Source organism: Triticum aestivum, chromosome 1D, assembly GCF_018294505.1.
Source record: "Triticum aestivum cultivar Chinese Spring chromosome 1D, IWGSC CS RefSeq v2.1, whole genome shotgun sequence".
NCBI classification, from domain to species: Eukaryota; Viridiplantae; Streptophyta; class Magnoliopsida; order Poales; family Poaceae; genus Triticum; species Triticum aestivum.
In genome coordinates, this window is record NC_057796.1 from 406,165,291 (window position 1) to 406,236,989 (window position 71,699).

The following is a 71,699-nucleotide window of genomic DNA, read 5'->3' on the forward strand; positions in this document are numbered from 1 at the left end:
TCACATGAGCCGGGGCTTCGCACCGCCCGGCTCAAAGTTCTTTAGAGATGTGCTGAATTTCTTTGATCTGCGGCCACAAGACATAGGACCCAATTCCGTGTCAAATATATACAACTTCCAAGTATTCTGCGAAGTCTACCTTGGAGAAGAGCCCAGCCTTCTGCTCTTTAGAGAGCTATTCTATTTGAACCGCCAGAATGAGTGCGCCAACGGACCGAGCCTGGAACTTGGTGGAATCTCCATTCAACGCTGGAGAGACTGCCTCTTTTCCTACGCTGAGCCGCCCAGCCATCCGAAGGATTGGAACCAGACGTGGTTTTATTGTCAGGAAACTTCTCTGGCTGACGAGAGCCTGCTGCCCGGCTTTCGTGCCCTGCGTCTGGAGCCAAATCACTCTCTGCCGGATAAGCTAACTCAAGCCGAGCGCCAACCTCTGATCCCCACCATCAACAAAATTAAGGCTCTCCTGGGAAATGGCCTCAACGGCATTGATCTGGTCCGGGTCTGGATCTCGTGGCGGGTGATCCCCTTGAGCCGCCGCCCCGGCTTAATGTGTGATTACACGGGCCGGAAAGATGACCCCCTGCGACACAGCCGCAACGATCTTCCTGAAGACGTTGTTGACGATATGACCAAGGCCCTCTTGAATGAGAGCTTGGCAGACTGCGGGAGGACCGGCTTAAACCCCTTCTGCAAGACCAACCCGGCCCCAGCGGTAAGCCGCTGATCTGAACATCTTATTTTCTCCTTAGATAGTTTTCATCTGAACCTTAAGAAGGCTTCATTGTATTTTTCAGGCTGATGATAAATTCTGGAAGGTCAAGTATGACCATGAGGCGGCTAAAAAAGCCAGAAAGGCTAAGAAAGCCGCCAGGAGAGCCGCTCCCCGCAAGAAAGGAAGCAGGCCTACTGCCTCAGAGCTGCTTCAACTAAGTGACAGCTCCGAGTCAGAGGTAACCCCTGAATCTGTAAGCTCTTGTCTTGTTTCTTGTTTATTCCTATCCACCTTATTGATACTGATCATCAGCAGGATGACACCGGAGCAAGTAACCCGGTAACTGAAGAGGTAATGACACTTTCCTCCGACTCGGAGCCCTTGCCAAGGCTGAAAGTCCGAAGAGTAACCCGGAAAGTAAGATTTTCACATCCTTTAGCTTATCAAGATCCTCAATTTCTTTTGAAGCAACAAATTCATGAGAGCCGGCGGCACACCCGGACCAACAAAGATGCAGACCTCTCTTCCGGCTTACCTGAAGCGTCGAGGAAGCGCCGGACCGAGGTTATCTCCCACTTATATCCTTTTCATCCTTTGGCGGGTGTTATACGTCAACCGCTCAATTCTTCTGATTCAAACTATCAGGAAACTTCACCTTCCTCTGGTGACTCGATGCAATCGAACCTGCCGGCCTTCAAGACCGTACCCGGGTAATGATGATCATCTCTTGTTGTGCTTATCTTTACTCATACTTTTGTACTAACCTTTTTGTCCTTTCAGTGCCTAGGCAAAGCTTAGCAAGAGGGCGAAGAAGAATAAGTCGGTCGAAGAGCCGGTCTTGCCTGAGCCGGAGGTTTCAGCTCAAGAGCCGCCAGCTGCCTCTACTCCTGAAGCCACCACTCCAACCGACGAACCAGCCATGGAGACTTCCACTAACCCGGACATCTCCAGCCCGGCTCAGCCGGCCGATGACCCGGACGTGGTAATCACCCGGACGGAGTTTGTCGAGCCAGGGAGACCCACTGCGCTGGCTAAGTGCTCTGCGAAGGAAGAGTTGCTAGAGCGCCGCCGGGCCAAGCTGGACATCACCAACTACGCCAACCTGAGCGTTGGAGAGATCATCTCCGGCTATGTCAATCAGGTGCACAGTAGCCGGGACTTGGAGATTGACATGGTGAAGCAGATACAGCAGAAGTCTGAGGTACCACTCTATCACTTACTGCATAGTCATCTTTACCATACTAGCCCCCAAGTCTACTACTTATGATAGGATATGTTGTAGACTTAATTTCCGGCTTACTTCCATGAACCGGTAATTTGTAGATAGAAACTTTCGACATGCATTAGCCCCCAAGTGCCAAGTGTCTTTGCTTGGAAAGTGCTTGGGACTTTAAAATCGCATAATAATTGTTCATACTATAACCCGGAAATTGTGCAGGCTGCTTGCAAAAAATTTGAGGCTAATATCTCTGAGTTGAAGAACCGCCTGAAGACTCAGGAAACTGAGACCCGGAAGGCCAACGCCAAATTTGAGTCCAGTATTGCTGCTCAAGAGAAGCTGAAGAAGAAGTTTGAGGCTGAAAGGAAAACTTGGGTCGAAGAGAAAGCTGCTCTGGTAAGCCGGGCCGAATAGGCGGAGAAGACTCTGACGGAGAGAACCGCCGAACTCTCCGGCTTAAAGCGCCACGTGTCACAGATGGTCGCCGCAATCTTTGGTAAGTCATTCCACCGGATCTCGTCAAGTTTATAATCTTTATGTCTCATAACTCCCATCATTGCTAGCGGCTTATCTTACTCTGTTAAACAGGTCCCAGAAGCGCCAACCTCAATCAGAACGTGCTGACCAAGCTGAAGGCCGTGTACACCCTGGTGGAGCAACTCTACACCGGGTCACAGCGCGCTTTGGCCGTGGTGGCCCTATCCAATGAGGTTCCGACTCACCTGGCGGAAGTTCTTCGCCGGCTTGCCGTTCTTCCTCAGCATGTCCAAGAGCTGCGACGGGCCTCTGCAAGAGCCGGAGCCATAGCTGCTCTGAGCCGGGCCAAGGCGTTCCTTCCAGAGCTAGACCCGGCTAACATTGCACTTGGTTACCCCAGCTTGAAGGAAGACGGCACCCCCTTCGACCAAAAGGACTTTGCTGCCTGTGTGAAGATCGTGCGCCCGGTGGCCACCCTGATTGGGAATGACACCGATCTGACCAAGTACCAGCCGGGCTACGACGCAGAGAATCAGAGGATCCCCACTCCGCGTTATGAAGCCATCAGCTTAGTCCCGCCGACTCGTAAGCACACCTTTGCCCCAGAAATTGACCCGGCCGGGTTAATTGACGAGGAAGCTCAATTTGAAGCTTTGAGCGGCATTGACTGGAAATCGTCAACCTTCCAGGTCTTGGGAACAGCCGGAGGAGCGGAGAGGGATGAGCCGGAAGCTTCAACCCGGCAAGCATCTTGACTCTTTAGGCGGCTTATTAAACAATGCTTCACCCTTTTGGACTCGGGGAGTCTTGTAATAGAATAGGACCAACATTTTAACTTTGTCGTGCCATCGTGCACGTGTTGAAGGCTTAATTCCATTGAAGTTGCTTCCTTATATTCTTCCGGGTCATAATTGATCACTCATTTTCCTTAAGCTCAAATAGCTGTCTTTAACTATCCTGCATAGAAAAACAAATCACAAGTCTCTAGGCGGCTTACCGCACTGAGAATCATAGTCTCATATATATATAACCCGGAATATGAATCTAAGTCACGAAAGACTGGTCCTCAATTATGTCCTTGATATAACCGTAATAACACACTTACAGACCTTCAAGTACACTTCCGGTTTATACAACCCGGATAATAAGGTTGGTACCTCAACTCCGGTTTACCAGTCTTGATAATGCTGATTGTGTGCGACTAGCACTTGTGAATCAAAGTTAAGCCGGCAGAATAAGAACCGCCGTGTACACTGTTATACAACCAGAAGAACTTGTTGTAAATCAGAAAATCAAAACTTAGGGGCTTCCGGTTCGAATACGACCAGAGACCCGTCCCAAAGGGGTTAAGCCAAGATTCGAATGCGATCATATAGCCCCCGGTGGGTTTGGCGATGCCGATCAAGAGGGTACCGACAGCTATGTTCTCTTTGGTTCGAATACGACCCATGTTTGAACAGGAAGCCCCCAAATGACCTTAAGAGTTGTTTAACGACGCTGATTCGAATACGATCCACGTCGGTTCCCAAAGGGGGTTGAGCTATGATTCAAATATGATCAAAGAAAACTCCCCAATGAGCTCGGCACTTTGCCAATCAAATGGGTATCGACAGCTATGTTCTCTTTGGTTCGAATACGACCTATGTTTGAACAGGAAGCCCCCAAGTGATTATATTGCGTACGGCTAGATTCGAATACGATCATAAGCCGGATCCACCGCCAAGTTACCATGTGATCTTGTAATGGAAACAACACATTTACCTTTGGAGGAGAAAAAAGGACAGAGGTCCCGCTTTATTGCTTATCATAATATATACATGGCTTATAGAAATATGTACATTATGAGAGCCGGTGGCTCAAGTGTAATAAGGCCGAAGCTGAGCTATGTTCCACGGCCGACGGGTCTCCTCCTCCGACTTGCGTGAATCTTTGTGCTCCCGAATGTCAATGAGGTAATATGACCCGTTGTGCAAGTTCTTGCTGACCACAAAGGGCCCTTCCCAAGGCAGGGATAGCTTGTGCGCATCTGTGTGATCTTGGATGAGCCGGAGCACCAGATCACCCTCCTGGAACACCCGGGACTTAACCCGGCGACTGTGATAACGGCGCAGGTCTTGTTGGTAAATTGCTGAGCGAGCTGCTGCCACGTCACGCTGTTCGTCCAACAAGTCAAGAGCATCTTGGCGCGCCTGTTCATTATCCGCTTCAACATAAGCCGCCACTCGAGGCGAGTCATGACGGATGTCACTGGGGAGGACTGCTTCCGCTCCATAAACCATGAAGAAAGGCGTATAACCCGTAGACCTGTTAGGAGTAGTATTGATGCTCCATAACACGGAGGGTAACTCCTCCACCCAACAACCCGGCGTCCGTTGCAAAGGGACTAAGAGCCGGGGCTTGATGCCTTTCAGAATCTCCTGATTAGCCCTCTCAGCTTGACCATTGGATTGAGGATGAGCCACTGATGAAACATCAAGTCGAATATGCTCTCGTTGACAAAACTCCTCCATAGCACCCTTAGATAGGTTGGTGCCGTTGTCAGTTATAATGTTGTGTGGAAAGCCAAAGTGAAATATCACCTTTTTCATGAACTGAACCGCTGTGGCTGCGTCACACTTACTAACTGGCTCTGCTTCAACCCACTTTGTGAACTTGTCAACTGCCACCAAGAGGTGGGTCTTCTTATCCTTGGACCTTTTAAAAGGCCCAACCATATCAAGCCCCCAGACCGCAAATGGCCAAGTGATTGGTATCATCCTCAGCTCCTGAGCCGGCACATGAGCCCGTCACGAGAACCTCTGGCAACCATCACATTTACTGACCAAGTCCTCTGCATCAGCATGAGCCGTCAGCCAATAAAAACCATGACGAAAAGCCTTGGCCACAAGGGATTTTGAGCCGGCATGATGGCCACAATCCACTTCATGAATCTCACGCAAGATTTCTTGACCTTCCTCAGGGGAGACACAACGCTGGAACGCCCCCGTAACACTGCGGCGATGCAGCTCACCATTGATAACAACCATTGACTTAGACCGCCGGGTTATTTGTCTGGCCAAAGTTTCATCCTCAGGCAAATCTCCCCGGGTCATGTAATCCAGATAGGGCACTGTCCAGTCCGGGATGATGTGGAGAGCCGCCACCAATTGTGCCTCCGGGTCAGGGACAGCCAAGTCTTCCTCTGTAGGCAACTTAACAGAAGGGTTATGCAAGACGTCCAGGAAAGTATTGGGCGGCACCGGTTTTCGCTGAGAGCCCAGCCGGCTTAAAGCATCAGCCGCCTCGTTCTTCCTGCGATCGATGTGCTCTACTTGGTAACCCTGAAAGTGTCCAGCAATGGCATCAAGTTCACGGCGATAAGCCGCCATGAGAGGGTCCTTGGAATCCCACTTGCCTGATACTTGTTGAGCCACTAAGTCTGAGTCGCCGAAGCACCTTACCCGGCTCAAGCTCATCTCCTTAGCCATCCGAAGACCATGGAGCAAGGCCTCGTACTCAGCCGCATTGTTAGTGCAAGGAAACATCAACCGTAGCACATAATGAAACTTGTCACCTTTACGGGAAGCCAATACAACTCCAGCCCCCGAGCCCTCCAATTGCCTGGACCCATCGAAGTGAATAGTCCAATATGTATTATCCGGCTTTTCCTCGGGCACTTGTAGCTCTGTCCAATCATTGATGAAATCCACCAAAGCTTGAGATTTAACAGCAGTGCGTGGTACGCATTTTAGACCATGAGGCCCAAGCTCTATAGCCCACTTAGCCACTCTCCCTGTAGCCTCTCTGTTTTGGATGATATCTCCAAGGGGGGCAGAACTAACCAAAGTGATAGGGTGACCCTAAAAATAGTGCTTAAGCTTCCGGCTTGCCATGAATACGCCATAAACAAGCTTCTGCCAATGTGGATACCGCTGTTTAGACTCTATGAGCACTTCGCTGACGTAATAAACCGGCCGCTGAACCGGATGCTCCTTACCCTCTTCCTTACGCTCCACCACCACAGCCACACTGACGGCCCGTGTGTTAGCAGCTACATACAGCAATAAAGGCTCCTTGTCAACCGGAGCAGCAAGGACTGGGGGCTCTGCCAGCTGTCTCTTCAAATCCTCAAAAGCAGTATTAGCAGCATCATTCCAGACAAAGTCATCATTTTTCTTCATCAACTGGTACATTAGCATGGCCTTCTCACCCAAACGGCTTATAAACCGGCTTAAAGCAGCGATACGAACCGCCAGGCGCTGGACGTCGTTTATACACGCCGGCTTAGCCAGAGAGGTGACTGCCTTGATCTTCTCTGGGTTAGCTTCAATGCCTCTATTAGAAACCAAGAAACCCAAAAGCTTGCCTGCAGGAACACCAAAAACACACTTGGCCGGGTTAAGCATCATCTTGTAGACCCGGAGATTATCAAAGGTTTCCCTCAGATCATCTATCAAGGTTTCCTTCTCCCTGGACTTAACCACAATATCATCCACATAGGCATGAACATTGCGCCCAATCTGGTTATGAAGACAGTTCTGCACGCAACGCTGATAAGTTGCCTGTGCACTCTTGAGTCCAAAGGGCATAGACACATAGCAGAAGGCTCCAAAGGGAGTGATGAACGCCGTCTTCTCCTGGTCCTTAACTGCCATCTTAATCTGATGGTATCCAGAATAAGCATCCAAGAAACTTAAGCGCTCGCAACCCGCCGTAGCATCAATGATTTGATCAATACGGGGAAGAGTAAAAGGATCAGCCGGACATGCCTTGTTTAAGTCCGTGTAGTCCACACACATCCGCCAGGTGCCATTCTTCTTGAGCACGAGCACCGGGTTAGCTAACCACTCTGGGTGAAAGACTTCAACAATAAACCCGGCCGCCAAGAGCCGGGCTACCTCTTCACCAATGGCTTTCCGCCTCTCTTCATTAAACTGCCGAAGGAATTGTCTGAACGGCTTAAATTTCGGATCAACATTGAGAGTGTGCTCAGCGAGTTCTCTACGTACACCTGGCATGTCAGAAGGTTTCCATGCAAAAATGTCCCTATTCTCACGGATGAACTCGATGAGCGCGCTTTCCTATTTTGGATCCAGATTGGCGCTGATGCTAAACTGCTGAGATGAATCACCTGGAACGAAATCAACAAGTTTAGTCTCATCAGCCGACTTAAATTTCATTGCCGGCTCATGCTCCGTAGTCGGCTTTTTCAGAGAGGTCATATCTGTTGGGTCAACATTGTCCTTGTAAAATTTCAACTCCTCTGTTGCACAAACAGATTCTGCATAAGCCGCATCGCCTTCCTCACACTCCAAGGCCACCTTCCGGCTGCCATGAACCGTAATGGTCCCATTGTGACCCGGCATCTTGAGCTGTAAATATGGCATGATACGGACTCCTTATCTTGACCACCTCAAAGGTCAATTTTTCCACCCTATAGTTGTACTCGTCCCCAAAGGCCACTTCCAACTCGATCTTACCAACTAGATAAGCCGACTTACCAGGCACCACACCATGGAAAATAGTATTGGACTGGCTGAGGTTCTTATCGATCAACCCCATACGACGAAAAGTCTCATAATAGAGGATGTTGATGCTGCTGCCTCCATCCATGAGCACCTTAGTGAACTTATATCCTCCCACCTGAGGGGCCACCACCAGGGCCAAGTGACCCGGATTATCAACCCGGGGAGGGTGATCCTCCCTACTCCACACAATAGGCTGCTCAGACCATCTTAAATAGCGTGGAACCGCCGGCTCAACAGCATTCACAGCCCTCTTATGAAGCTTCTGATCTCGCTTACACAGACTGGTGGTAAATACGTGATACTGTCCACCGTTAAGTTGCTTTGGATTGGTTTGATAACCCCCCTGCTGCTGTTGATGACCCCGGCCAGACTGCTAATTGAAGCCCCCATTGACTGTTCTGAGGATTAGAATTTGAGCCGCCTCCCGGGCCATGAAAACCGCCAGCGCGTGAGCCGCCGCCCGGGCCATTGTTGCCATTAAAGGCATTGGAATTCTTAAAGGCCTTCATGATTGCGCAATCCTTCCATAGATGAGTAGCTGGCTTCTCCCTAGAGCCATGCCTTGGACAAGGCTCATTCAACAGCTGCTCCAGCGTCGGGCCTGACCCGCCGGCTCGGGGAGGTGGCCTCCCCTTGCGTCGCTGGTTATTACCCTGTGAGCTAGCGTTGGCCACGAACTCTAGGCTGCCGTCGGCCTTACGCTTGCCACCTCCTTGGTTCCCCGGGTTATGCTGAGGACCCTTGCCATTGCCGTTTTTCTTTCCCTTCCCTGTCCTTTCATCATCTGAAGCGGGGTCCTTGGTACTATCAGAGTCGGCGTACTTGATGAGAGCCGCCATCAGCGTACCCATATCATTGCAATCGCGCTTAAGCCGCCCGAGTTTCATCTTTAGGGGCAGGAAACGACAATTCTGCTCCAACATTAAGACTGCAGAGCCAGCATCCATCTTATCAGATGAATGTATTATCTCTTTGACCCGGCGAACCCAATGCGTCGTAGATTCACCCTCCTGCTGTTTACAGTTAGTCAAATCCACAATTGACATAGACTGCCTACAGGTATCTTTGAAGTTTTGGATAAACTGGGCTTTCAGCTCAGCCCAAGACCCGATGGAATTCAGTGGCAGCCCTTTCAACCAAGTGCGGGCAGTCCCATCTAACATCATGGTGAAGTACTTGGCCATCGCCGCTTCACTGACCTCCAGTAATTTCATGGCCATCTCGTAACTCTCGATCCAGGCTCCGGGTTGTAAATCAGCCGTGTAATTAGGCACCTTCCTAGGCCCTTTGAAGTCCTTGGGTAGACGCTCATTGCGGAGAGCCGGCACTAAACAAGGGACACCTCCAGTCCTCGTAGGGATACCCACGTCGACGGAAGTCGTCGGATAAGCCGGGGGTGTCTGGTAAGCCATCAACTGAGGCACCTGCTCCGCCTCTTGCCGCGCTCTGTCTTGGTCTGTTGCGTGAAAAGCTCCGTTATGAGCCGGGCCATGGCCAGGGGGCAGGTCATGGCGTCGGACATTGCTTGAGCCGGTCGCTGAGACCATGTGTCTGCTATAACTCGGGCTCCGGCCTGGACGAGGGGTTGAGTGGATCCTGTCCCGGCTGTAAGAGTATGCCTCTTGCTGCGCCAGCGCTGTCTGAAGGAGCTCTCTGACCCGGCGGGTTTCAACAGCCGTTGGAGAGTTGCCGTCAATTGGGAGAGCCGCCAGCCGCGCCGCCGCGGCGACCATGTTTTCCAGTGGGTTAGCATAATGACCCGGTGGTATTGGCACATACTGAGGCGGGGCAGGGTTCACCCGGGGAGGCCCCATCACTTGTGGCTGAATAGGTGTCCCAGCCCCGGGTACTATGATCTCCGGCGGGTTACTAGACCCTGCACCTGGCGTGTTGAAGAGGTTTCGAGGATCGTAGACCGGAGGGAGTCGAGATTGGGCCTTTTGATGCCTCCTTCTCATGACCTCATTAGACGTGTTCTGATCCATCGTGAGTCGGAAGGACTGCGCCTGCATCAACTGGGTCTGGGCGTCGAGAGCCGCCCTCTCCGCAGCCATCCTGATCCCTTCCGCCGCCAGATCCTCCTTGGCTTTCACTAGATCTAACTTTAACTGCGCCACCTCCGCGTCATGCTGAGCTTGATCCGCCGGGTCAACCGTGGCGGTCAACAGGGCCGTCATCTTGTCCGTGAGATCCATCAGCACCTGAGCCGGCGAGGGTACCGGGTTTCCTGACCCAGCGGCAGGGTTTTGAACAGGCTGTGCACCGGCCATGAAGATTCCAACCCGGCTCGGCGGCTCAAAAGGGTCCGGAATACTGTCACCATCGGAACAACCCCTGAGCCTGCCATCTTGAATTTGATACAACGAGTTTGACTCATCTGTGGACGACTCGCCGTCAGAGCCGGCGGCCGTCCCATCACCAGATCCGGACCCATCAGAGAGCCCTCCATGGACACATCCCACAAAAGCATGCTTGAAGGCAGGTAGGGCCCGGGCGGGTCGTGCGCGCTGAGCCGTCTCGATGAGATCGGCGCAGAGAACCGGCTCAGGGCTCGGCTCACCAATCTTGCCAACGAAGACATGAATTCCGCCGAAGGGGACCCGGTACCCGTACTCAATTGAGCCGGCGTCGGGGCCCCAGTTTGCATCGTCGATGTAGAGCTTGCCGCGACGACTCTTGGTCATCCGGCCCACAGCATATCCCTTGAGCCCTTCGAAGCTGCCCTTCAAGAACTCAAATCCACCGTGCGCTGGCCCCACGGTGGGCGCCAACTGTCATGGAATTGTCACGGCAGATGTCCTCGAGCTAGGACTTAGTCGTGGAGCCATCGCAGCTGAAGGGGTTAAACGGGACAAGGAACACGAGGGTTATACTGGTTCGGCCCCTTACGGTGAAGGTAAAAGCCTACGTCCAGTTGAGGTGGTATTGATTAGGGTTTCGATGACCAGGGAGCTTAATTGCTATGCCTGGCTCTCGACGAGATCTTACTTGTCCTGAACCGCTGCCGGGTCGCCCCTTTATATAGAGAGGTTGACGCCCAGCGGCTCTTAGAGTCCCGGCCGGCTCATAACAGTGTCCGGCTCGGACTCTTATCTATTCTTGCCTTACACTACAAGTTTACCCTAACGGCGGCTAATGCTACGGGCCTTAAGCCATCTCCGGGTCTTGGGCCCGTCATTGACCCGCCGTCTTCATCTTTGGTACTGGGCTTCGCGTAGTAACCATCATGGGTAACCCGGCCCCTCCTGGGCGGGTGACTCCAACGGTTATATCCTCAACAGTAACCGTACTTTATTAGATATGGTGCAATCTATGATGTTTCTTACCGATTTACCACTATCGTTTTGGCGTTATGCATTAGAGACAGCTGCATTCACGTTAAATAGGGCACCATCTAAATCCATTGAGACGACACCATATGAACTGTGGTTTGGCAAGAAACCAATGTTGTCGTTTATTAAAGTTTGGGGTTGTGATGTTTATGTGAAAAAGTTTCATCCTGATAAGCTCAAACCCAAATCGAAGAAATGTGTCTTCATAGGATACCCAAAGGAGACAGTTGGGTACACCTTCTATCACAGATCCAAAGGCAAGACATTCGTTGCTAAGAATGGATCCTTTCTAGAGAAGGAGTTTCTCTCAAAAGAAGTGAGTGGGAGGAAAGTAGAACTTGATGAGGTAACTGTACCTGCTCCCTTATTGGAAAGTAGTTCATCACAGAAACCGGTTCCTGTGACACCTACACCACTCAGTGAGGAAGCTAATGATATTGATCATGAAACTTCATATCAAGTTACTACCGAACCTCGTAGGTCAACCAGAGTAAGATCCGCACCAGAGTGGTGCGGTAATCCTGTTCTGGAGGTCATGTTACTTGACCAAGGCGAACCTACGAACTATGAAGAAGCGATGGTGAGCCCAGATTCCGCAAAATGGCTTAAAGCCATGAAATCTGAGATGGGATCCATGTATGATAACAAAGTGTGGACTTTGGTTGACTTGCCCGATGATCGGCAAGCCATAGAGAACAAATGGATCTTCAAGAAGAAGACTGACGCTGACGGTAATGTTACCGTCTACAAAGCTCGACTTGTTGCGAAAGGTTTTCGACAAGTTCAAGGAGTTGACTACAATGAGACTTTCTCACCCGTAGCAATGCTTAAGTCTGTCCGAATCATGTTAGAAATTGCCGCATTTTATGATTATGAAATTTGGCAAATGGATGTCAAAATTGCATTCCTGAATGGATTTCTGGAAGAAGAGTTGTATATGATGCAATTGTAAGGTTTTGTCGATCCGAAGGGAGCTAACAAAGTGTGCAAGCTCCAGCGATCCATTTATGGACTGGTGCAAGCTTCTCGGAGTTGGAATACACGCTTTGATGAGTTGATCAAAGCATATAGTTTTATACAGACTTGCGGTGAAGCCTGTATTTACAAGAAAGTGAGTGGGAGCACTACAGCCTTTCTGATAAGTATATGTGAATGATATATTGTCGATCGGAAATGATGTAGAATTTTCTGGAAAGCATAAAGGAGTGTTTGAAAGGAGTTTTTCAAAGAAAGACCTCGGTGAAGCTACTTACATATTGAGCATCAAGATCTATAGAGATAGATCAAGACGCTTGATAAGTTTTTTCAACGAGTACATAGCTTGACAAGTTTTTTAAGTTGTTCAAAATGGAACAGTCAAAGAAAGAGTTCTTGCCTGTGTTGCAAGGTGTGAAGTTGAGTAAGACTCAAAACCCGACCACGGCAGAAGATAGAGAGAGAATGGAAGTCATTCCCTATGCCTCAACCATAGGTTCTATAAAGTATGCCATGCTATGTTCCAGACCTATTGTATACCCTGCCCTGAGTTTGGCAAGGGAGTACAATAGTGATCTAGGAGTAGATCACTGGACATTGGTCAAAATTATCCTTAGTGGAATAAGAATATGTTTCTCGGTTATGGAGGTGACAAAAAGGTTCATCGTAAAGGGTTATGTCGATGCAAGTTTTGGCACTAATCAGGGTGAATCTAAATCTCAATCTGGATACATATTGAAAGTGGGAGCAATTAGCTAGAGTAGCTCCGTGCAGAGCATTGTTGACATAGAAATTTGCAAAATACATACGGATCTGAATTTGGCAGACCCGTTGACTAAACTTCTCTCACAAGCAAAACATGATCACACCTTAGTACTCTTTGGGTGTTAATCACATGGCGATGTGAATTAGATTATTGAATCTAGTAAACCCTTTGGGTGTTGGTCACATGACGATGTGAACTATGGATATTAATCACATGGTGATGTGAACTATTGGTGTTAAATCACATGGCGATGTGAACTAGATTATTGACTCTAGTGCAAGTGGGAGACTGAAGGAAATATGCCCTAGAGGCAATAATAAAGTTATTATTTATTTCCTTATTTCATGATAAATGTTTAATATTCATGCTAGAATTGTATTAACCGGAAACATAATACATGTGTGAATACATAGACAAACAGAGTGTCACTAGTATGCCTCTACTTGACTAGCTCGTTGATCAAAGATGGTTAAGTTTCCTAGCTATAGACATGAGTTATCATTTGATAAATGGGATCACATCATTAGGAGAATGATGTGATTGACTTGACCCATTCCGTTAGCTTAGCACTTGATCGTTTAGTTTACTGATATTGCTTTCTTCATGACTTATACATGTTCCTATGACTATGAGATTATGCAACTCCCGATTACCGGAGGAACACTTTGTGTGCTACCAAACGTCACAACGTAACTGGGTGATTATAAAGGTGCTCTACAGGTGTCTCCGATGGTACTTGTTGAGTTGACGTAGATCGAGACTAGGATTTGTCACTCTGATTGTCGGAGAGGTATCTCTAGGCCCTCTCAGTAATGCACATCACAATAAGCCTTGCAAGCAATGTGACTAATGACTTAGTTACGGGATGATGCATTACGTAACGAGTAAAGAGACTTGCCGGTAACGAGATTGAACTAGGTATTGAGATACCGACGATCGAATCTCGGGCAAGTAACATACCAATGACAAAGGGAACAACGTATGGTGTTATGTGGTTTGACCGATAAAGATCTTCGTAGAATATGTAGGAGCCAATATGAGCATCCAGGTTCCGATATTGGTTATTGACCGGAGACGTGTCTCGGTCATGTCTACATAGTTCTCGAACCCGTAGGGTCCGCACGCTTAAAGTTCGGTGACGATCGATATTATGAGTTTTTGTGTTTTGATGTATCGAAGGTAGTTCGGAGTCCCGGATATGATCACGGACATGACGAGGAGTCTCGAAATGGTCGAGACGTAAAGATCGATATATTGGACGACTATATTCGGACACCGGAAGTGTTCCGGGTGGTTTCGGAGAAAACCGGAGTGCCGGAGGGTTACCGGAACCCCCCCCCCCCCGGGAGAAATAGTGGGCCTTATGGGCCTTAGTGGAGAGAGAGGGCTGACCTAGGGCATGCCACGCGCCCCTCCCCCTCTGGTCCGAATTGGACTAGGAGAAGGGGGGCGGCGCCCCCCTTTCCTTCTCCCTCTCCCCCTTCCTTTCCCCCTCCTAGTAGGAGTAGGAAAGAGGGGAGTCCTACTCCTACTAGGAGGAGGACTCCTCCTCCTGGCGCGGCCACAAGGGGCCGGCCGGCCTCCCCCTTGCTCCTTTATATACGGGGGCAGGGACACCTCTAAACACACAAGTTGATCTGTTGATCTCTCCCAGCCGTGTGCGGTGCCCCCCTCCACCATAATCCACCTCGATCATATCGTAACGGTGCTTAGGCGAAGCCCTGCATCGGTAGCATCATCATCACCGTCATCACGCCATCGTGCTGGCGAAACTCTCCGGCGAAGCTTTGCTAGATCGAAGCTCGCGGGACGTCATCGAGCTGAATGTGTGCTGAACTCGGAGGTGTCGTGCGTTCGGTACTTGGATTGGTCGGATCGTGAAGACGTACGACTACATCAACCGCGTTGTGTTAACGCTTCCACTTTCGGTCTACGAGGGTACATGGACAACACTCTCCCCTCTCGTTGCTATACATCACCATGATCTTGCGTGCGTGTAGGAATTTTTTTGAAATTACTACGTTCCCCAACAATTTGTATATTAATCTTCTGCAAAAAGAATCAGGGCAAAAGCACTTTTTCTGTGATTTATGAAACTTATTTTCGTGAGTGCATAAGTTTCTGTTTTTCAGCAAGATCAAACAACTATCACCCAAGAAGATTCTAAACGCTTTATTTGGCACAAACACTAATTAAAACACAAAAAACACAATCAGAACAGTAGCATAATTGTGCAAACACACAAGAACAGAAAGCAAAAAGCAAAAATAAATTTTATTCATTAGGTTGCCTCCCAACAAGCGCTATAGTTTTACGCCCTTAGCTAGGCATAAAGAAAGGATCTAAGTTTTGTCATCCTTGTCTAACTCTTCAATCAAACACTTAGAATCCTTCAAAGATTTAGCATAAAGATCTTCAATAACAACACTCCTAGGAATAAATTTAAAGAATTCATTCTTGCAAAAAGGATCTCTTATCACTTCAACAAAATCCGGGTGAATACTAATCATCTTAAGATCACCTTTGTTACCATTACTAGAAGTTGCACCTTTGTTCCTGGTTACTTGAGTAACTTTGCCACTCTTTACGGGAGTTTTTTCGATAGTTTTAGCGGAAGCAAAAGCCGTGCTTAGATTATTAAAGATTTCTTCTAATTTATCAATCCGAGACGGGCTTTCTTCTATTCTTTCATGGATTACGGTACCCTTTTCTTTTAACAACTTAAAAATATCTCCCGCTTTTGACCCAATATTAGTGGCAAAATTATGCATCTTTTTATCTATAATTTCCATATGATCTTCGGTGAGCATTTTCTTTTCAATAGCATCTAGTCTTTCCATAACATGCTCAAGAGTCAAAGTTGTTTCATTAATCATGAGAGGTGGTGAGCCCACTAAGTTTCCCATAGCATTAAAAGCATCAAGGGAAGGACACATCAAGAAATTTCCACCGGTAATTGTATCAAGGACGAATCTATACCAAGTGGTGATGCCAACATAAAAACAGCGAAGAAGAACAATGGTAGATTGCTTACGGATGGATCTATTATGAGCAATGCAAATTCTATAACCAGCATCTTTTAAAATTTCTCCTCCCCTTTGTTTAAAGTTGAGAACCTCGTTCTCGGGAGTGCAAGCAATAGACGAGGAACTTTCCATAACGATAATAACGGCAAACAAGATTGCACACAAAAACAGATCCGGCAAGAAAACGGCGAACGAAAAAAGAGAAGCGAATAAAACGACAAATTTTGTGAAGTGGGGGAGAGGAAAAACGAGAGGCAAATGGCAAATAATGTAAATTGCGAGGAGATGAGATTTGTGATTAAGAACCTGGTATATGTTGAAGATCCTCCCCGGCAACGGCGCCAGAAATTCCTTTTGATTGCGCCTGAAGCTATGTCGGTATTTCCCCAAAGAGGAAGGGATGATGCAGCACAACGGCGGTAGGTATTTCCCTCAGATATGAAAACAAGGTTATCAAACCAATAGGAGAACCAAGCAACACAACGTAAACAGCCCCTGCACACAGATAACAAATCCTCGCAACCCGACGTGTAAAAGGGGTTGTCAATCCCTTTCGGGTAGCGGCGCCCCAAGATGGGCAAACGGGCGTGAATAAAATTGTAGTAGATTGATAGATCGAACGCCAAATAAAATAAATAAGAATAAATTGTAGCAAGGTATTTTTCTATTTTTTTGGTTTAATAGATCTGAAAATAAATGCAAAGGAAAAGTAGATCGCAAAGGCAAATATATGAGAAAGAGACCCGGGGGCCGTAGGTTTCACTAGTGGCTTCTCTCGATAAAAATAGCAAACGGTGGGTAAACAAATTACTGTTGGGCAATTGATAGAACTTCAAATAATCATGATGATATCCAGGCAATGATCATTATATAGGCATCACGTCCAAGATGAGTAGACCGACTCCTGCCTGCATCTACTACTATTACTCCACACATCGACCGCTATCCAGCATGCATCTAGTGTATTAAGTTCAAGGAAAAACAGAGTAATGCAATAAGAACGATGACATGATGTAGACAAGATCTATCTATGTAGAGATAGACCCCATTGTTTTATCCTTAGTAGCAATGATACATACGTGTCGGTTCCCTTTCTGTCACTGGGATCAAGCACCGTAAGATCGAACCCACTACAAAGCACCTCTTACCATTGCAAGATAAATAGATCAAGTTGGCTAAACAAAACCCAAATATCGGAGAAGAAATACGAGGCTATAAGCAATCATGCATATAAGAGATCAAAGAAACTCAAATACTTTCATGGATATAAAAAGATATAACTGATCATAAACTCAAAGTTCATCAGATCCAAACAAACACACCGCAAAAAGAGTTACATCATATGGATCTCCAAGAGACCATTGTATTGAGAATTCAGCGAGAGAGAGAAAGCCATCTAGCTACTAACTACGGACCCGTAGGTCTAGAACGAACTACTCACGCATCATCGGAGATGCACCAATGGAGGTGGTGAACCCCATCCGAGATGGTGTCTAGATTGGATCTGGTGGTTCTGGACTCTGCGGCGGCTGGATCAATATTTCGTCGACTCTCCTAGGTTTTCTGGAATATTGGGGTATTTATAAAGCAAAGAGGCGGTCCCGGGGGCACCCGAGGTGGGCACAACCCACCAGGTCGCGCCTGGGCCTCCTCGGGACACCCTCCAGGCGCAGCCAGGGCCCATTACGTTCCTTCTGGTAAAAAAAATCTCCGTAAAGTTTCATGGCATTTGGACTCCGTCTGATATTGATTTCCTGCAGTGTAAAAAACATGCAGAAAACAACAACCGGCACTTGGCACTATGTCAATAGGTTAGTACCAAAAAATGATACAAAATGACTATAAAATAATTATAAAACATTCAAGATTGATAATATAACAGCATTAAACAATAAAAAATTATAGATACGTTGAAGACGTATCACGTCCCTGAGGACCCATTCGAGCAAAAAAGGTTTTGACGACATCTCATTGCAACCGCCCGAAGCCTGAAAAAGAAACAACAACTTCAAACTGATCAAAACACGCTCAATGATAAGTGGGTAGAGAGGTCCTCCCAGTTGAACAAAACTTTGAGTCACGGCGTGAGGAACAAGTTAAATCCTACCCATGATGGCATTTACTTCCAGCATTCGATGACGAAGTCGCCAAAAACGTGCCATTCAAGCACGATCGAGCTGATCAACCAGACAATCCTTCTCGGGGACGGGGCAGGCCAACAGGGAAAATAAAAATCCCCTCACAATACCTCGCCGTGAAGGCAAGGACCTAGTCCAATACCCTGAGCGTACGATTTGCAAAGGAGATTAACCTCAGACCCTGCCCCAGCGAGATCCATATATGGATCAAGAGAACATGCACCTGCTGGACAGGTCGGCTATGAGGCCTGGCTGGACAGGCATGGGAGGGCTCGGGAGCAGACACATGCTTGGATGCCAATGGATACCTGGCACGAAGCGGCTCGTTTTCGAGGGCCTGTGCACCCAATATGTTTCACAGACAAGGTCATGGAGCACCAGTTCCCTGAAGGGTTTAAATCCATCAATATCAAACAGTACGATGGAATGACTGACCCAGCTGTGTGGATCGAAAACTTCCTTCTCCACATCCATATGGCTCGAGGAGATGATCTCCGTGCCATCAAGTACCTACCGCTGAAACTTAAAGGACCGGCAAGGCATTGGCTCAATAGCTTGCCCGAAAACTCTGTCGGGAGCTGGGAGCAGCTCGAGGACGCCTTTAGGGCAAACTTCCAGGGTATCTATGTTCGGCCCCCGGATGACGATGACCTGAGCCACATCATTCAGCAGCCCGGGAGTCTTCTAAGAAATTTTGTAATTTGTTCTTAACTAAAAAGAATCAGATGGTAGACTGTCCTGACGCAGAAGCGATTGCTGCTTTCCAGCATAGCATCCGGGATGAGTGGCTCGCGCGACAGCTCAGACAAGATAAGACGAGAACCATGACAGCCCTTACCTCTTTGGTGACTCGATTCTGCGCGGGCGAGGATAGCTAGCTGGTTCGTAGCACTCAGCGCAATGAGGCCGGCACATCAAAAGTACGCGACGGAAACGGAAGGCCTAGGCGCAACAAGAACAACAAGCGTCGGCACAAAAACAGCGGCAGTGATGCCGATGACGCAACTGTCAGCGCTGGATTTAGCAATCCAAGGACTGGCCAGAAAAAGAAGCCCTTTAAAGCGAACAGGGACGGTCTTACTGCACTCGATAAAATCCTCGACAAGCCTTGCCAGATTCATGGCACTTCGGACAAACCTGCGAATCACACTAACCGGAACTGATGGGTTATCAAGCTGGCCGAAAAGATTGTAGTCGAAGGCCCAGGCGAGAGTCAGTCTCGCAGCGAGGACACCCGCGATCCCTGAGCTCCTGCGACACCCATGGAAGCGCATTGTACGACCCGCGCCCCTCCATGGACGGCTTGGCGCTACCCATGCCAGTGTCGCCGCTGCTCCGGCTTCATTTAAACCTCCACGTCACCCTCGTTGCCGCCCATCGCCGCCCGCCTACTTTGGGGCGAAAAGGAGAGATGTGCAGGAGCTTCACCACCTTCCTTGGGCTGCAGCTGGGGGGCTGATAGGACGCTACAGCAGCGCCAGCACGGGGCGGGGCTGCTGGTGGGAAACAAGGGCGACGACAATCATGGCGCAGGCACAGGTGGGGCTGGGACGCAGCAGCGGCGGCAAATTCAGCATGAGAGCGAGGGCGAGGGGAGCGAGGGATTTTTACTTGTCCGCCTCCAAGCAGAGTAAAAATACTCCTTGGATGGGTGGAGTAAATTTTTTACTCCTCTAACTGGTTTAGGCCTCCTTTGGTTCATAGGGTAGGAAAATCGTAGAAATAGAAATGTTATAGGAAATGAGATGACATGTATCTCAAATCCTATGAGTAGGAATAAGAAAGGAGATGCCCTTTGATTCACATCATAGGATTTTTTTTTTCCATTAAGTCTAGGCTAATGTTTATTTTCCTATGAAATGTGAAAGATAGGAAGAATTCTTCCATAAGAATAGGATTTCATTCCTACAAACCAAAGGGCTCTAAAGGATTTTTTTTTTCCTATAGAAATCCTATCCTATGAAATACCTACAAGATTCCTCTAGACCAAAGGAGGCCTTAGGAGATCAGCTAGGCGTCTGTTAGAGTAAAACTAAGATCTTACTCTATAGCCTGACCGGGTAGAGTTGCTCTTAGGCCACGCGTGATTAAGATCTATGACAAACATGTTCGGATTTCAAAAGATTTAGTGTGTGACCAACAGCAAGCAGAATACGATTCGCTACAAAACACGAGAACCTCTGCTTGCTACCTCGACTGGGATGGAATCATGGAACCGAAAGCAACAACGCCCTGAAGGTAGTAGTTTTTTGCACTGAAAACGAACCGCTCCAGCCCTGAATCTGTTACGCCACACGTGAAAGTAAATGGGAAGCAGAGCTCATGGTCTCTTCTTAGTCGGCATCCATCTCTTCCAACGCTGCCTGCGCTGCTGCCTTGGCCTGCTCCAGAAGATCATTTGGAACCTACACATGGTATGACAAGTTAGCAAGGAATTCAACAAAGGGCGACTCTGTGGCCTATGTAAGGTAGCTGTGGAGTTCCCAGGGAGGAGGGTATTTTCCCGTGAGTGGCCGTTTATCACCTTCTCATGCTGGCGGTTAGATTCATCACACACCCAGCTCAGTTCCAGCTCAAAAGATTTGTCTTTCGCTTCATCGTGTACACCATAAATTCTGCATGTACAGGAAAAAAAAAGTCAGCCTAGTAATTATTTCGGGTATGGCAATTTGTAATATAGTATCACAACCAGAAATACTGCTTGTGGGAGTAAAACCATGATATACGGAGGATCAACAATGTTGTTCCTTCTGAGAGAAATCCATATTTGTTGTGACTAGTAACTACTGGCCATCTTCATGCTTGAGCAAGTAAATGTACATGACTAACAAACTTTCAGGCCATTCATGACAGAAATCTAGGTGATATATCCTGAAGATAAAACTTGCAGTAGGATGGCGAAAGATTTAGGACATACATCTTGGCAACCTCAACAATGCCTTCCCTGCAAGTTAGCTCAGAAAGCTTCAATTTCTCTATCTCCCTGTATGACAACATTAAGATAGATGGATTAGAATGGAGAAGCACTCTTTGTGACCAATAAAAATACATAGTAAACATCATCATAAGTATTTTGTGCAGATGCATTTGACAGCCGCTGCGAACCATTAAAAGGGACATTCTACAACATATTGAATCGCACAAGTTCTTTGTAATATAAAGCTCTCAACATCATAATGTATCCGAAATCATACACATCAATGGCTACAAAGCTGCAAGGGTAAAGTAGATGCAGATCAAGTTTTAGTTAATTAACAACTCTTCCACTGAAAACTAAACCCATGAAAAGACGAATACAAGGACAAAGAGATAAATGGTCAATGTATTTAGACTATGTAAATGATGCGCATCTATGACCTAGTACGTTAATATCAATGGTCAGTTTGGTATTGTAGCCCATAATTGTGGAAGCTAGTCAATTCAAAGAATTACACATACCAGTTCTGGTACAATATTTCTGCTATGGCTGTAAAGAAGTGATTATTTATCAAAACGCTAAACTGAGGGTCTGTTTGGTTAGTTGCAATGTTTTTTTTTCTAAAATTTGTGCGAGAAGTGTGACAAGTCACAATTTATTGGTCAGCAAACTTTTCATCACAGGTGTACCAAGATTTCACAATAAATGTATCTGACGTGTAGGGTACACTGGTGCAGTTTTAAGAAAATGTGGCGCACCAATATTTGGCAAAGAAACAAATACGAGCTTAACCCAAACCTGCCTAACTCGCATGTAGCAAACTGTGGTAAGCAATAAAACACCACCTAAGCTGTGTTCTGGCAGTGGCAAACCTAACATAAGCAATAAGAGTGTATTTCCCCCGTTGAATATGGAACGGCTAAACTACTATCTGCATAAACGTTAAATGTGGATGATCATTTGATGAGCAGCTTTAAGAATATCAACAGACTTCCTTATTCCAAAAGATCTACTTTGAAAAATTAAAATGGTATTTATAAGAACGATTCATGAGTGCGCCATGCTTTAGCAGTGCTATTGGTTTGCAACAAAATAGACAATGGCCACTACAGGAATCATACAACAGAAAAAACTAGTGAAAACTTGATTGGCTTACGTTTTTGCAGCCTGTCTTCCTTTACCCAGAGCAGCACCAAAATATTTCTGTCAAAATTCAACCATTAAGTCATAAATTCCAAATGCATCTACTGCTACTAAAAGCAGCACTGCACATCTTAATCCATGTACATAAAGTTGTCTGTTTATTACTCCCTCCGTCCCATAATATAAGAGCGTTTTTTACACTAGTTAAACTTGCCCGGTCACTGACAAATATAAATATGTGTTATCTAGCCAACTTACCCCTTGCTCGGTCCTAATAAATAACGGGAAAATAGAAGAACTACCATGTCTTAGATTGAGAACTCACATATGAGAGCCCTGAAGGTTCGATCATGTAGAGCTGTGGCCCATCCCTATCATAACCTCCAAGAATAACTCCACAGCCAAAAGGCCTGAGACAGGAGTTTAAAGTGTATCAAACTATCAAGTAACATGTAGGCAACCACCTTCTTGAACAGGAAGAACATCTGCATTACCTGAGCCACCAATAGAGTGTACACAGATGAACGTAGCTAGCTACACGATCAGCTAATTCCTTCACAGGCATGGGTTCTCCGTATACCCTGGTGGATTACAGCTTTAGGTTACAGTTCTACAAACATTTGGTATGAAAATCAAAAGTCTCACTAATTCTCACTTTTCATAATTGGCTGCTTCTGACTTTGCTCTTGAGACCACCTGCCTACCGTCTGCTGCTAACCCAGCCACAGCCTGAAAAGGAGAACAGGAATTAACTTCACTACCAAATGCAATCCGTTACAGTAAAAAGAAAGGCAATTATAAAAAGACATGAAAGGGAACACTGCAGAATATATATCCTAAATCATTGGTGCATTCTCAGAGAGAGACCGCCCTGTATGTAACAAGAAGGAAGAGAGATTACCAAGCCAGAGTTCCGGTGAACTGAGTGAAGTCTCCGATTCGACCCGGCAAGTATCATCTTCGATGTTATCAGCTTCTCCACACCCTATAGACCAATATATTAAAAGGTTATCGCACAAAAGAAACACAGAGTAACACCCCATCCGGGTAAAAGTAAATACAGCAAATAGCCACTTACGAGGACAATTCCATCTTTGCACTTGATCCCAACAATCGTCCTACACAGAATCATCCAAAGTTTCATCATGAGGTTGCACAGACAGAGAAGGTCAAGAAAACAGGGGAGGGAGCTAGGGCACACCCGCTGTTGTCGACGGCCTTGCCAGCATACTCGACCTGGAAGACACGGCCGTCCGGGGAGAAAGTGGTGACAGACAGATCATACCCGGTTCCTATGCTACTCATGGTTAAGACTTAAGTAGCTTCAACCACTGAACCGTTTATACAGTTCTCTCCTGAAAAAAAGAGATCACAACAATCATGTTAAGAATAAGCAGGGCAAAGCACCACTGCATCACGGAACAAGCATATGCAGGAATCATTCAGACAGATGTACTACACGAGGCATTTTGGCGGGGTTGTAAGATGCCTAGCGATTAGTGAACCTTGTATTGCAAACCAATCTGAGGTCTGTTGCACATTTGCTAATGAACCTACCTGCCTACAGCTTTAAAAAAACGCTACCTGCCTATGTGAAAACACGGGATTCCCCTGGTACCAGGATGCGGTTTTCACTGCAACGCTACAGATACAGCTAGTTGTCGCTGCTGGCTCCAGGAGCGGACCTAACATAGGAGGGGGACGAACAAGGGTTCAGTCGAGCACCAAAGTTTCAACCGCGCAGCGAGCGATTCCACGACAGATTGTAGCGGTGAGCGGGATGAGACTGGTGTATGGGGGCAAACGGGGGCGCTTACCGATCCCGGCGGGCGGAGGAGGCCGCGTCGACGGCGGCGCGGGCGCTGGGATCGTCGGCTCCGGCTTGTGCCGCAAGAAGGTGGGGAGTGTGGGTTTGAGAGAGCCGCCGGGACGGACGGGCACGGGCACGAGTTGTGTTTTCGGGGCGGAGGCGTGCGCGTCGGACACTCCGACTCGAACCAGGCTGCCTCGGAGGCTCGGACCAGCAAGTCGGGTTGGACTACGAGGGCTGGGCTGGGCTGGGCTCGGGTCTACTGGCTGAGGCAACAACAAGAGACAGGCCCGTTCCGTGATGCGTCAGCTTCGTCTCCCGTTCGGTTGCACAAATATTTTGAATCAAGGCGAAACGTGAAGGTTTTGAATCAGTTCAAATCATTCATAAGAAAGAAGAGTCAAAGTTTTTTTTTTGCGGGGCAACGAGAGTCAAACGTTGAAGCACATAACCTGGCCAGAGCTTCTACTACTTTAGGTTTTGGCAGGAGGCAATAGACCAGAACTTATTGTAATTTCTTCTAACATTTTTGAATGAATAAAGTGCTTAAACCCCTCAAAAATATTGGCTGCACAATATTTTCTATAATTTTCTTTTTATTTTATGAAGGGGTCTCTCTGTAATGTATGGGCAACTATCTTTGCCTAGTCTATCTTTTCAAAAAACTACTCCCTCCATCCCATAATGTAAGACATTTTTCACAGTAGTGTTTTTTTTTTGTGAAAAAGGAGGATAAACCCCCGGCCTCTGCATCTGAACGATGCATACGGCCATCTTATTAATTATTCACGGAGATCATACAAAGTAATACATCAGTGAGTCTGAAGCCACCATCTAGGCAACACCTGTTGCTACTCCTATCCCGTTGATGAAGGTGTGTCGAATATTCGGGCCTAATACCAAACGGACATCGCACCAAACCCTAACATCTAAAGCCGGATGCCCCAGCCCAGCCACATGCTAGGACTGGGTCCCATACCGGACCAACGCACTCTCAGAGGCTGCCGCTGCCATCTTCCACCAGTCCATCTCCAGAGCAGCAACTGACCCATCGACCTTGCCTGGCATGCCGTCGACGCCACCATGACGCCAGACAACTCCACCATCCTGCACGAATCCGTCCACACGCGCCCGTCGCCGAACCTCCGCAGCACCATGCCATCGGGATCCGCCGTCGGCCTTACGGTGGATGAAACACCGCTCTTCCACTTGTCCCGTCCAACTAGCACTTGCTCCAAAACGATGCCCTCAGGAGGGACAACGGCATCAAAGGTACCATCATCATCTGATCCGGTAGATCCAGATCTATGGTTTCCCCCGGAGCATCACGAGTGGGGTGCCACGACCTGCAACAACGATGCCTCGAGAAGGGAACGACGTCATAGACGCCGCCATCGTCTGCCATGACCGAAGTCGACGTGATTTTCACCGAAAGTCGCATCCCCCCAACCTCGCAGCTAGCTGGAACCGAACGGAGCCTCGTCGTGGAGACGAGGGCCGTCGTCGGCACGCCGGCAGGGAGCCTCTAGCCGCCCCTCACCGGTCCTCCTCGCGCCACCGGCCGGCCAAGGCCGTACCGAGACGGATCTGGACAGGATGCCAGATCCGCAGCCATCGGAGCCACCCATGTGCCCGCGGCCGCCACACCGCCGGACATGTAGGTTCCCATCGCCACGGCGTGGCAGGGGCGTCGCCCCTGACTGCCGCCCCCGGCCTCCCCGCGTGAGACGCCGCCTCCGTCTCATTGGATCTGCCCGCGGCAACCACCCACCCTGGATCATGCAGGGCCCGCTGAGGGAGTCCTGGACTAAGGGGTCCTCGGGCGTCCGGCCTGTTATTCATTGGGCCGGACTGATGGGCCGTGAAGATGTGAAGGCCGAAGACTATACCCGTGTCCGGATTGGACTCTCCTTGGCGTGGAAGGCAAGCTAGGCGACCAACTATGAAGATTCCTTCTTATGTAACCGACCCCATGTAACCCTAGATATCTCCGGTGTCTATATAAACCGGAGAGCGTAGTCCGGATAAGAGGATACTCATTTACCATATGCACATAGGCTAGACTTCTAGGGTTTAGCCATTACGATCTCGTGGTAGATCAACTCTTGTAACACTCATATTCATCAAGATCAATCAAGCAGGAAGTAGGGTATTACCTCCATAGAGAGGGCTCCAACCTGGGTAAACATCGTGTCCCCCGTCTCCTGTTACCATCGATCCTAGACGCACAGTTCGGGACCCCCTACCCGAGATCCGCCGGTTTTGACACCGACACCCGCCGCCACCGCGGCCCTTGCCGGCGGCAGCGGCGGCTGTGGATGGAGGAGCAGGGAGGGGCTGGCGGCGCGGGATCAGGGGCCCTGGTGCCGCCCAAGGGGAGGCGACGCGAGGGGGAGGGGAGTCGTCGGGGTGAGGTGGCGGTGCTAGATCACGATCCCTTCTAGCCTCTTTTTCACAGTAGTGTAGTGTGAAAAAACGTTTTACATTATGGGACGAAGGGAGTATCAATCTATTCATCAACTATCATGGGAGTACATAGCCTTATACAATGCCAAGTCCTTAGTGAAATAAATTCGTTTTCCTTTAAGCATATCTACTTATTTGTAGAGGGTATACGCTTATTTGCAAAGGCATCTATGGATTTGATCATATTGTGCTCGAGAGCGATACCCGGGTTGTTGTTAACTTATGCAACTTTGCATTTCCTAGGAGGTAATTAAAGGAGCTTTGCGAGAGCTGTACTTATGTCAATAATTGAGAGGCCAACGTGGTTGCTCAACGTTGGGCCCATCAAGCTAGTGAGTTGAGGAGAAGGTGTCTATGGATTAACTGTATTTCCTCCTTCATCCAAGATTGTATTTCTTCATTTTCAAAAAGATTGTATTTCTCGTGATTGTTACCAACATGGTTAAGCAATAAAGCTCCTAACTTGCAAAAAGAAAAGACACCTACGTAATCAGAGGACATATAAAACAAGCAGCGTAGAGTGACAAGAGCCAACTGCCCAAGGATCTAGCTGGTCTTGAACGCTGGGAAGAGACAAGGACATTGTCACTAGACATGCATTCAGCATAGCAACAAATCTAATTTTCCACTAGCCTCGTGATGTTTTATGCTCAATTATGTTAACATTAAGCACAACCAGCAACAAAGGCTGGTACTCTAGGACAAGGACGATTACATGTTTAAAAAAATGAAACTTCAGAGCAAAGACTAGTTTGCGTTGTACTCCCTCTGTAAAGAAATATAAGAGCGTTTAGATCACTAATTTCTTTACGGAGGGAGTAACTTGCAAGTGTGTTGATGGATTCGATATATTCATGAGCCTTCATATACACACTCACAACGAGGTGCGAAGGATTCGTATGGCGAACACGACATCTCAGGGAAAACTGAACGGACACATCTCCTCCATTCAAACGCAGAGTTCAGACGGCGAATGCTCCATGTGTAGAAGAGGAAGCAGGCAAGACCTTCTGCTCTTAGTCCACCTGCTGCTGTTTTTCCAGTGCTAACCCATCTGCTCTGCTCGATCGGCAACAAATTTACCAAAAACGAATACTACTAAGTACTAGTACCTCTGTTCATTAATATAAGACGTTTTGGTAGTTTAAATAAAACTGCCAAAACTTCTTGTATTAATGAACACAGGGTGTACATTATATGTTCAGCGTGTTCATTGCTCTCCCAAGAAACCAAATCAGAGGAAGCCGTCCCTGCGGTCCTGCTCCTCAGCGTCCTTGTTCGCCGTCTGCACGGCCTTGTACCACAGATACCCCTGGAGTCCAAACGAGAATGAACTCGATCAACAACTGCAATACAAATTTAATCTACTAGCATAGATCCGGCGTGGCAGAGTACGTACGGAGGTCGGGATGCCGGTGACGGCGAAGAAGCCGAGGATGGGCGCGTAGAGCGGGCTGTCGGTGCCCACGACGCCGAACACCGCCCGCCCGTTCGTGTACTCGAATATCGACCCGATCTGCACGCGGATGCGACGGTCAGCGGAGCGGAGCGGAGGAGGAGGAGAAGAAGGGGGGAGATAAAGAAGGGCTCGAGAAACGTACGGCGGCGATGGCCGTCACGGCGGACGCGAGCAGGTATGCGTAGAACGGGACCTGGGCGGCGTCGCCTTCCTGCCCCGAGGCCCCGCCTTCGTCGCGCGCCCACGGAGGAGGCTCGTCGGAGCCCGGCCGGGCCCAGGAGGGGACCTTCTCGTCCGCCTTCTTGCCCGACGACTTGGCGGCCGCGACCACCAGCTTTCGGCGCGACGACGACGGCCGCGCGCACGGCGCGGCGGCCGCTTGGGAGGCGAGGCGAGGTTCGGGCTTCCGGCTCGGGCCGACGCAGCGCGAGCCGCAGAGGGAGATGGCTGCCGCGGCCATGGATGCGAGCGCGAGGTCTTGCGGTGGGAGAGCTTGGAGCGCGGCGTGTGTGTGTGTGTGGAGTCGACCGAGGAGTGTGGATAGGACGTGCGCGGCGCACGGTGCACGGTTGCCGGCTTCTCCTCCGTTGGTCACGTGCTGTGGGCTGAGCTTTAGCGGCCCACGTGTGAGGGACGCATTAAGCTTTTATTGAGCTGGGCTCAAATACTCCCCTAACAGGAAAAAAAAACTGGGCTCCAATACCGAATTCAGCAATGCTCCGTCATTGTCTAAAAAAAAGCAATGCTCCGTCATTGTCCAAAAAAAATGCTCCATGATTGTCTCAAAAAAAAACAGCGCTCCCTCATGTTTCAAGCTTCCATGCAGAGCAGCCATCAAGGAATGAGACACTTTGAAGTCAGGGCTTGTGAAGAAGAATAGGAATGGACGATCTCACTACTGCTTGTAACGAGAATCGGATTCCAATGAAAAGTTCAGTGTGTCCTATCGCATGTATGAACCTGATCTGGCAATATTATCGAGTGGATTTATCGAAGCATCATTAGCAACGTCGAACGAATAAAAGTTGCGTCATTTCTTCCTGTCAAGGGATGTTGAGGAAATTGTAAAGACTCCGTTGAGTACAGGCCAACTAGATGACTTATGGGCTTAGCAACCAAAGGCCATCAGGTATTCATAGTGAGATCATCACATTGTCTTCTATTAAGTACAAAGAGCAAGAGGGAAGACTAGTTGGAAGAGAGACCTATGAATTCTGACGATTGGCGGGGAAAAGAAAAAAACCGTCTACTACGCTATGGCAGGTGCAGGTCTAAGCAAAAGGTTGTGTTGTTCTATGGAGGTTGGCCAAGCTATTCCTTCCTTTCATGGATATATAAAACACATAAATATTGCATTGTTGAACAGGTGCTCCATCTACTACGATGAAGATACATAGCACCACTCGTTGTTAGAGTGCACCATTGCCAGGTGTGTATCAACTCTCCTAAACGAGGAAACGAGGGGTCAGTTGGATTTGCAAAGGTAGCGATGCGCTAGAATTTGGTTGTTTAACTTGATTGAAAACCTTCTCCATGTACATGTTGCAAGAATATCCGTGATGATGTGGGCAGGTGGGTGCTAGGAGGAAGGCCATGCATGAAAATATATTTAAGTCCCTGTTTGTCGCACACAACTTCCTTGACTAGTTATTCTCATATCCGTCGATGACTAAACCCGAGATGGGAGTGGATACTCCTCGTGTACCAGTGGCGGCTGAATGGTATCCGTCTCCCACTGACTTCGTCAAGATAAATGTGGACACTAGAGTGAGCAAGAACATAGATTGGGAATCTGTCACTATCGTGGCTCATGATGCAGCTGGACATTACCCGGGGGGCTCCACCATCTCTTTCGCCGAGCAGTTTGAAGCTGAGACAATGGAAGCATCTTTGCCTCGGATCTGAGTCGGAGGAAATCAAGACTTGGTCCAAGAAGCTTAGTGACTAAAGGTTTTCCCACGAACCAAGAAGTTTGAATAAATAATTTTTTTAGACAAAGTTCGAATAATTAAGTGCACTCTATCTAGAAGCCCGCTACCCCTACAACTGGCGCACCATTTGTGTGGTTTGGAAATCTGCCTATGGGTGTGGGCTTTCTTGCCTTATTTCTGATAATTGATAAAGGGGCAGATGATTACTAAAGAAATTACATTGACGATCAACGAGGGGGTGGAATCAAAGAGACACGGATGGCTTAAGAGCATAATAGGTATAAATAATGTCGTAAAAAATCAATTTCAGTAAAAAAAAGGAAAATAGATGAAATATTGTTTACTTATGTACGTATAAATGTTCGTGCACATGAATAAAATGTTCATTGTCTATCTGATTTTTTTTCTTGTATGAATAATTATATATGTATATTGTTGTTTTACATTTTTATATAAAAACATCTTTGGAAAAAGGCCTTTTAAAAAAGTTCTGATATAAGAAAATGTTTTTTTATAAAAAAGTTATATATGTAAGAAAATGTTGTTACATCTCCCTCCGTCCCGAATTAGTTGTCTTAGATTTGTTTAGATACGAATGTATAGATTTGTTTTTGTTTAGATATGAATGTACTCTAGATACATTCGTATCTAAACAAATCTAAGACACCTAAGTTGTGACGGAGGTAATATGAAATAACGTCTTTGAGAAAAGATCTGGTATATAAAGCTATATTTTGTATTAAAAAATCAATTATTAAAAAAAACATAGACTATTAAAAAGTTGTTACACATGTGAACATATGTTCATGTAATGTGGAAAAAAATTTCAAGTCCAAAAAAAGCTCAAAACTTATAAGTTGTAACCACGCGCGAACTGTATGGCAGGTTAATTTGTCTCCAAGGAGCGCGGTGAAGGCTTATTTATACTCAGTTCTAACATTAGCCTTCTCCCACTGTATCCCATAATTATCATGTAGGCCGATGTGTAGTATCAAGCCGCTGTGGAAGTCAGGTCTATGTACCTAGTTGAAGGTGCGTTCCACTCTGTGCTAGAGTAGATGGTATGTGTGAGGAATCCTGTCTTTCAGCCTTATTTCGTGGCGTTTTGGGCTCTTGGTGGCTACATTTTTACGCAGAGAATGGTTATGTGCGCTCTCTGCTTCGCCGTGTACTTACATTAAGGTTAGTTTGGCTGTCTGTTTTGTTAATAGGAATCGCAGCAATGCATCTCCCAGCTTTGCAATGCGAACGCTGCGATTGATCGGTAGGTTGATCACGGGACCTGAAGTTGGATGTTTGGATTGTGACTAACATTGGCATCACCATCATTTTGGTCATGATTTTGGACGGTCAGCAAGGAATTGGTTTGCTCATACCCGTTCCCCCAGTGGTTTACTGTTCCTGCAAAAACCAAAACACGGAACAATTAACGTCAGCTTATCAAAGTGTGTTTTTACAGTTCAGAAGAAGAAGAAGAAGAAGAAGAAAACACTATATCACTATGTAAAGAGACAGATATTCATTCAATTTGGCTCTGGCCAAAACCTCAAAATGAAATGGAAACATGCCAAAAACGTAAATTGCCTGAAAGGCATGGGGCATGGACAAGACTTGACCTGGCGTGCTGCTGCTGGAGTGGGAATCTCATACAGTACTACTCACGCACGCACGTAGCACCAAAGGAATCCAAAGGGGTTCAGACAGTGCCATGTCCATCATATCCTGGTGAGATTCTGCAGTTTTAGGTGTCATTTTCTTCAGCACATGGTCACGGGATCAGACTAGAATAATACATCAGTTACAAGGGGTGGTGGTGGGTGGTTGCACTCACAGCGTTAGACGAGCACGCACCGGCAGCTGCCGCTCCACTAGATACAGACCTCTGTCCGGCCTCCGCCGCTCTGCTAGATCGCCACCTTCCAGTACGCATCGCACCTGGGGTCACTGCCTTGAGTGAGCTCTGGGAAGGTGGATGCATCAGCAGCAGCGAGAAATCAGTTCAGAGTTTAGCCCATAGCCATGAAACTTGTGTTCAAGGAGCAATTCAACGGCCGGCTGTGCTGCAGAGAATAAGGCTAAGTAGGGCGGTGCAGATGATCTTGTAGTACTTCCTTTCCTATCCTTCTTTTGCAGTCCACAGCCGAGTTTCTTTCATGGGCTCATCTTGCTCTTTGTTTTTCAGTCGGACAATCTCTAGCTTTCAGTTCAGGGCATGCAGCTTCGCGCAGAGGAGAAAAGTGGGAACAGCTGAAGGTAGTCAGATGAAGGTAGTGTCTCAACAACACATAACTCAAGTTTTCTCTAGATGGTTGATGCAACTCACAAATATACATTGCTATGCTAGCCAAATATTTCACCTGATCACAGTTTTGGGTTGCTCTGAAGCAAGACAATGATATGCACTGACTTTGACTTAGAAAGAAAGAAACATGATTGCCTTAGCTCATGTAGGTAATAACATGGGTCTAATTTGAACATTTATAACATCGTTCAGCACTAATTCAAGCTGTTGCCAACTTCTGCGGGCCCTAACTTGGTTTGCTAACAAGATAATAGATCAAGACAGCTCTTGTTTCTTTCCAAACAGCCACCAAGTCTCTTCTGCTATTTGATCAGAATTTTTTCTACAAGTACTAACTTTGACTCGTGCTATTCGTAAGAGTTGTGGAATTTTTCTCCAGCCCAAAAGATCTGTTGTGCATCATGTTTTTTCTCACGTGTGTGCAGGAAAATATCGCCCATCAGGGCCAAAACAATTAAAGCCAGTCAAAAGAATCAGTAGAAATCTTGAAGGGGGAAAGAGTGTATGACCCGAACTCAGAAGCAGAAAGAGCAGGAAGATAAATAAAATCAAGCATCGCTACAGAACTAATCTGATGAGCAAGAGAAAAAAGGAAGAGCGAGAACATCAGCGCAAGAGGCCACTAAGTGTAACAGATACAGACCTGATGGGAAAAGGCAAAGGAAGAGATGCCCTACCTGCCATCAGCTATACAGATCAACAAATACCTTTTCGGAACTTGCGTACAAATCATCAACCATTGCAACTCAAGGAACCATGCATGTGCAGGTGCCGAATTTGCAAGGTGTTACGAGGAAATTCAAATCATCAACCATTGCAACTCAAGGAACCATCAACTGTACACAGTGCAGTAACTGTGAAGCAAATTACCAAACAAAGACAAGAAAATGAATTAGCAAGAACAGCAAGGATGAAGGGGAAACTTGTGTTGAAGGGGCAATTCAACACAAATACAGCAAGGATGAAGACATGGAATTTTGAGGAGGCAGCTATAAGAAAACAACAAATACTGGGCTGGAGATTGCAAAAATTATGCACTTGCCAACGTTGCCACACGTTCAGGGCAAAATCAAATTATCAACCAGCACAAGTCATGGAATCATCAGCTGTAAACAGTGCAATAATGGCTGACCAGATGATGAAACTAAGACGCCAGGACGAATTAACAAGAACGGCACGGATGAAGAGGAAAGCACAAATTCAACTTAACAAGAGCAGAAAACGTGCCAGAACCAATAATGGTGATATAGACAGGGTTGACAATTCTAATGCCAGTAAGATATGGAACTTTGGGGGGCCAACATGCATCTGCCAACACTGCCATGCACTTATGTGGCATGGAGAAAAACTACAATCTTCCAGTAGCACACAACCATCCTTTGGACAATGCTGCAAACAAGGGAAGATTATCTTGCCGCCATTTAAAGAACCACCGCCTTACCTTACAAGTTTATTGACAAGGGGTGGAGGGGAAATATCAGCAAACTACCGAAAAAACATTAGGTCTTACAATTCCATGTTTGCGTTCACATCAATGGGGGGAACTTTGGATAAGAAAATAAACAAAGGGCGTGGACCTTATGTTTTCCGACTGAATGGTCAGAACCGCCACCAGATAGGAACCCTGCTACCTGAAGAAGGAAATAAGCCTCGTTTTCAACAGTTGTATATCTATGACACAAAGAATGAGATCCAGAATAGGATAGAAGCATCAAGGTCTGGTAAACGTGATGCCTTACTAGATGAAAAAATTGTCAGTGGCCTACTAACCATGCTCGACAAGAATAACACATTGGCACAATCGTTCCGGATGGCAAGAGATAGATTTAAAGAAAATGACTACAATAACTTGACTCTAAGGTTACTAGGCGATAGGGATCAAGATGGGAGGCAACACAACATGCCATCAACATCAGAAGTTGCCGCGTTGATAGTCAAAGATCCAACCCAAAGATATGGACGTGACATTGTTCTTGAGTACAAAGATAAGAAACCTAAAAGGATATCAGAAATTCATCCAAAATTCATGGCCATGCAATACCCGTTGCTCTTCCCATATGGAGAAGATGGTTATAGACTTGGAATAAAATACAACAAAAGGAAAGGTTTAAGTAACAAGAAATACATCAGCATGCTGGAATACTATGCATATCACCTCCAACAGCGCCCAGGCCAGTCGATGTTAATGCTAACGTGTGGAAATCTGTCAATGCAGTTTGTGGTTGATGTCTTCACATGCATCGAACATAATAGGCTCCACTGGATCAGAGAAAATCAAGGAATTTTACGAACGGAACTTTATGACGGACTACAGGATGCATTCAGAAAAGGAGACACACGGACAGAACAAGTAGGCAGGAGAATAGTACTCCCAGCAAGTTTTACAGGAAGTCCTCGAAACAAAGAGCAAAACTACCAAGATATGATGGCAATATGCCGTTGGGCTGGACAACCCCAATTGTTCATAACATTCACATGCAACCCTAATTGGCCAGAGATTCGGTTGATGCTAAATGAAGCTGGGAACCAGAAGCCAGCAGAACGTCCTGATATTGTAGTTCGAGTGTTCATGATAAAACTGAAAGAGCTAATGTCTGATATTAGCAGAAAACAGCATTTTGGAAAGACTAAAGCAAGTAAGTATTTGTAAATCATTTCCCGCAAAAAAAAGTATTCGTGAATCATCACTTATCACTTTATCAGTATCAGATGCTTGCATTTTTTTTTCATGGCCAGTCATTTACTAACACAAATTTTAAAAATGCAGCCGTCTACACAATAGAATTTCAAAAGAGAGGACTCCCACATGCCCATATTCTAATTTTCCTTGAAAACGGACAAAAAAGTCTCAAGCCCTCACAAATTGATGAAATAATATGCGCTGAGATCCCGGACAATGACAAGGATCCAGAAACATTCAAAGCTGTCAAGAATTTTATGATGCACGGACCGTGTGGAGAGGCAAATCCAAAGTCCCCGTGCATGGAGAAATATATGTGCACCAAGCGCTTTCCAAAAATATTTTCTGAAGAGACGATCATAGATGAAGACCATTTCCCACGATACAGGAGACGAGACAATGGGCGACAAATAGATAAGGGAGGAGTCAAAATGAACAATGGTTTTGTTGTACCATACAACAAAGATCTGCTGGTGAAATTCCAAGCGCACATAAATGTGGAGTGGTGTAATAAATGCATGTCAATCAAGTACCTCTTTAAGGACATACACAAAGGAGATGACCAAGCAACAGCACTGGTTCAAGAAAAAGTACCATCAAAGACTGATGATGAGATTAAAATGTACCTAAGATGTAGATACATAACAGCGACTGAAGCATGCTGGCGAATATTCAGATTCCCTCTGCAGTACCAAGAACCATCTGTTGAGAGGCTAACGTTTCACCAGGAGAACAAGCAACTAGTAATTTTTCCTGACTCCAGAAACCTAGATGAAATCATTAGACACCCAAGATCAGGTGTCACTATGTTTACCGAGTGGATGGAGACGAACAAAAAGCATGAAGATGCCAGAGAATTAACATATTCAGAGTTTCCTACAAAATGGACATGGAATCACACAGAAAAGAAGTGGACACGGAGAAGAGGAGGAAAGAAAATTGGCAGGATCTACAATGCACATCCTGCAAGTGGAGAAAGGTACTATCTTAGAGTTCTCCTCAACACTGCGAAGGGTTGCATGACATTTGAAGACATCAGGACAGTCAACGGAATTGTGCACTCGTCATACAAATCAGCATGTCGTGCGCTAGGATTTCTGAACGATGACAATGAGTGGATTGAATGCATCAAGGAAGCATCCAACTGGGCATCTGGGGTGCAACTACGACAATTGTTTGCAACTATACTGTGCCACTGTGAGGTTACTGACCCAAGGATGTTATGGGAATCCAACTGGGAGGTACTCTCTAAAGACATACAGCATACACCAAGCTGGATCTTGGACTTTCCAGCCCCCTTCAGTCCTTCACACAAAAGGGAATGCAGTTTAATGGAAATTGAGAAGCAAATGGGACAAGCTGGAAAATCACTAAAGGAATACCCTGGCATAGAGCTACCAAATATGCCCGAGTTACATGAAATTGAGAAAAGGCTTATAAATGAAGAGATGAACTATGACAAAGACAAATTGAAGGGTGAGCACGTGCAAATACTAAAGAATCTAAATTTTGATCAGAAGAAGGCCTTTGATGCAATAATAGAATCAGCTGATCAATCATTAGGGAGAATAATATTTGTAGATGGCCATGGTGGGACAGGTAAGACATACCTTTGGAAAGCTATCACAACAAGGCTAAGATCAGAGGGGAAAATCGTACTTGCAGTTGCATCTTCTGGCGTCGCAGCACTTCTGCTTCAAGGAGGTAGAACAGCACACTCAACGTTCAATATTCCAATCAATCTGACAGATCAATCAACATGCTACATCAAACAAGGTTCAGATGTGGCGGATTTATTAATGAGGACGTCACTAATACTGTGGGATGAAGCTCCAATGGCAAACAAACAATGCTTTGAGGCACTTGACAAGAGCCTAAGGGACGTGCTGAGGTTCACAAATGAGAATAGTTGTGCCAAGCCCTTTGGCGGCATGACGGTTGTTCTTGGAGGGGACTTCCGACAAATCCTCCCTGTTGTGCCAAAAGGAGGACGGGAGCACATTATAGATGCATCAATCAAATGTTCATACCTCTGGCAATATTTTGAGGTATTTAATCTGACAAAAAATATGCGGCTCAAATCTCTATCCAGTGATCAAGCAGAGCAGCAGAAGACTGCGGAATTTGCGGAGTGGATACTACAGATTGGCAATGGAGACACATGTTTACTAGATAAAAAGGACTATCTAAGTATCCCCAGTGACCTGCTGCTAGAAAATAGAGATGACCCAAAAACAAAAATCATCCAAAGTACCTATCCTGACCTGCAAGACAATCTCTGCAAACACGAGTTCCTGAAAGAAAGGGCGATACTGTGTCCATTGAACGAGACAGTCAATGAGATCAATGAGTATATTATGAGTCAAATCCAAGGTGACAAGGTGACGTACCTGAGCCATGACAGTGTGAGCACATCGATGAATTACAGCCATGAAATGGAATTGTTGTATACTACAGAGTTTCTAAACAAGTTAAAGCACCCGGGATGTCCAAATCACCTACTTGAGCTCAAAGTTGGTCTGCCAGTGATGCTTCTCCGCAACATCAATCAAAGTGCAGGGCTATGCAACGGTACTAGAATGGTAATCACAAAACTTGGAGAAAGAGTCATCGAAACGCAGATCATAACTGGAGCACACGTCGGTACTAAGGTGTGCATCCCTCAGATCATCATGTTGCCATTCGAGCCTAAATGGCCGTTTGTTCTAAAAAGAAAGCAATATCCTCTCTCCGTGTGCTTCGCGATGACAATCCACAAGAGCCAGGGACAGTCTTTGAACAAGGTCGGCCTCTACTTGCCCAGGCAAGTTTTTGCTCATGGGCAACTCTATGTGGCAGTCTCCAGAGTAACAAACAGGCATGGCCTGAAGATCCTGATCACTGACGACGAAGAACACGCAAGCAAAGGAAAGGCGAAAAACATAGTGTACAAGGAGATCTTCTAAATGCCTATCTGTAGCAGTGTGGTACTGTTCTATGCAGACTCCAGTAAATAATGTTATGTCAAAATTGGCCGTTCTTCTGTTCCGGCCATTAATAAGCTAGTGTTCTAGAGCACGGTTGCAGCGCAACCGATGCCAAGACTCTCAACCGCGGATATGTGCTTTGGTTAATCTGTTGTATTACCATCTATTTGCTCAAATTTGTGTTTTCATCTCATCACTCAGACTGGATTACGGGTCAACAATTTGAGTTTGCGTCCGAACTCATGCACGTCGAACAGTACAGTATGGTGCATTGAATCAAAAAAGGGGAGGTGGTTCTAGTACCGGCCCATTGAAGTTGATTCGCATGAGGGCGGAGTGGATGGCGCGGTGAATGTGAGTCACAACCCTGGCAGCGGTGACGAGTTCCGGCGGACTGCATCGAGTCAATGGCGGAGCCAGGAATGAAGAGATGCCGGGCCAGAAACAAATAAATTCAGTAACATGGGAAAATGTGGGCACTTATAGCTACTCAAAAACACATCATGGCATTCCTTAGTTCTACAACATGAAATAAGATTGCCAAAAAAACGAATCAATTTGAGTACATACACTGATCAAATCCATCAACATCAATTATTTTCAATTCCATTTCACTAGTTCAATACAATGTTCAAATGCACAGGAAAGACAGGGGCTAATCAAATGCATCAATGTGGCAGAAAAATTAACCAATCGTGGGCGCAGCAGAGAGGCAGCAGCACAACGGCACGGCGAGTCGGCGACAGGCGACAGCCACAGCACACAAGTACACAACAGCACAGCGGCTACTCCGGGGCTCTGCCGCTCTGCGCTGCGGCTGTGCAGCACGGCGAGCCGGCCGCTGGCCGGGGCGGAGCCTTGAAAGGCAACTGGGCTCGGCAGTAGGGGGTCGGGGCGGAGCAGCCAGTCAGCAGGCGCAGGAGGGCGGGGGCCGCGGGGGAAGGCCGGGAGGGACGGAGGCCGGAGGGTGGGTGACGGCGGCGCCGGCGCCAGCGTGTGCTCTGGACACAGCGTGCAGCATGCGTGTGGTTCGGGCCTTTTTTGCTTGGGATGGGCTGTGCTGGGCTCAAATCAAACTGCTGGACCAGCAGCAAATTTAGAGGCTGGAAATAACCCCACGCCCCGGGCCTGGGCGAGCCCTCGAACTCACCAGTTGAGAAATACTCGTTGCAAAGATCACTCCAACTCTCATGTTGCGACAAGTGGCGCGCGTCACTTGTCGCAATCAATCTGGGAATTTTTCCTTTTTTCTAGATTCATTTATTCAAAACGTTTTTATCTCTTAAACCGTGCGTCCAAATCTCAAACCGTTTTCACCGTTGGATTCCTCGCGTCGAAATCTTTAAAACTAGATCCCACGTTGATAGGTTTTGACGGATTTTTTTTAAAAAAACCGGCCAAATAACGAAACGGGAGCACGGATTTTTTCTCCTTTCCGAAAGAGGCACGCCTGTGCCTCTCACGAAATTACAACCGTGCCTCTCGCGGAAGCAAAACCGTGACTCTCGCAGAAGGGAAAAAAAAGAAAACGCGTTTTTTTCTGTTTCCGAGGAGGTATGGCCGTGGCTCTCGCGAAAGCACACCCGTGCCTCTCGCGGAAGCAAAACCGTCACTCTCGCGAAAGGAAAAAAATAGAAAACGCGTTTTTTTCATTTCCGAGAGGCACGGCCGTGACTCTCGCGAAAGCACAACCGTGCCTCTCACGGAAGCAAAACCGTGACTCTCGCGAAAGGAAAAAAGATAAAAAATGCGGGATTTTTCGTTTCCGAGAGGCACGGCCGTGACTCTCGCGAAAGCACAAGCGTGCCTCTCGCGGAAGCAAAACCGTGATTCTCGCGAAAGGAAAACAAACAGAAAACGCATTTTTTTTCGTTTCCGAGAGGCACGGCCGTGACTCTCGCGAAAGCAAAACCGTGCCTCTCGCAAAAGCAAAACCGTGACTCTCGTGAAAAGAAAAAAAAAAGAGTTTTTCGCGCAAAAAAATTAAAAAAAATTGGTCGAAAAGCTAAGGAAGACCAGTGGAAAACCAAAACGTCCAAAAAACCGAAAAAAATCGTTTAAATAGACGAAAACGCGTGCAGAAAAATAAAAAAACAAAATCCGGGGGGAGCGCCTAGAGCGCGACACGTGGCAAATGGCTGAGAGCGCGCCAAGTGGCGCTGATCGTCGCGAGGCTCCCGAGGAGCGCAAGTTAACTAGTGGCTCCCTATTTGACGCGCGCGTGAGTCGAACGGCTGCGCTTCCGCTGAAGCGGGCGAACGAGCACCGCGAAATGGGCCGGCCCACTGCGAGCGTTAATAGCACTGCGTGGCAAAACGGTTTTGGGAACCTTTTGAAAGGTTCCCTCAACCGGTTTTTTGCTTTTTTTATCTTTTGCCAGTTTTTTGGTTTTCCTTGTTTCCTTTTTTATTTTTGTACTTTTTCATCTTTTGTTTCTGTTCCTATTTCTTTCTTTCCCCCCTTTATTCTACCTTTTTCATTTATTAACCTTTGTTTTCAAAAAAATAGAAATTCCAATTTCTGTTCATCATTTCATAAATTGTTCACAGTTATCAAATTTTGTTCACTTTTTTTAAATTTGTTCAAAATGCAAAAATTGTTCAGCGTATATCACAAAAATTATTCAATGTGTATTTAGATATTGTTCAACGTATATAAAAATGTTCATGTGTTAATTGTTCAGCCTATATAAAAATGTATTCAATGTGTATTAAAATATTTTCATCGTATATCAAATCAAATGTATATTTAATAAAAATATTAAATGGTTAATATTTCGATTTTTCTTTTATCTACCTTTTTTAGTGCCTTTTTTATCTACCTCTATATCTAGTTCTTAAATACGCGCGGGGCCTACAAGCAACTGAAACTAGCTAGCTCAAGTGGTAAGGAACAATTTGTTTGTGTCATGCGTTGTTGAGTTCGGTTCCCGAAGAGTGCGTCACGTCAGATTGACGCTCGCGAACGTCAGCTAGGGACTCCTGCCCCAAATAAGAAAAAAAAAGTAGCTATTTCATCAAATCCCGATTGTGTGGGTGTGAAGTGGAAAAATCCCGTTCTGGCTGGCAGCGGGGGCCTGGGGAACTCCTATTTGGCGCAGCATCCGACGGGAGGCCGACGCCCGCGCACACCCCACGCTGCACCCGCGCGCCCATTTTGCCGGCCCAGGAGCGGCTCAAGACGCCACCTATTTTCTTTTTTTGTTTTTCGTTTTTGTTTTTTATTCCATTTTTTCTTGTACAAATAATTTGAGATTTCAAATAAGTTCCAAAATTCAAACAAATTGAATTTCGAACAAGTTTGTGGAGCCAAAAAAAATTCCTTGAATTCGAATAATGTTCACGAATTTGAAAAAAATAATCATGATTTCGAAAAATGTGCATGAATTTTAATATTAATAAAAACAAATATCAGATGAACAAATTTTGAATTTGATGAATATTTTTCTAATTTGAGTATAAATTCTCAATTCAAGAACATTTTTTTGAAAATTGGATGGACTTTTAGAAAAATTGGATGAACATTTTTTAAATTATGGTGAATTGTTTTCATTTCACAAACATTTTTTGAATTAGATAACATTTTTTTTTGAAATTGATGAAAAAATTATCAATTCAAGAACATTTCTTTGAAATCGGATGAACTTGTTAAAAAATGGATGAACATGTTTTGAATTTAATGAAAATTTTCTAAATTATGGTGAACAAATTTTGAATACGACGAACAAATTTTGAATTTCATCATGAACATTTTTTGAATTAGATGAACATATTTTTATATCAATGGACAAAAAAATATTCATGATTTGAGTAAAAGTTCATGAAAATGAGAAAAACAAAAACAAAGAAGAAAAAGGAAAAGATAATAGTAATCGAAAACAAAGTAAAGAAAAATGATAAACAAAAAGGAAAGCAAAAAAGGAAAAAATGAAAAAGAAAATGAAAAAGGAGAGAAATACAGAGAGAAAAAACCGACCAAACATGATCAACCTGGGCAAGCCCACTTATGCGCAGCGGGGAGGGGGCGGGGGGCACGCGTGTGGTCGCTTCGCGGCGACCTAAGCGCCGAATAGGAGCTGCCCGGGGCCTGGACCCTGGGTGACCGGGGGCCAGCTCTGCCCCAACGACTGAGACGGTGACGCTGACCGCGGTGGGGAAGGATATGGCTGAGAGCAACTAACTGGAGGTTCCGAGAGTTGCTAAAAAAATAGGAGGTTCCTAGACTATAAAAACCTGACTCGAGGTTATCCCTTGCGGGGACCCAAGGGTCACTTTTGGTGTTCTTAGAGCACGCTGAAAGGATCGATATAGTTGACTAGAGGGAGGGTGAATAGGCAACTAACAATTTTTAGCTTTTCTTTACCAATTTAAACTTTGCATCAAAGTAGGTTGTCTAGATATGCAACTAGGTGAGCAACCTATATGATGCAACAACAATAAGCACACATGCAAGCAAGAGATAAAGCACAAATAAGCTTGCACAAGTAAAGGCACGAGATAACCAAGAGTGGAGCCGGTGAAGACGAGGATGTGTTACCGAAGTTCCTTCCCTTTGAGAGGAAGTACGTCTCCGTTGGAGCGGTGTGGAGGCACAATGCTCCCCAAGAAGCCACTAGGGCCACCGTATTCTCCTCACGCCCTCACACAATGCGAGATGCCGTGATTCCACTATTGGTGCCCTTGGAGGCGGCGACCGAACCTTTACAAACAAGGTTGGGGCAATCTCCACAACTTAATTAGAGGCTCCCAACGATACCACGAAGCTTCACCACAATGGACTATGGCTCCGCGGTGACCTCAACCATCTAGGGTGCTCAAACACCCAAGAGTAACAAGATCCACAAGGGATTAGTGGGGGGATTCAAATTTCTCTTGGTGGAAGTGTAGATCGGGACCTCCTCAACCAATCCCTAGAGAATCAACAAGTTTGATTGGCTAGGGAAGGAGATCGGGCGAAAATGGAGCGTGGAGCAACAATGGAGCTTGGAGGTGGAAGAGGTAGTCAACTAGAGGAGGAAGACACCCCTTATATAGTGGAAGAACAAATCCAACCGTTATCCACCAACTCAGCCTGCGCAGCACGGTACTACCGCACCTGAGGCACGGTACTACCGCAGGGCCCCGCGGTACTACCGCCCACGCAGCAGAGACCAGAACAGCAAAAAATGCACTAAAGCAGAGGGCGGTAGTACTGCTGGCGCGGTACTACCGCTCCCCCTTGCGGTACTACCGCAAGGCAGGTGCTGCCAGGGATGGGAAGGCACGGATATAAAAATTACATCCGTGGCTACTTCCGCAGAGTTGGAGTCGATGCAAAAACCCGACGCGGTAGCACCGTAAGCTAGCAGCGGTACTACCGCGCGAGGCGCGGATGTAAAAAATTACATCCGCCCCTTACTGCCGCGTACTTGCGGAACTAAGTTAGAGACCACGGTACTACCGCTTACTAGAAGCGGTACTACCGTGGGTCCTTGCGGTACTACCGCACCAGCGGGCGGTACTACCGCGAGGTCCTGCGGTACTACCGCTCTAAGGAGCAGTACTACCGCATGCCCTAGTTCGGCAAGCAAGAGCAATATTTGCATAGACAAGGAAAACAAAGGATGCTCCAAAGGCTAGAGGAAAGGAGGTGCAAAGGAAGATGTGTACGTGATGAATCCACCCAACCTTACGCGGACCCCCTCTTAATAGTACGACTTCCCTACGACTCAATACCACCGAAAAGAAACGAAGAGAAACGCCGTCTTCTATAGCCTTCGAGGGGAACCAAATCGTCTTGTGCCTAGTCAATATATCTGAAATATTCGATGCACATGATTAGTCCGCAAAAGCATTGTCATCAATCACCAAAACCAACTAAGGGATAAAAATGCCCTTACAATCTCCCCCTTTTTGGTGGATTGATGACAACACGGGATTTGCACGAGGTTATAACGCAAAGAGCAAGGGCAAACCCCCAAGTCTCTAAAATATAGACGGGCTCCCCCTAGATGTGTGCTATCTCGATGAGTGCTTTGGACTGCATGGCACACATACTAGGATCAACACTCCCCCTATATTTTATAGACATGGCAAATCTTGCAATAAGGCTAAAGCTAAGCAAGATAGATAGGAGCATAGTGTAATAAGCATAATATAGAATAAGCTCACTACGGTACGATAGAGTGCATATGTCTTACACCATATGATCGAAGGTAGGTCTCATGAGCACAAACCAAAGCAAACCAAAGCAAACGAAATAAACGAAGTTCAACTGACCCAAACACGACACAACTCGCAAATCCTACACTCCCTCCCCCTTTGGCATCGAGACGCCAAAAAGGCAGAGAGGAAACCTACAGCAATAGTGGTGGCTCAAGCGGAGTAGTCACTTGCACGCTCCCCGTCAGACTCTGCAGCTCGGACGGACTCCTTCTCAGACTCGGTCCACCGATAACCCTGCTTGTGCATCCATTCTACCTCTGGGGTGATGTTCACCTCTGACCCGCTAGATATGTTCTCGCCAAAGGTCCTGAAAATCCGCTTGTCGTGGCGGCGAGTCTCCTTGGAAGCCACATGGGTCTGGTACTGCCCCTTTGCCTGCATACAGAACAACATCTTCATCTTGTTCTTCAGTCGCTTAGCCCAAGAAGGCTCAGAGGTGGGAGGGATGTAAACCTCAGAGTTGTCCTCGTCTGCTGCCTCCTCCTCCTCCTCATCTGCATCCACGTCCATGGCAGCCGCAGTATCAGCACGAGAGGTAGTGTTGGCCCACTGAGGCTTGATACGGAGGTTGATGGGCTCATGCCGGATCCAACCAGGGGCCTCAAACTCATCCTGAGGGTAGACCCGCTCCCAAGTGGCCGAGATCAACTGAAACAAATAAGGTCCATAGATGGGGACCTTGCGGTTGTAGACCGCAAACCGAAGCTCATGCCACATGATATGTGAGACATCAAGTGGTAATGTCTGAGAGTTGCGAGCATCTTCACACAGGAGCATCATATCCACCAGATAGGCATGCACCTTGTCCTTGTCCCCAATGCGTGGGAAGAGAGTGTTGCGGAAGATCTGGTGCATGATGTCAAGAAAGGAGTTGAGTACCCAAGATGACTTGCCATTGGAGAGCCTCTTCTCCACATAGTAGGGCATAAGCTTGTTCTTGTTGGCAGACTCGGGATTGGCATGAGGGCGAACACCTTGGGGTGTGGCGAGCCCCTCATCCGGAACCCCAAGCAAAGTCATGAATTCCTTCCAAGTAGCAGTCAGCTGCCGACCATTGGTCATCCAAGTCATGGTCCTTTCCTCATTGGGATGAAAATGCACTGAGGCAAAGAACTGAGCAAGGATCTCAGGATCATAGTCTTTGTGGAATGAGATGATATGCTCAATGCCAAATTGCTCCACTAGGTCTAAAGCCTCACCAAAGTATTCCCAGTGCGCCTCTTTTCGCATGTGATGCATGTTGATCCACTTCACCTCCACATAGGTGTTTTGCTTGGCCTTGATGACATCCAGATAAATGAGATTCTGCTTCTTGGTCCAGAATAGCTCATTCCCTCGAAAGTTGGCATGAGGGTTTCCATATGGATTGATCTTCCTCCGAGAGATGAACTCAGTGTTGGGGATTGTTGCAGAAATTTAAAATTTTCTACGCATCACCAAGATCAATCTATGGAGTCATCTAGCAACGAGAGAGAGAGAGAGGAGTGCATCTACATACCCTTGTAGATCGCGAGCGGAAGCGTTCAAGAGAACGGGGTTGATGGAGTCGTACTCGTCGTGATCCAAGTCACCGATGATCCTAGCGCCGAACGGACGACACCTCCGCGTTCAACACACGTACGGAGCGGAGACGTCTCCTCCTTCTTTGATCCAGCAAGGGGGAAGGAGAAGTTGATGGAGATCTTGTTCGAAATATGCCCTAGAGGCAATAATAAATTGGTTATTATTATATTTCCTTGTTCATGATAATCGTTTATTATCCATGCTAAAATTGTATTGATAGGAAACTCAGATACATGTGTGGATACATAGACAACACCATGTCCCTAGTAAGCCTCTAGTTGACTAGCTCGTTGATCAATAGATGGTTACCGTTTCCTGACCATGGACATTGGATGTCATTGATAACGGGATCACATCATTAGGAGAATGATGTGATGGACAAGACCCAATCCTAAGCCTAGCACAAGATCGTGTAGTTCGTTTGCTAAGAACTTTTCTAATGTCAAGTATCATTTCCTTAGACCATGAGATTGTGCAACTCCCGGATACCGTAGGAATGCTTTGGGTGTACCAAACGTCACAACGTAACTGGGTGGCTATAAAGGTGCACTACAGGTATCTCCGAAAGTGTCTGTTGGGTTGGCACGAATCGAGACTGGGATTTGTCACTCCGTGTAAACGGAGAGGTATCTCTGGACCCACTCGGTAGGACATCATCATAATATGCACAATGAGACCAAGGAGTTGATCATGAGATGATGTGTTACGGAACGAGTAAAGAGACTTGCCGGTAACGAGATTGAACAAGGTATCGGGATACCGACGATCGAATCTCGGGCAAGTAACATACCGATTGACAAAGGGAATTGTATATGGGATTGATTGAATCCCCGACATCGTGGTTCATCCGATGAGATCATCGTGGAACATGTGGGAGCCAACATGGGTATCCAGATCACGCTGTTGGTTATTGTCCGGAGAACGTCTCGGTCATGTCTGCATGGTTCCCGAACCCGTAGGGTCTACACACTTAAGGTTCGATGACGCTAGGGTTATAGGGAATATATATACATGGTTACCGAATGTTGTTCGGAGTCCCGGATGATATCCCGGACGTCACGAGGAGTTCCGGAGGTAAAGATTTATATATGGGAAGTCCCGTTTTGGCCACCCGAAGAGTTTCGGGCGTCACCGGTAATGTACTGGGACCACCGGAGGGTTCCGGGGGTCCACCGGGAGGGGCCACCAGCCCCGGAGGGCCCTATGGGCTGTATGTGGAGAGGGACCAGCCCCTTAGTGGGCTGGGCGCCTTCCCTCCCAGGGCCCATGCGCCTGGGGGTTTGGGGGAACCCTAAGGGGAGGCGCCCCCCTTGCCTTGGGGGGCAAGGCAACCCCCCTGGCCGCCGCCCCCTCCTCAGATTGGATCTGAGGGGGCCGGCCCCCCTCTCCCTTGCCCCTATATATATGTGGGGGTGGGAGGGCAGCAGCAACCTAAGTTCTGTCGCAGCCCTCCCCTCTTCCATGTCCTCCTCCTCTCCCGCGGTGCTTGGCGAAGCCCTGCGGGATTGCCACGCTCCTCCATCACCACCACGCCGTCGTGCTGCTGCTGGACGGAGTCTTCCCCAACCTCTCCCTCTCTCCTTGCTGGATCAAGGCGTGGGATACGTCACCGGGCTGCACGTGTGTTGAACGCGGAGGCGCCGTGATTCGGCGCTTAGATCGGAATCAACCGCGATCTGAATCGCTATGAGTACGACTCCTTCATCCGCGTTCTTGCAACGCTTCCGCATCGCGATCTACAAGGGTATGTAGATGCACTCCCCTTCCCCTTGTTGCTAGATTACTCCATAGATTGATCTTGGTGATGCGTAGAAAATTTTGAATTTCTGCTACGTTCCCCAACAGTGGTATCAGAGCCAGGTTTATGCGTAGTTTCTATGCACAAGTAGAACACAAAGTAGTTGTGGGCGTCGATTTTGTCAATTTACTTGCCGTTACTAGTCTTATCTTGATTCGGCGGCATCGTGGGATGAAGCGGCCCGGACCGACCTAACACGTACTCTTATGTGAGACAGGTTCCACCGACTGACATGCACTAGTTGCATAAGGTGGCTAGCGGGTGTCTGTCTCTCCCACTTTAGTCGGATCGGATTTGATGAAAAGGGTCCTTATGAAGGGTAAATAGAAATTGGCATATCACGTTGTGGCTTTTGCGTAGGTAAGAAACGTTCTTGCTAGAATCCCATAGCACCCCACGTAAAAATGCAACAACAACTAGAGGACGTCTAACTTGTTTTTGCAGGGTATGCTATGTGATGTGATATGGCCAAAAGGATGTGATGAATGATATATGTGATGTATGAGATTGATCATGTTCTTGTAATAGGAATCACGACTTGCATGTCGATGAGTATGACAACCGGCAGGAGCCATAGGAGTTGTCTTAATTTATTGTATGACCTGCGTGTCAATGAAAACGCCATGTAATTACTTTACTTTATTGCTAACCGTTAGCCATAGTAGTAGAAGTAATAGTTGGCGAGACAATTTCATGAAGACACAATGATGGAGATCATGATAATGGAGATCATGGTGTCATGCCGGTGACGAAGGTGATCATGCCGCGCCTCGAAGATGGAGATCAAAGGCGCATGATGATATTGGCCATATCACGTCACTTTATGATTTGCATGTGATGTTTATCATGTTTACATCTTATTTGCTTAGAACGACGGTAGCATAAATAAGATGATCCCTCACTAAAATTTCAAGAGACGTGTTCCCCCTAACTGTGCACCGTTGTGAAGGTTCGTTGTTTCGAAGCACCACGTGATGATCGGGTGTGATAGATTCTAACGTTCGAATACAACGGGTGTTGACGAGCCTAGCATGTACAGACATGGCCTCGGAACACATGCGAAACACTTAGGTTGACTTGACGAGCCTAGCATGTACAGACATGGCCTCGGAACACAAGAGACCGAAAGGTCGAACATGAGTCGTATAGTAGATACGATCAACATGGAGATGTTCACCGATGATGACTAGTCCGTCTCACGTGATGATCGGACACGGCCTAGTTTGACTCGGATCATGTATCACTTAGATGACTAGAGGGATGTCTATCTGAGTGGGAGTTCATTAAATAATCAGATGAACTTAATTATCATGAACATAGTCAAAAGGTCTTTGCAAATTATGTCATAGCTTACGCTTTAGTTCTACTGTTTAAGATATGTTCCTAGAGAAAATTTAGTTGAAAGTTGATAGTAGCAATTATGCGGACTGGGTCCGTGAACTGAGGATTGTCCTCATTGCTGCACAGAAGGCTTATGTCCTTAATGCACCGCTCGGTGTGCTGAACCTCGAGCGTTGTCTGTAGATGTTACGAAACATCTGACATACACGTTTTGATGACTACGTGATAGTTCAGTGCGTAATGCTAACGGTTTAGAATTGTGGCACCAAAGACGTTTTTGAAACGTCGCAGAACATATGAGATGTTCCGAAGACTGAAATTGGGATTTCAGACTAGTGCCCACGTCAAGAGGTATGAGACCTCTGACAAGTTTCTTAAGCCTGCAAACTAAGGGAGAAAAGCTCAATCGTTGAGCATGTGCTCAGATTGTCTGAGTACTACAATCACTTGAATCGAGTGGGAGTTAATCTTCCAGATGAGATAGTGATGGTTCTCCATAGTCACTGCCACCAAGCTATTAGAGCTTCGTGATGAACTATAACATATCAGGGATAGACATGATGATCCTTGAGCAACTCGCGATGTTTGACACCGCGAAAGTAGAAATCAAATAGGAGCATCAATTGTTGATGGTTAGTAAAACCACTAGTTTCAAGAAGGGCAAGGGCAAAAGGGATACTTCATGAAACAGCAAATCATTTGCTGCTCTAGTGAAGAATCCCAAGGTTGAACCCAAACCCGAGACTAAGTGCTTCTGTAATGAGGGGAACGGTCACTGAAGCAGAACTACCCTAGATACTTGGTAGATGAGAAGGCAGGCAAGGTCGACAGAAGTATATTGGATATACATTATATGAATGTGTACTTTACTAGTACTCCTAGCAGCACCAGGGTATTAGATACCGGTTCGGTTGCTAAGTGTTAGTAACTCGAAATAAAAGCTGCGGAATAAACGGAGACTAGCTAAAGGTGAGATGACGATATGTGTTGGAAGTGTTTCCAAGGTTGATGTGATCAAGCATCGCATGCTCCCTCTACCATCGAGATTGGTGTTAAACCTAAATAATTGTTATTTGGTGTTTGCGTTGAGCATAAACATGATTGGATTATGTTTATCGCAATACGGTTATTCATTTAAGGAGAATAATGGTTACTCTGTTTATTTGAATAATACCTTCAATGGTCTTGCACCTAAAATGAATCTCGATCGCAGTGATACACATGTTCGTGCCAAAAGATATAAAATAGTAATGATAGTACCACATACTTGTGGCACTGCCATTTGAGTCATATTGGTATAGAACGCATGAAGAAGCTCCATGTAGATGGATCTTTGGACTCACTCGTTTTTGAAAAGATTGAGACATGCGAACCATGTCTATTGGTATATATGCATGAAGAAACTCCATGCAGATGGATCGTTTGGACTCACTTGATTTTGAATCACTTGAGACATGCAAATCATACCACATGGGCAAGATGACTGAAAGGCCTCGTTTTCAGTAAGATGGAACAAGAGAGCAACTTGTTGGAAGTAATACATTTTGATGTGTGCAGTCCAATGAGTGCTGAGGCACGCAGTGGATATCGTTATGTTCTTACTTCACAGATGATTTGAGTAGATGCTGAGTGTATTTACTTGATGAAACACAAGTCTGAATTATTGAAAGGTTCAAGTAATTTCAGAGTGAAGTTGAAGATCGTCGTGACAAGTGGATAAAATGTCTATGATATGATCATAGAGATATCTGAGTTACGAGTTTGGCACACAATTAAGACATTGTGGAAAGTGTTTCACAATTAATACCGCTTGGAACACCACAGTGTGATGGTGTGTCCGAACATCATAACTGCACCCTATTGGATATGGTGCATACCATGATGTCTCTTATCGAATTACAACTATCGTTTATGGGTTAGGCATTAGAGACAACCGCATTCACTTTAAATAGGGCACCACGCAATTCCGTTGAGATGACACCGTATGAACTACGGTTTAGAGAAACCTAAGCTGTCGTTTCTTAAAAGTTTGGGGCTGCGACGCTTATGTGAAAAGGTTTCAGGCTGATAAGCTCGAACCCAAAGCGGATAAATGCATCTTCATAGAATACCCAAAACAGTTGGGTATACCTCCTATTTCAGATCTGGAAGCAAAAGTAATTGCTTCTAGAAACGAGTCCTTACTCGAGGAAAAGTTTCTCTTGAAAGAATTGAGTGGGAGGATGGTGGAGACTTGATAAGGTTATTGAACCGTCACTTCAACTAGTGTGTAGCAGGGCACAGGAAGTTGTTCTTGTGGCACCTACACCAATTGAAGTGGAAGCTTATGATAGTGATCATGAAACTTCGGATCAAGTCACTACCAAACCTCGTAGGTCGACAAGGATATGTACTACTCCTGAGTGGTACGGTAATCCTGTCTTAGATATCATGTTGTTAGACAATACTGAACCTACGAGCTATGGAGAAGCGATGGTGGGCCCATATTCCGACAAATGGTTAGAAGCCATGAAATCCGAGATAGGATCCATGTATCAGAACAAAGCATGGACTTTGGTGAACTTGCCCGATGATCGGCAAGCCATTGAGATAAATGGATCTTTAAGAAGAAGACGGACATGGACGGTAATGTTACCGTCTATGAAGCTCGACTTGTGGCAAAGAGTATTTTCACAAGTTCAAGGAGTTGACTACGATGAGATTTTCTCATCCGTAGCGATGCTTAAGTCCGTCAGAATCATGTTAGCATTAGCTGCATTTATGAAATCTGGCAGATGGATGTCAAAAACAAGTTTCCTTACCAGTTTTCGTAAGGAAAGGTTGTATGTGATACAATCAGAAAGGTTTTGTCGATCCTAAGGATGCTAAAAGGTATGCTAGCTCCAGCGATCCTTCCATGGACTAGAGCAAGCATCTCGGAGTCAGAATATATGCTTTGATGGAGTGATCAAAGTTTTTGGGTTTATACAAAGTTTGTTAGAAACTTGTATTTACAATAAAGTGAGTGGGAGCGCTACAACATTTCTGATAAGTATATGTGAATGACATATTGTTGATCCGAAATGATGTAAAATTTCTGGAAAGCATAAAGGGTTGTTTGAAAGGAGTTTTTCAAAGGAAGACCTGGATAAAGCTGCTTACATATTGGGCATCAAGATCTATAGAGATAGATCAAGACGCCTGATGATACTTTCAAAGAACGCACACCTTGACATGATTTTGAAAGAGTTCAAAATAGATCAGCAAAGAAGGAGTTCTTGGCTGTGTTACAAGGTGTGAGTATTGAGTAAGACTCAAGACCTGACCACAGCAGAAGAGAGAGAAAGGACGAAGGTCGTCCCCTATGCTTTAGACGTAGGCTCTACAGTATGCTATGCTGTGTACCGCACATGAAGTGTGCCTTGCCATGAGTTGGTCAAGGGGTACAATAGTGATCCGGGAATGGATCACATGACAGCGGTCGAACTTATCCTTAGTATCTAGTGGACTAAGGAATTTTCTCGATTATGGAGGTGAAAAGGAGTTCGTCGTAAAGGGTTACGTCGATGCGAACTTTGACACTAATCCGGATGACTCTGAGTAGTAAACCGGATTCGTATAGTAGAGCAGTTATTTGAAATGGCTCCAAGTAGCGCGTGGTAGCATCCACAAGATGACATAGATATTCGTAAAGCACACACGGATCTGAAAGGTTCAGACCCGTTGACTAATAACCTCTCTCACAAGCATAACATGATCAAACCAGAACTCATTGAGTGTTAATCACATAGTGATGTGAACTAGATTGTTGACTCTAGTAAACTCTTTGGATGTTGGTCACATGGTGATGTGACCTGTGAGTGTTAATCACATGGTGATGTGAACTAGATTATTGACTCTAGTGCAAGTGGGAGACTGTTGGAAATATGCCCTAGAGGCAATAATAAATTGGTTATTATTATATTTCCTTGTTCATGATAATCGTTTATTATCCATGCTAAAATTGTATTGATAGGAAACTCAGATACATGTGTGGATACATAGACAACACCATGTCCCTAGTAAGCCTCTAGTTGACTAGCTCGTTGATCAATAGATGGTTACGGTTTCCTGACCATGGACATTGGATGTCGTTGATAACGGGATCACATCATTAGGAGAATGATGTGATGGACAAGACCCAATCCTAAGCCTAGCACAAGATCGTGTAGTTCGTTTGCTAAGAGCTTTTCTAATGTCAAGTATCATTTCCTTAGACCATGAGATTGTGCAACTCCCGGATACCGTAGGAATGCTTTGGGTGTACCAAACGTCACAACGTAACTGGGTGGCTATAAAGGTGCACTACAGGTATCTCCGAAAGTGTCTGTTGGGTTGGCACGAATCGAGACTGGGATTTGTCACTCCGTGTAAACGGAGAGGTATCTCTGGGCCCACTCGGTAGGACATCATCATAATGTGCACAATGTGACCAAGGAGTTGATCACGGGATGATGTGTTACGGAACGAGTAAAGAGACTTGCCGGTAACGAGATTGAACAAGGTATCGGGATACCGACGATCGAATCTCGGGCAAGTAACATACCGATTGACAAAGGGAATTGTATACGGGATTGATTGAATCCCCGACATCGTGGTTCATCCGATGAGATCATCGTGGAACATGTGGGAGCCAACATGGGTATCCAGATCCCGCTGTTGGTTATTGGCCGGAGAACGTCTCGGTCATGTCTGCATGGTTCCCGAACCCGTAGGGTCTACACACTTAAGGTTCGATGACGCTAGGGTTATAGGGAATAGATATACATGGTTACCGAATGTTGTTCGGAGTCCCGGACGTCACGAGGAGTTCCGGAATGGTCCGGAGGTAAAGATTTATATATGGGAAGTCCCGTTTTGGCCACCGGAAGAGTTTCGGGCGTCACCGGTAATGTACCGGGACCACCGGAGGGTTCCGGGGGTCCACCGGGAGGGGCCACCAGCCCCGGAGGGCCCTATGGGCTGTATGTGGAGAGGGACCAGCCCCTTAGTGGGCTGGGCGCCTTCCCTCCCAGGGCCCATGCGCCTGGGGGTTTGGGGGAACCCTAAGGGGAGGCCCCCCCTTGCCTTGGGGGGCAAGGCAACCCCCCTGGCCGCCGCCCCCTCCTCAGATTGGATCTGAGGGGGGCGGCCCCCCTCTCCCTTGCCCCTATATATATGTGGGGGTGGGAGGGCAGCAGCAACCTAAGTTCTGGCGCAGCCCTCCCCCTCTTCCATGTCCTCCTCTTCTCCCGCGGTGCTTGGCGAAGCCCTGCGGGATTGCCACGCTCCTCCATCACCACCACGCCGTCGTGCTGCTGCTGGACGGAGTCTTCCCCAACCTCTCCCTCTCTCCTTGCTGGATCAAGGCGTGGGAGACGTCACCGGGCTGCACGTGTGTTGAACGCGGAGGCGCCGTGATTCGGCGCTTAGATCGGAATCAACCGCGATCTGAATCGCTACGAGTACGACTCCTTCATCCGCGTTCTTGCAACGCTTCCGCATCGCGATCTACAAGGGTATGTAGATGCACTCCCCTTCCCCTCGTTGCTAGATTACTCCATAGATTGATCTTGGTGATGCGTAGAAAATTTTGAATTTCTGCTACGTTCCCCAACAGATCCAGCAGCACGACGGCATGGTGGTGGATGCAGCGGGATTCCAGCAGGGCTTCGCCAAGCGCTACTGGAGGAGGAATAGGTGTCACGGGAGGGAGAGGGAGGCGCCAGGGCTTAGGGTGCGGCTGCTCTCCCTCCCCTCCACTATATATAGGGGCTAGGGGGGGCGCATGCCCCCTTTGGAGATCCCATCTAGAGGGGGGGGGGCGGCCCCTCGGGGGGCAACGACCCCCTTAGGGTTTCCAACCAGGGGGGCGCAACGCCCCCTAGGGTTTCCAACCCTAGGCGCCTTGGGCCCTTGGGTGGGGCGCACCAGCCCACCAGGGGCTGGTTCCCACGCCACTTCAGCCCATGGGGCCCTCCGGGATAGGTGGCCCCGCCCCGTGGACCCCCGGGACCCTTCCGGTGGTCCCGGTACAATACCGGTGACCCCCGAAACTCTCCTGGTGGCCGAAACTGGACTTCCTATATATAAATCTTTACCTCCGGACCATTCCGGAACTCCTCGTGACGTCCGGGATCTCATCCGGGACTCCGAACAACTTTTGGTTAACCGCATACTAATATCTCTACAACTCTAGCGTCACCGAACCTTAAGTGTGTAGACCCTACGGGTTCGGGAGACACGTAGACATGACCGAGACAACTCTCCGGTCAATAACCAACAGCGGGATCTGGATACCCATGTTGGCTCCCACATGCTCCACGATAATCTCATCGGATGAACCACGATGTCGAGGATTCAATCAATCCCGTATACAATTCCCTTTGTCAATCGGTACGTTACTTGCCCGAGATTCGATCGTCGGTATCCCAATACCTCGTTCAATCTTGTTACCGGCAAGTCACTTTACTCGTTCCGTAATGCATGATCCCGTGACTAACTACTTAGTCACATTGAGCTCATTATGATGATGCAATACCGAGTGGGCCCAGAGATACCTCTCCATCATACGGAGTGACAAATCCCAGTCTCGATCCGTGCCAACCCAACAGACACGTTCGGAGATACCTGTAGTGCACCTTTATAGCCACCCAGTTACGTTGTGACGTTTGGTACACCCAAAGCATTCCTACGGTATCCGGGAGTTGCACGATCTCATGGTCTAAGGAGATGATACTTGACATTAGAAAAGCTTTAGCAAACGAACTACACGATCTAGTGCCATGCTTAGGATTGGGTCTTGTCCATCACATCATTCTCCTAATGATGTTATCCCGTTATCAATGACATCCAATGTCCATGGTCAGGAAACCGTAACCATCTATTGATCAACGAGCTAGTCAACTAGAGGCTCACTAGGGACATGTTATGGTCTATGTGTTCACACATGTATTACGATTTCCGGATAACACAATTATAGCATGAACAATAGATAATTATCATGAACAAGGAAATATAATAATAACCATTTTATTATTGCCTCTAGGGCATATTTCCAACAGTCTCCCACTTGCACTAGAGTCAATAATCTAGTTACATTGTGATGAATCGTACACCCATAGAGTTCTGGTGTTGATCATGTTTCGCCCGTGGAAGAGGTTTAGTCAACGGATCTGCGACATTCAAATCCGTATGCACTTTACAAATATCTATGTCTCCATTTTGAACATTTTCACAAATGGAGTTGAAGCGATGCTTGATGTGCCTGGTCTTCTTGTGAAACCTGGGCTCTTTGGCAAGGGCAATAGCTCCAGTGTTGTCACAGAAGAGAGTCATCGGCCCCGATGCATTGGGAATAACTCCTAGGTCGGCAATGAACTCCTTCATCCAGATTGCTTCATGTGCTGCCTCCGAGGCTGCCATGTACTCCGCTTCACATGTAGATCCCGCCACGACGCTTTGCTTGCAACTGCACCAGCTGACTGCCCCACCATTCAAAATATACACGTATCCGGTTTGTGACTTAGAGTCATCCAGATCTGTGTCGAAGCTAGCATCGACATAACCCTTTACGACGAGCTCTTCGTCACCTCCATAAACGAGAAACATATCCTTAGTCCTTTTCAGGTACTTCAGGATGTTCTTGACCGCTGTCCAGTGTTCCATGCCGGGATTACTTTGGTACCTTCCTACCAAACTTACGGCAAGGTTTACATCAGGTCTGGTACACAGCATGGCATACATAATAGACCCTATGGCCGAGGCATAGGGGATGACACTCATCTTTTCTCTATCTTCTGTCATGGTCGGGCATTGAGCCGTGCTCAATTTCACGCCTTGCAATACAGGCAAGAACCCCTTCTTGGACTGATCCATATTGAACTTCTTCAATATCTTGTCAAGGTATGTGCTTTGTGAAAGACCTATGAGGCGTCTCGATCTATTTCTATAGATCTTGATGCCTAATATGTAAGCAGCTTCTCCAAGGTCCTTCATTGAAAAACACTTATTCAAGTAGGCATTTATGTTTTCCAAGAATTCTATATCATTTCCCATCAATAGTATGTCATCCACATATAATATGAGAAATGCTACAGAGCTCCCACTCACTTTCTTGTAAACACAGGCTTCTCCATAAGTCTGTGTAAACCCAAACGCTTTGATCATCTCATCAAAGCGAATGTTCCAACTCCGAGATGCCTGCACCAGCCCATAGATTGAGCGTTGGAGCTTGCATACCTTGTCAGCATTCTTAGGATCGACAAAACCTTCCGGCTGCATCATATAGAATTCTTCCTTAAGGAAGCCGTTAAGGAATGCTGTTTTGACGTCCCTTTGCCATATTTCATAATCGTACAATGCGGCAATTGCTAACATGATTCAGACGGACTTCAGCTTCGCTACGGGTGAGAAGGTCTCATCGTAGTCAACTCCTTGAACTTGTCGATAACCCTTAGCGACAAGTCTAGCTTTATAGATGGTAACATTTCCATCCGCGTCCGTCTTCTTCTTAAAGATCCATTTATTTTCTATCGCTCGCCGATCATCGGGCAAGTCTGTTAAAGTCCATACTTTGTTTTCATACATGGATCCTATCTCGGATTGCATGGCTTCAAGCCATTTGTTGGAATCTGGGCTCGCCATTGCTTCTTCATAGTCTGAAGGTTCACCGTTGTCCAACAACATGATTTCCAGGACAGGGTTGCCGTACCACTCTGGTGCGGAACGTGTCCTTGTGGACCTACGAAGTTCAGTGGTAACTTGATCATGATCGTCATCATTAACTTCCTCTCTAGTCGGTGCAGGCACCACAGAAACATTTTCTTGTGCTGCGCTACTTTCTGGTTCGAGAGGGGTCATCTCATCAAGTTCCACTTTCCTCCCACTTACTTCTTTCGAGAGAAACTCTTTCTCCAGAAAGGACCCATTCTTGGCAACGAAGATCTTGCCTTCGGATCTGAGGTAGAAGGTATACCCAATGGTTTCCTTAGGGTATCCTATTGTAACGCCCACGATGCGGCTATATCTCCCACGTGTCGAGGCACGACTCAGAGGCATAACCGCATTGTAGGTATTGTCGCAAGAAGGGTCATCTTCACACAATCCCATGTAATGAACAAGAATGGGATAACGAGAGTTGGCTTACAATCGCCACTTCACACAACACATAAATAAATTCATACATCATCCAAAATCCACACATAGACCGACTACGGTCAAATCCAAAAGAAAATAAGATAACCCCAAATGCTAGATCCCCGATCGTCCCAACTGGGCTCCACTACTGATCATCAGGAAACGAAACATAGTAACGACCACGTTCCTCGTCGAACTCCCACTTGAGCTCGGTTGCGTCATCTGCACTGGTATCATCAGCACCTGCAACTGTTTTGGTAGAATCTGTGAGTCACCTGCAACTGTTTTGGTAGAATCTGTGAGTCATGACTCACAGATTCTACCAAAACAGTTGCAGGTGCCGATGATACCAGTGCAGATGACGCAACCAATCACAGATTCTACCAAAACAGTTGCAGGTGCCGATGATATCAGTGCAGATGACACAACCGAGCTCAAGTGGGAGTTCGATGAGGAACGTGGTCGTTACTATGTTTCGTTTCCTGATGATCAGTAGTGGAGCCCAGTTGGGACGATCGGGGATCTAGCATTTGGGGTTATCTTATTTTCTTTTGGATTTGACCGTGACTCACAGATTCTACCAAAACAGTTGCAGGTGCCGATGATACCAGTGTAGATGACGCAACCGAGCTCAAGTGGGAGTTCGACGAGGAACGTGGTCGTTACTATGTTTCGTTTCCTGATGATCAGTAGTGGAGCCCAGTTGGGACGATCGGGGATCTAGCATTTGGGGTTATCTTATTTTCTTTTGGATTTGACCGTAGTCAGTCTATGTGTGGATTTTGGATGATGTATGAATTTATTTATGTATTGTGTGAAGTGGCGATTGTAAGCCAACTCTCGTTATCCCATTCTTGTTCATTACATGGGATAGTGTGAAGATGACCCTTCTTGCGACAATACCTACAATGCGGTTATGCCTCTAAGTCGTGCCTCGACACGTGGGAGATATAGCCGCATCATGGGCGTTACACCTATGAAGACGCATTTTTCCGACTTGGGTTCGAGCTTTTCAGGTTGAAGTTTCTTGACATAAGCATCGCATCCCCAAACTTTAAGAAACGACAGCTTAGGTTTCTTTCCAAACCATAATTCATACGGTGTCGTCTCAACGGATTTCGACGGAGCCCTATTTAAAGTGAATGCGGCAGTCTCTAAAGCATAACCCCAGAATGATAGCGGTAGATCGGTAAGAGACATCATAGATCGCACCATATCCAATAGAGTGCGATTACGACGTCCGGACACACCATTACGCTGAGGTGTTCCAGGCGGCGTGAGTTGTGAAACAATTCCACATTTCCTTAAGTGTGTGCCAAATTCGTGACTCAAATATTCCCCTCCACGATCTGATCGTAAGAACTTTATTTTCCTGTCACGTTGATTCTCAACCTCACTCTAAAATTCCTTGAACTTTTCAAAGGTCTCAGACTTTTGTTTCATTAAGTAGACATACCCATATCTACTCAAGTCATCAGTGAGGGTGAGAACATAACGATAGCCACCGCGAGCCTCAACGCTCATTGGACCGCACACATCAGTATGTATGATTTCCAATAAGTTGGTTGCTCGCTCCATTGTTCCGGAGAACGGAGTCTTGGTCATTTTTTCCCATGAGGCATGGTTCGCACGTGTCAAATGATTCATAATCAAGAGACTCCAAAAGTCCAACTGCATGGAGTTTCTTCATGCGTTTGACACCAATGTGACCAAGGCGGCAGTGCCACAAGTATGTGGGACTATCATTATCAACCTTACATTTCTTGGCATTCACACTATGAATATGTGTAACATTACGTTCGAGATTCATTAAGAATAAACCATTGACCAGCGGGGCATGACCATAAAACATATCTCTCATATAAATAGAACAACCATTATTCTCTGATTTAAATGAGTAGCCATCTCGCATCAAACGAGATCCAGATACAATGTTCATGCTCAAAGCTGGCACTAAATAACAATTATTGAGGTTTAAAACTAATCCCGTAGGTAAATGTAGAGGTAGCGTGCCGACGGCGATCACATCGACCTTGGAACCATTCCCGACCTGCATCGTCACCTCGTCCTTCGCCAGTCTCCGCTTATTCCGCAGCTCCTGCTTTGAGTTACAAATATGAGCAACCGCACCGGTATCAAATACCCAGGAGCTACTACGAGCGCTGGTTAGGTACACATCAATAACATGTATATCACATATACCTTTGGTATTGCCGGCCTTCTTATCCGCTAAGTACTTGGGGCAGTTCCACTTCCAGTGACCGTTTCCCTTGCAATAAAAGCACTCAGTCTTAGGCTTGGGTCCATTCTTTGTCTTCTTCCCGGCAGCTTGCTTACCGGGCGCGGCAACTCCCTTGCCGTCTTTCTTGAAGTTCTTCTTACCCTTGTCTTTCTTGAACTTAGTGGTTTTATTCACCATCAACACTTGATGTTCCTTTTTGATCTCCACCTCCGCTGATTTCAGCATTGAATATACCTCAGGAATGGTCTTTTCCATCCCCTGCATATTGAAATTCATCACAAAGCTCTTGTAGCTAGGTGGAAGCGACTGAAGGATTCTGTCAATGACCGCGTCATCCGGGAGATTAACTCCCAGCTAAGACAAGCGGTTGTGCAACCCAGACATTTTGAGTATGTGTTCGCTGACGGAACTATTCTCCTCCATCTTACAACTATAGAACTTGTCGGATACTTCATATCTCTCGACCCGGGCATGAGCTTGGAAAACCATTTTCAGCTCTTGGAACATCTCATATGCTCCGTGCTGCTCGAAACGCTTTTGGAGCCCCGGTTCTAAGCTGTAAAGCATGCCGCACTGAACCAGGGAGTAATCATCAACACGTGTTTGCCAGGCGTTCATAACGTCTTGGTTTGCTGGGACGGGTGCTTCACCTAGCAGTGCTTCAAGGACATATGCTTTCTTGGCAGCTATGAGGATGATCCTCAAGTTCCGGACCCAGTCCGTATAGTTGCTACCATCGTCTTTCAGCTTGGTTTTCTCTAGGAACACGTTGAAGTTGAGGTTGACATTAACGTGGGCCATTTGATCTACAATACATATTGTAAAGATTTTAGACTAAGTTCATGATAATTAAGTTCATCTAATCAAATTATTAATGAACTCCCACTCAGACAGACATCCCTCTAGTCATCTAAGTGATACATGATCCGAGTCAACTAGGCCGTGTCCGATCATCACGTGAGACGGACTAGTCATCATCGGTGAACATCTTCATGTTGATCGTATCAGCTATACGACTCATGTTCGACCTTTCGGTCTCTTGTGTTCCGAGGCCATGTCTGTACATGCTAGGCTTGTCAAGTCAACCTAAGTGTATTGCGTGTGTAAATCTGGCTTACACCCGTTGTATGCGAACGTTAGAACCTATCACACCCGATCATCACGTGGTGCTTCGGAACAACGAACCTTCGCAACGGTGCACAGTTAGGGGGAACACTTCCTTGAAATTTTAGCGAGGGATCATCTTATTTATGCTACCGTCGTTCTAAGCAAATAAGATGTAAAACATGATAAACATCACATGCAATCAAATAGTGACATGATATGGCCAATATCATTTTGCTCCTTTTGATCTCCATCTTCGGGGCGCCATGTTCATCATTGTCACCGGCATGACACCATGATCTCCATCATCGTGTCTTCGTGAAGTTGTCTCGCCAACTATTACTTCTACTACTATGGCTAACGGTTAGCAATAAAGTAAAGTAATTACATGACGTCTTAGTTGACACGCAGGTCATAAATAAATTAAGACAACTCCTATGGCTCTTGCCGGTTGTCATACTCATCGACATGCAAGTTGTGATTCCTATTACAAGAACATGATCAATCTCATACATCACATATATCATTCATCACATTCTTCTGGCCATATCACATCACATGACACATGCCGCAAAAACAAGTTAGACGTCCTCTAATTGTTGTTGCAAATTTTTACGTGGCTGCTATAGGTTTCTAGCAAGAACGTTTCTTACCTACGCCAAAGCCACAACGTGATATGCCAATTTCTATTTACCCTTCATAAGGACCCTTTTCATCGAATCCGATCCGACTAAAGTGGGAGAGACAGACACCCGCTAGCCACCTTATGCAACTAGTGCATGTCAGTCGGTGGAACCTGTCTCACGTAAGCGTACGTGTAAGGTCGGTCCGGGCCGCTTCATCCCACGATGCCGCCGAATCAAGATAAGACTAGTAACGGCAAGTAAATTGACAAAATCGACGCCCACAACAACTTGTGTTCTACTCGTGCATAGAAACTACGCATAGACCTAGCTCATGATGCCACTGTTGGGGATCGTTGTAGAAATTTAAAATTTTCTAAGCATCACCAAGATCAATCTATGGAGTCATCTAGCAACAAGAGAGAGAGGAGTGTTGGGATCGATGCAGAAATTTAAAATTTTCTACGCATCACCAAGATCAATCTATGGAGTAATCTAGCACCGAGGGGAAGGGGAGTGCATCTACATACCATTGTAGATCGCTTTACTCGTTCCGTAACACATCATCCCGTGATCAACTCCTTGGTCACATTGTGCACATTATGATGATGTCCTACCGAGTGGGCCCAGAGATACCTCTCCGTTTACACGGAGTGACAAATCCCAGTCTCGATTCGTGCCAACCCAACAGACACTTTTGGAGATACCTGTAGTGCACCTTTATAGCCACCCAGTTACGTTGTGACGTTTGGTACACCCAAAGCATTCCTACGGTATCCGGGAGTTGCACAATCTCATGGTCTAAGGAAATGATACTTGACATTAGAAAAGCTTTAGCAAACGAACTACACGATCTTGTGCCAGGCTTAGGATTGGGTCTTGTCCATCACATCATTCTCCTAATGATGTGATCCCGTTATCAACGACATCCAATGTCCATGGTCAGGAAACCGTAACCATCTATTGATCAACGAGCTAGTCAACTAGAGGCTTACTAGGGACATGGTGTTGTCTATGTATCCACACAGGTATCTGAGTTTCCTATCAATACAATTCTAGCATGGATAATAAACGATTATCATGAACAAGGAAATATAATAATAACCAATTTATTATTGCCTCTAGGGCATATTTCTAACAGTCTCCCACTTGTACTAGAGTCAATAATCTAGTTCACATCGCCATGTGATTAACACTCACAGGTCACATCACCATGTGACTAACATCCAAAGAGTTTACTAGAGTCAATAATCTAGTTCACATCACTATGTGATTAACACTCAATGAGTTCTGGGTTTGATCATGTTATGCTTGTGAGAGAGGTTATAGTCAACGGGTCTGCAACAATCAGATCCGCATGTACTTCGCAAAACTTTATGTCATATCATAGATGCTGCTACCACGTTCCACTTGGAGCTATTCCAAATGGTTGCTCCATTATACATATCCGGTTTTTCTACTCATAGTCATCCGGATAGGTGTTAAAGCTTGCATCGACGTAACTCTTAACGTCGAACTCTTTATCACCTCCATAACCGAGAAATATTTCCTTATTCCTCTAAGGACAATTTTGACAACTGTCCAGTGATCCACTCCTGGATCACCTTTGTACCCTCTTGCCAGACATGTGGCAAGGCACAAATCAGGTGCGGTACTCAGCATGGCATACCGTATAGAGCCTATGACAAAAGCATAGGGGACGACCTTCGTCCTTCCTCTTTCTTCTGCCGTGATCAAGCTTTGAGTCTTACTCAACTTCACACCTTACAACTCAGGTAAGAACTCCTTCTTTGACTGGTCTATTTTGAACTCCTTCAAAATCATGTCAAAGGTGTGTGTTCTTTTGAAAGTATCATCGGGCGTCTTGATCTATCTCTATAGATCTTGATGCCCAATATGTAAGCAGCTTTATCCAGGTCTTCCTTTGAAAATCACTTTTCAAACACCCGTTTATGCTTTCCAGAAATTCTACATCATTTCGGATCAACAATATGTCATCCACATATACTTATCAGAAATGTTGTAGTGCTCCCACTCACTTTCTTGTAAATACAAGTTTCTAGCAAACATTGTATAAACCTAAAAACTTTGATCAATGCATATATTCCGACTCCGAGATGCTTGCTCTAATCCATAGAAGGATCGCTGGAGCCAGCATACCTTTTAGCATCCTTAGGATCGACAAAACCTTTGATTGTATCACATACAACCTTTTCTTACGAAAACTGGTAAGAAAACTTGTTTTGACATCCATCTGTCAGATTTCATAATCGAAAAATACAGCTAATGCTAACATGAATCCGACGGACTTAAGCATCGCTACGGGTGAGAAAATCTCATCGTAGTCAACTCCTTGAACTTGTGAAAAACTCTTTGCCACAAGTCGAGCTTCTGTCACACCCCTAGCTTCTCGTATTGCACTAGGCTAACTTCATGTGTGCATCATGTTTAAACTTTGAAAGAAACTTGAAATGGGGATTGCCTAAACCCTAGCATTAAAGGAATTCACTAGGTTCAACCAAAATATTTCTAGTAAATCCAAATGGCTTTCAAAAATGTTCATCATTCTTGGAAAATGCTGGAAATAGTAACCAGAGGTGATGCACATTTTTCCATGACATATTTGGGCTCTGGATTAAATCATACTCTATTTGCATTTGGGCATTTAAATGCTATTAAATATTTTAAATGCTCAAATAATCATAAACTAAAATGTTTACTGTAGGATATATTCCCAACAGTGATCATGAGTAGTTTCATGAGTTTAGGAAGTGTCTAAGTATTTTTAATAAAGCCCTAAAGTCTACAGAATATTAGAAAACAGAAACAAATAAAAAAGGAGAGAAAGGATACCTACCTGGCCTCACCTGTCGCAGCCCACCTGGCCAGCCCACCTGGCCGGCCCAGCCCAGCGCCGTGCCAGTCATCCCCCACCTCTGCCAGTAGGCAGAGGAGGGACACCGCGACGCCGCCGCGCGCGCCACGGCGTCTCCTGCTTGCCGCCCGCGCCTCTGGAGGATCTGGACGACGCCCACGTCGCCCGCTCGACCGCCCCGATACCTCATTCCCCCCTGGTTCTCTCTCTCGCCCTCTCCTCGCCATGGCCGAAGCAGCCGTCGCCGTCCCGCCGACGTAGTCGCGCCCACCGTGCTCCCCTTGCCTCTCCGACGCGCTCCCAAGCTCCGCCTCATCGCCATCGCCATCTCCGTCGACGCACGCGACGCCGAACGCCCCAAGCGACGACCCGAGCTCTTCTCCAACCTCCGGCCGCCGGAGATCGCCTCCGCCGCACCGCCCGCTCCGGACCGTCTCCGAGCTCGCCGACCTGCTCGTCCGACTCGCCGTGAGCCACTGACCCGAACCCCCCTCCTCTGCTCTCCATTTGCACGCTGTAGCCGTCGCTCCGCCGGAGACCGAACCCCGCCGTCGCCCGCGCTCGTCGCCGGTGCTGCTCCGGTGACCATTTGGCCCCGGGCATGCGTCCATCGTACTCACCGCACCACGTAGACGCCGTAGGTGCTAAACGCACATCGCCACGGCCACCGCAACCGCGTCCCCGCTCTCTGCCGACTCCGGCCGCCGCAAAGCTCGTCGCCGTCGCCACTCCGGCCACACCCCGGCCGCGCCACCCCCACGGTTGGATGCGGACGAGCGTCCGCATCCCGTAGCTGTGCTCCGCGCGCCAAACGGCGCCCCATAGGGCAAACCCGTGGCTCGCCGCCGCGTCTGGCCTCGCCGGCGTCGAGTCGCCGGCAGGTTTGACCGAGTTGACCAGGGTTTGACCCCCTAGGTCATTAACATGTGGGCCCGAGGCCCTGCTAATTTAGTTTAGATGCTAATTAAATTTTAGCTAACCCACTGACTCGCTGACTGTGGGCCCCAGCCCTTCTAATTACTTTAGTTAGGATTTAACGAAACCCTGGTTAGCACTGAGTCAATGACAGGTGGGCCACACCTGTCAGGTTTGACCTGGACGGTCCTGTTGACCAGCTGACGCCAGCATGACTTAATGCTGACGCATTAATTTAATTACTGGAATTATTTTTATACAGGAAATTCCAGAAAATACCCTAAACTTCTAAAAATCATAGAAAATAATCTATAGCTCAGAATGAAAAGATTTATATATGAAAAATGATCAGAAAAATCCAATCTATCCATCTGTACTGGTTTCATGCATGTTAGAGCAACCTAACCATGCTGTTTAGATGAAACAAGATAATGCACTTATATGACTCTATAAAATGGGTTTGCATTTGAATCTTTGGTTCAAATGGACTCATCTCAATCTGTTCTAGCTTGCATTAGCCCAAAACACATTCATATTGCCATGTCATGATCATGCATCATATTGTGCATTGCATTGATTGTATTTCTTCTCTGTTGCCGGTATTTGTCCCCTCTCGGTAGACGATGTTCCGGCGTTGTGATCGTTGACACTAATGAAGACTCAATGCTATCTTCAGAAGTTCCAGGCAAGCAAAACCTCCTTGTTCATTCCGATACAATCCCACTCTCTCGCTCCTGCTCTCTTTTACTGCATTAGGACAACAACGATTCATCTGTTACTTGCTGCGGTAGCTGAACCCCTTTATCCTCTGCATGACCTGTCATTGCCACAATAAATAGATGAAACCCACTAGCATGAGTAGGAGTTGTTTGAGCCCTGATGTGCCTACTCATTCATGCTTGTTTGTCATGCCTGCTATTGCTTAGAGTTGTGTCAGGTCTGATTCATCGGGGATGAATTGGAAAGTGGTGAACATGTCCTACTGTGTGAGAGCTAAGTGTGTGAACACGATTTGGTAAAGGTAGAAGTGAGAGGCCATGTAGGAGTACATGGTGGGTTGTCTCATTGGAACCGTCCTCAGGAACTGAGTTCTGTGTTTGTGATCCATGAACAGTTACTACCACACATTGGGTTCCGGTAACTCGACCCCTCTCGACTTATTAATCAACTTGATCTCTGTCCAGGAGTTGCAACTAGTTTCTGGTGTTTGTAGGTAGTGTTAGTAGTCTACCAAGTGGCACCCGGTACAGGTGGGCTTGGGACAGACTAGGCACACGTGGCCTGGTGTACCAAGGTGGCACCCGGATGGTGGGCTCGGGAACCCTGCACACATCGTTTGGGGCCGTGAGCGACACCCCGGCCGGATCTCCTTGCGGATGGAACCCGAATAGGCGATAAACCTGGACGAGAGACTTGTGTGGTTAGTCAGGTCGTGGCCGACTCCCTCGCCAGGCTTCCGCTTGAAGGTTGCCGAGGTACACGACGTGTACATGGTGGTAAGTGGCGAGAGCGTGTGTGACGAAGTACACCCCTGCAGGGTTAATATGATCTATTCGAATAGCCGTGTCCGCGGTAAAGGACTTCTGGGTCGCCTGTACAGTTCATAGACAAGTAAAAGTGGATACTCTAAAATGCGCAAGATAAGCGTGAGTGCTATGGATGGCGTTCTCGTAGGGAGACGGGAGCGGATCCATAGTGGTGTATTGATATGGTGAATATGTGGACTCGTGTGCGCCACCTCAAAAGAGTTACTTGCAGTCGTAGTTCAGGATAGCCACCGAGTCAAAGCTGGCTTGCTGCAGTTAAACTCCACCACCCCCTTTGTTGATACCGATGCATATGTAGATAGTCCTGATGTAAGTCTTGCTGGGTACATTTGTACTCACGTTTGCTTATTTTATGTTTTGCAGAGAGACGTCAGTCTCGCTAGTAGTTCCGTGTGGACTTCGACGTTTAGCTTGATACCTCAGCTACGATCTTGTGCCCTCGGCAGGATCTGGTAGATAGTCAGGCTTCTCAGCCTTTTTCATTTGTAGATGTCTGTACTCAGACATGTTAAGCTTCCGCATGTGCTTTGGCTTGTATGCTCTGAATGTTGGGTCATGAGACCCATGTTTGTAATATCTCGCTCTTCGGAGCCTAATGAATAAATACTCTGAGTCGTAGAGTCTTGTTGTGATGCCATGTTGTATTTGCGCATATCGAGCATATTGTGTGTATGATTGAAATGCTTGGTATGTGTGGGATCCGACAACCTAGTTGTTTATCCTTGGTAGCCTCTCTTATGGGGAAATGTAGTCTTGTGCTTCCATGAGCCATAGTAGTCCGCTACAGCCCGGTTCACCGGAGTCCTGCTAGCCCAGCACTACTGCTTCGGAACACTTGACTGGCCGGCATGTGATTCACTTCGTTCATGTGTCTGTCCCTTCGGGGAAATGTCACGCGGTGACATCCGGAGTCCTGTCTAGCCTGCTACAACCCGGTTCACCGGAGTCCTGTTAGCCCAGTGCTACAGCCCGGATTCGCACGCTGCTGACCGACATGCTCGATGTTGATTCATGTATGCCTGTCCCCGTAAGTTAGTGCCACTTTGGGTTCACGACTAGTCATGTCGGCCCGGGTTCTCTGTCATATGGATGCTAGCGACACTATCATATACGTGAGCTAAAAGTCACAAACGGTCCCGGGCCATGGTAAGGCGACACCCGTGGGAGTACCGTGCGTGAGGCCGCAAAGTGATATGAGGTGTTACCGGCTAGATCGATGTGACTTGGAATCGGGGTCCCGACAGCTTTGGTATCAGAGCCTGACTGCCTGTAGGATTACCAAGCCAAACTGGTCGAAGTTGAGTCCAGAAATGCTTTAGTGATATAAGGGAATTGATTGTGGAAGGGAACGTAAGGCTCTTTTACTCCTTTACCTTATAGCCTTCTGATCTGAGTCATCCTCTTCTCTTATACGGGGATTAAGAACTAGGCTTCTCATCTTTCTATCAGGATCACGTGTTACTAATCCGTAGACTCGTAGGATTGTTGGTCTGAAGCCTCAGTTCAGTTTCTACTACTTCCATGTGTTGATAGTTCATCCCAGAACCTTGATATGATGTTGTTAAGTGACTATGCAAATCCTTGTAAATGTCTCAAATCCTTTCTGAGCATTTACAGCCGTTATGCTGTCCGAGTCATCCCAGGTTTCTAAACAATCTGATGCATTTGCAAAATCCTTTCCCTCTATTTTTGCGTCCCTTTGGGCCAGATTAAGCACACTACCGGTGCGTTGAGGCACTCTTTTGCCTCGGTATATATGTTGGAGCTATTATTATGACCCTAGGTGTTTTAGGGAGTCACCTAGTAATGTAGCCATGTTTTGTGTTCCCGGTGTGATGATTCTGGCCACCATTCTCGAAAGAATCTCGTGATGCTATTTAGTAGTAGGTATTCTACTCTTGGGTTCTTGACCCAAGATTCACTCTACTTACCTCATGTTGATAGTGTTGCTCGTACCTTTAGGATATTAGTAACCTTTGCAATAGCCCTCGAGGTCCGTGGTATACCATTCTTCCAAATACCATGAACCATCCTTGGCAGAAGCTCCTCGTTGAACCAAAAGATCACAACAAGAGTGCTCTCGATGAGTTCTCCATTCTACATTGTGAATCTGCCAGTTCTACCTTTCTGCATGGGTTATCCGGAAGAAATATGTTGAACTTGTTCGACATACTAACCTATGCGCCCACAACTCAAAAAGTTATATGTTCCTTTGAGTTGTCCCTCTTCAGTCGTATTCCGACCTTCATCTATCAATTGATAGTCAAGGGTATGTGTACGATCGTGTTCATCGATGCCTATTATTCTTGTGGTCTGTCAAGCCATTCTATTCCGGAATGACTAGGAGAAACAAACTCCGGTACCTCGTCCATATCTAGGATTGGGTCAAAGAAATTGTATTCCGCAGACCAAAATGTCAATCCAGCTTTTGCTCTGCTCTACCTTGGAGCGTTACCATCTTTATGTCAAGAGTGTCATGAGAATTGCACCACCTCTTATGAATTCTTGACGCAGTGATACTTCTCGCCATCATTATTCATTCCTCGGTCCCGTGTTGTCACAACCGGAATACCGACAAGTGAACTGTGATGTGTGAAATCAATACTCTGAGCAACTCGTTGCTTGGTAGTTAATGGCAATACTCTCATTCTTAGCGTGCTGGTTATTGAATCATCATCCTAAGATTGATCGTGCTACCTAGTCCTTATTTTTGGTGCACTCTTCAATCAGTGAGTTAGGATTTTTGTCAAACCCTTGCTCAGTTGATCATATCGTCTTGCCCTGAAAAGCAAGATTGTTCTCGAGCTTAGTAACATATGGGTGGTACGTGATTTTCCGAATATCTTCTCGGAAGTATCACCAAGTCGTCACCTGACCGCTATGTTGAGTTCGTGATCATGTTGGTATTCTTGTAAACCACCCTTTCTCCAAGAATCTGTGTTGGATACCCCTGAGCTAGTTGGTTAAGCCAAACAACAACTTGGAGAGTTGGAAGATAAAATCTTGCCTGGCTTAGTTCATTCTAAGGGATATCTTTTTGTGTGTGTGTTGAAGAAAGATGATATCTTCATTGATTGATCCTTGTGATCAATTGTTGGATCTACTGTCTTGTCAATACTTTGATTTGAGTGTGGGCTATCGTCAAATCAAATCAGAACCAACGATGTTCATAATGTTGTCTTACTCGTGGTTGTTTCCTCGAGCATACACCATTATATTCTTTGGGTCTGACCAATGCTATCACTTGTTCACATAATTATGGAAGTCCATCTCCATTGGAATTTTGATAAATTGTTGCTGAGCCCATCGGCAACATTCTTATCTTCTCCATGACTCGTGTTGAACATTAAGTTAGTGTTGGAAACTTGTGCTAGCATTTTCTTCGTGCTATCTCATGAAGGATATGTTTGGATGAAAGAAGTGACTTTCTTTAATTCACGTGCACTTGATGTAAGGTGTCGCCGTGGATCCGAGAAAGATTGTTTTTGTTTTCTCTGGAACCATCCCAAGTTAGTCATGCATGTGCAAAGTATGCTATGGTTTGATAGGCTCGCTACCTCCATTCTATATGTGTTCCTAGCACACCAAGCCACTGATTGATTTGTTCAAGGAAAAGGAGCTTGTTGTGCTAATTCTAGATCATGCACAAGACTCCAATATCCTCGATGATGGTTCCCCACCTGAACTCGGTAGTGTTTTATCACAAGACTACTATGTGGTCATGCTTGTCCGGGATAGCGTGTTCACATATGTTTAGCAGAACCAACTCATGTTTTGGAGCTTGCTACCGTAGCTCATTTCCCGAGAATCTCGCAACGTCATCTCGTCGATTTGTGTTGCAAACCTTCATTTTCTTCTAGACTCGATGAGTCTGGAATATCCTGTTACCAACCATATTTGAGTCTCGGGCAGATATGATGGTTGGAACATTTTCCAAGAATTATAATATTGGTCTCTGTGTAACCCGGTAAGTGGATGTCCTAGCCAACACACCCAGCCGGAAGACCTATTATTGTAGTATCCTGATTGATAAAGTTGGCCACCTCCCCATAAGGATTCCGTAGGATTTACTTCCGTAGTTATTCCTTATGGATTCTTGTGTTTCTGAAGTTCGACCTTTACTTGATGGCCGTGTTGATGTTTTAAGCATTGACCGTGTTACGCTAGCACATCAAGGAGAACATTAGAAGCGGAGTGCTAAATGTCTCTCGGTCGATCATCCAGATTTTGCTCCCTTGGCTTCGCTAAGGTGAAATCTGAGAAAGTGTTGTCCTCCTTTGCACCTGCATCCTCCATCACCGTTCATCATGGTAGTATGTTGTGTTGCCAGGATCCTCGACACGGATAATGGTAAAACCTTGATGAATATGGAAATGCTCAAGTTCTTGAGAGCACGCGCAAGCAAAATCATCCATCGCGTTGTCTTCAACAAGGTAGTCCACATCATCCATTCTAGTCCGATTATGTCATTCTTTTGAACTCCTTCAAACGCTCGTTTGTGAATTTCCTTAGGCTGGTATAGGG

General features: G+C 46.4%; 3 protein-coding genes across 6 annotated transcripts; 1 reads left to right on the forward strand and 2 right to left on the reverse strand.

The window, feature by feature from the left end:
* Positions 1–20,239: 20,239 nt before the first annotated feature.
* Positions 20,240–24,219, reverse strand: LOC123182430 (proteasome subunit alpha type-3). 3 transcript variants are annotated; one of them, XM_044594990.1, is made up of 12 exons: positions 24,033–24,185; positions 23,800–23,900; positions 23,417–23,570; positions 23,294–23,333; positions 23,117–23,200; positions 22,871–22,944; positions 22,710–22,796; positions 22,541–22,625; positions 22,229–22,275; positions 21,073–21,138; positions 20,680–20,770; positions 20,240–20,560 (listed from the first exon to the last, which is right to left on the reverse strand). In XM_044594990.1, exons 3-12 carry the CDS (start codon positions 23,518–23,520, stop codon positions 20,489–20,491), a joined length of 750 nt encoding a protein of 249 aa, XP_044450925.1. In that variant the 5' UTR covers positions 23,521–23,570; positions 23,800–23,900; positions 24,033–24,185; the 3' UTR covers positions 20,240–20,488. The 3 variants fall into 3 exon arrangements, with proteins under 3 accessions (XP_044450925.1, XP_044450926.1, XP_044450924.1); XM_044594991.1 differs by having other exon boundaries at positions 23,804–23,900; positions 24,033–24,184; XM_044594989.1 differs by lacking the exon at positions 23,800–23,900 and having other exon boundaries at positions 24,033–24,219.
* Positions 24,220–27,323: 3,104 nt separating this feature from the next.
* Positions 27,324–28,529, reverse strand: LOC123182432 (uncharacterized). The gene is made up of 3 exons (XM_044594992.1): positions 28,093–28,529; positions 27,891–28,007; positions 27,324–27,803 (listed from the first exon to the last, which is right to left on the reverse strand). Exons 1-3 carry the CDS (start codon positions 28,408–28,410, stop codon positions 27,726–27,728), a joined length of 513 nt encoding a protein of 170 aa, XP_044450927.1. The 5' UTR covers positions 28,411–28,529; the 3' UTR covers positions 27,324–27,725.
* Positions 28,530–31,694: 3,165 nt separating this feature from the next.
* Positions 31,695–37,960, forward strand: LOC123182433 (uncharacterized). Of its 2 annotated transcripts, none has more exons than XM_044594993.1 (4): positions 31,695–31,982; positions 32,064–32,148; positions 32,609–34,819; positions 34,951–37,960. In XM_044594993.1, the coding sequence occupies exons 3-4, from the start codon at positions 32,758–32,760 to the stop codon at positions 37,806–37,808; spliced, it is 4,920 nt and encodes a 1,639-aa protein (XP_044450928.1). In that variant the 5' UTR covers positions 31,695–31,982; positions 32,064–32,148; positions 32,609–32,757; the 3' UTR covers positions 37,809–37,960. The 2 variants fall into 2 exon arrangements, with proteins under 2 accessions (XP_044450928.1, XP_044450930.1); XM_044594995.1 differs by having other exon boundaries at positions 31,695–31,960.
* The last annotated feature ends 33,739 nt before the right edge of the window (positions 37,961–71,699 follow it).

Bases quoted from the DNA above. Each gene is read 5' to 3' on its own strand.
- LOC123182430 (XM_044594989.1), bottom strand. From the start codon at position 23,520: ATGAGTAGCATAGGAACCGGGTATGATCTGTCTGTCACCACTTTCTCC. The intron at 22,276-22,540 runs GTGAGTTCTCAA...GAATTTTGACAG, and splicing joins AACCTTCAGGGCTCTCATAT to AAATATTTTGGTGCTGCTCT. The intron at 20,771-21,072 runs GTATGTCCTAAA...CTGTACATGCAG, and splicing joins ATTGTTGAGGTTGCCAAGAT to AATTTATGGTGTACACGATG.
- LOC123182432 (XM_044594992.1), bottom strand. From the start codon at position 28,410: ATGGCCGCGGCAGCCATCTCCCTCTGCGGCTCGCGCTGCGTCGGCCCG. The intron at 28,008-28,092 runs GTACGTTTCTCG...ATCCGCGTGCAG, and splicing joins CCGTGACGGCCATCGCCGCC to ATCGGGTCGATATTCGAGTA. The intron at 27,804-27,890 runs GTACGTACTCTG...TTTGGACTCCAG, and splicing joins TCACCGGCATCCCGACCTCC to GGGTATCTGTGGTACAAGGC.
- LOC123182433 (XM_044594993.1), top strand. From the start codon at position 32,758: ATGAGCAAGAGAAAAAAGGAAGAGCGAGAACATCAGCGCAAGAGGCCA. The intron at 34,820-34,950 runs GTAAGTATTTGT...TTAAAAATGCAG, and splicing joins TTTTGGAAAGACTAAAGCAA to CCGTCTACACAATAGAATTT.